The sequence below is a fragment of the Fundulus heteroclitus genome, chromosome 13 (genome assembly GCF_011125445.2).
Source record: "Fundulus heteroclitus isolate FHET01 chromosome 13, MU-UCD_Fhet_4.1, whole genome shotgun sequence".
NCBI classification, from domain to species: Eukaryota; Metazoa; Chordata; class Actinopteri; order Cyprinodontiformes; family Fundulidae; genus Fundulus; species Fundulus heteroclitus.
The window spans coordinates 19,634,418-19,692,515 of NC_046373.1; the positions used below are offsets into that span (position 1 = coordinate 19,634,418).

The 58,098-nt window shown below is 40.0% G+C and overlaps 5 protein-coding genes and 1 long non-coding RNA gene across 11 annotated transcripts in view; 2 read left to right on the forward strand and 4 right to left on the reverse strand.

Annotated features, from left to right (window-relative positions):
• LOC105935117 (histone-lysine N-methyltransferase SETDB1-A) overlaps positions 1 to 3,374 on the forward strand; it is a 9,197-nt gene extending 5,823 nt beyond the window's left edge. For all 5 annotated transcript variants that reach the window (XM_021322981.2, XM_036145311.1, XM_036145312.1 and 2 more), the window contains 5 exons: positions 68 to 217; positions 702 to 903; positions 1,005 to 1,078; positions 2,012 to 2,202; positions 2,303 to 3,374. In XM_021322981.2, coding sequence (XP_021178656.2) covers positions 68 to 217; positions 702 to 903; positions 1,005 to 1,078; positions 2,012 to 2,202; positions 2,303 to 2,404 — 719 coding nt within the window. In that variant the 3' untranslated portion in view covers positions 2,405 to 3,374. The remainder of the gene's footprint in view (positions 1 to 67; positions 218 to 701; positions 904 to 1,004; positions 1,079 to 2,011; positions 2,203 to 2,302) is intronic.
• Positions 3,375 to 6,202: 2,828 nt separating this feature from the next.
• clk2a (CDC-like kinase 2a) lies at positions 6,203 to 19,012 on the forward strand. 2 transcript variants are annotated; one of them, XM_012875373.3, is made up of 13 exons: positions 6,203 to 6,358; positions 8,835 to 9,022; positions 9,777 to 10,053; positions 11,178 to 11,268; positions 12,089 to 12,155; positions 13,388 to 13,504; positions 13,782 to 13,948; positions 14,927 to 15,021; positions 15,362 to 15,491; positions 16,214 to 16,296; positions 17,305 to 17,384; positions 17,491 to 17,581; positions 17,682 to 19,012. In XM_012875373.3, exons 2-13 carry the CDS (start codon positions 8,835 to 8,837, stop codon positions 17,868 to 17,870), a joined length of 1,575 nt encoding a protein of 524 aa, XP_012730827.2. In that variant the 5' UTR covers positions 6,203 to 6,358; the 3' UTR covers positions 17,871 to 19,012. The 2 variants fall into 2 exon arrangements, with proteins under 2 accessions (XP_012730827.2, XP_012730828.2); XM_012875374.3 differs by lacking the exons at positions 6,203 to 6,358; positions 8,835 to 9,022; positions 11,178 to 11,268 and having other exon boundaries at positions 9,930 to 10,053.
• A 4,823-nt stretch (positions 19,013 to 23,835) lies between these two features.
• On the reverse strand, positions 23,836 to 27,434 carry dnajc8 (DnaJ (Hsp40) homolog, subfamily C, member 8). Its single transcript, XM_012875436.3, has 9 exons — positions 27,291 to 27,434; positions 26,829 to 26,930; positions 25,647 to 25,703; positions 25,096 to 25,162; positions 24,823 to 24,917; positions 24,658 to 24,729; positions 24,468 to 24,559; positions 24,276 to 24,351; positions 23,836 to 24,185 (listed from the first exon to the last, which is right to left on the reverse strand). The coding sequence occupies exons 1-9, from the start codon at positions 27,360 to 27,362 to the stop codon at positions 24,066 to 24,068; spliced, it is 753 nt and encodes a 250-aa protein (XP_012730890.2). The 5' UTR covers positions 27,363 to 27,434; the 3' UTR covers positions 23,836 to 24,065.
• Positions 27,435 to 29,907: 2,473 nt separating this feature from the next.
• LOC118565228 lies at positions 29,908 to 30,747 on the reverse strand. The gene is made up of 2 exons (XR_004932275.1): positions 30,429 to 30,747; positions 29,908 to 30,327 (listed from the first exon to the last, which is right to left on the reverse strand). It is a non-coding gene; the product is annotated as an uncharacterized LOC118565228 (long non-coding RNA).
• A 2,411-nt stretch (positions 30,748 to 33,158) lies between these two features.
• Positions 33,159 to 38,066, reverse strand: LOC105935132 (heterogeneous nuclear ribonucleoprotein R). Its single transcript, XM_012875401.3, has 11 exons — positions 37,895 to 38,066; positions 36,844 to 37,004; positions 36,608 to 36,726; positions 36,405 to 36,512; positions 36,193 to 36,306; positions 35,817 to 35,993; positions 35,463 to 35,598; positions 35,163 to 35,368; positions 34,937 to 35,086; positions 34,729 to 34,850; positions 33,159 to 34,654 (listed from the first exon to the last, which is right to left on the reverse strand). Exons 2-11 carry the CDS (start codon positions 36,998 to 37,000, stop codon positions 34,048 to 34,050), a joined length of 1,896 nt encoding a protein of 631 aa, XP_012730855.1. The 5' UTR covers positions 37,001 to 37,004; positions 37,895 to 38,066; the 3' UTR covers positions 33,159 to 34,047.
• Positions 38,067 to 39,094: 1,028 nt separating this feature from the next.
• atp5if1 (ATP synthase inhibitory factor subunit 1) lies at positions 39,095 to 43,732 on the reverse strand. The gene is made up of 3 exons (XM_012875310.3): positions 43,566 to 43,732; positions 39,482 to 39,594; positions 39,095 to 39,392 (listed from the first exon to the last, which is right to left on the reverse strand). The coding sequence occupies exons 1-3, from the start codon at positions 43,635 to 43,637 to the stop codon at positions 39,251 to 39,253; spliced, it is 327 nt and encodes a 108-aa protein (XP_012730764.2). The 5' UTR covers positions 43,638 to 43,732; the 3' UTR covers positions 39,095 to 39,250.
• Positions 43,733 to 58,098: the final 14,366 nt, after the last annotated feature.

The window sequence follows — 58,098 nt, forward strand, 5'->3', positions numbered from 1 at the left end:
GTGTACACCTGAACAGATGTCATTTTAGACCAACTTTTTGCATGTTGTGCTTTTTTTGCATGGACAGTAGTGACCCCTGTGAGCCAACAGAGCTCTAAAACCACCGGCAAGCCTCCAAGCAAGCCAAGAATCGAAATCAAGTTGAACATGAACGTCCTGGCGAGAAGGAAACATATGTGCTGGCAACGAGGGAAAGTGGCAGAAATAATAACGAAAGGTGAGCAGACTTTACGGTTTTCACTTACGTCTGGCCTTCCCATAAATGCCTTTCTTGTTGCCGCTCTTCTATAAAGACTGCATTTTTGAACCCCTGTAGCTTCTCTCGAGTTATCATGGACCTCTTGGCCCATTTCCTACTTAATACTTTGCTTGCAAAGCCCGTTGGATTGTTTGGACAACCATTTGTTGCTAGGTCTACAGTTGGCCATTGTCTCTACATATTCAGATGATGGATTGTACAATATCTATTTTAAGATTTGACCTAAAAAAATCAGAGAATGTTTATTAAGTTAACTTTATTGTTTGATTATTATATCTGCATTGTAGAGCCTCCCAAGTGCACAACAAAATGTATTTAAGGGCTAAAGAAGTGTATTTTTCAACATATGCCTCCTTTAACTCTGAGCCATGACTGTACTGAGTTCTAGACGATACTGATTGAGAAATCTGGCACGATGTTTGGATTGCTCTCCTCATTTCAGAAAACGGCAAGGTGAAATATAAGATCACCTTCGAGGAAAAGGGTAAAAGCCTTGTGTCCGGTCACCACCTCGCCTATGACGGGTTGCCAAAGTTGGACGAGCTATCCATAGGTTGCCGTGTGGTGGTCCAGTGTCCGAGCGAGAAAGCCGAGTTCCAGCCCGGGATAATGGCCGAGCTCCCCGGTCGGAAGAATCGCATGAGGTTTGAATGCATTACTGCGCATAGAACACTTGATACATCACACGAAATGTAGTTAAACCTACATACAAGTATTGTTAAATGAAATCATGTCTTGCTTGTAGATTCCTGGTGTACACTGACGATCACACGCCCATGTACGTCGGCTTACCGGCACTTCGTCTGGTGTACAAACCCTGTAAGCTTGTTTATCAAATTGCACAAGTTGACAACTTTGTTTATGGTAAAATAAATGTAATTGTAGATCACTTTCAAACTTTGGTGTAAATTTACCAGAACAAATAATGTATGAAACTCTTTATACAACTAAACTGTTTCGTAAGAACATTTTCATTCCAAAAAAGTAAAAAACAAAGCAACTGAACTTGTTTTCCGTAGTTGAAGACGTTTCGCTTCTTCTCCAGGAAACTTTCTCAATTCAAAAAGTCTAGAGTAATGATGAGTACCAAGCTTTATACTACTGCCTAACAAAGGCCTTGTAATGGCAAATTCATCCGAAACAGGTCCACCCCTTACTAAGTCCAGTTGCTTTGTTTTTTTACTTTTTTGGAATGACCATGACCTGCATGACTGAGAATCTTCACCAGCGTAAAAACATTTTCAACTTATTCACAGCTTTAGAAAAAAATTCAGAGGCTGCTGCAATTTTTTTTAAATCAGCACCTCCACTTCTACAGTGTAAACTTTACAGGAGATTATACACAAAGTATAACAACACGCATTACCTTTTTCTCTGACATTTAATCAGATTAAGCTTTTAGGCAAGGGAAGTGTATTTATGTAGCACTTTTCATTAACAAGATGATTCAATGTACTGATTTAGGTCAGGGTTACATGAATAATTTCTATTTTCCAATATCCTAAATAGTTAGTAAGAGAATATGGGGGATTTTATTTAACTCTGGTCTCTTTCTGCAAATTTTCCACAAAAAAAAAACAGGATGGAGGATAGAACGTAGAGTGAAAAACTCTCTTGCAGTACCCATTGCAAATTTAACAAAATATCAGATTGTATTGAAAATTGGGAGCTGTTCTTAACGTAGAATTCAGATAAAATTTACTGTACACAGAATCTGTTGTCCTGTGAACATTTTCCCTCCGTTTTTTACAGTGGCAGATCCTTTAGATGACATTCTTGATGAACATCACAAAGAATTTATTAGAGAGTATCTGAGAACCTGGCCTTACCCGCCTCAGACCCAGTACAAAATCGGACAGGTTATGCAGGCCGAATACGAAGGTACCATGCAGAAGTGTGAGGTCTTAACTGTCGACTGCAGCTTGATTGAGGTCGTTTTTGAGGTTAGTATTAATTTGTTTGTGTGTTGTTGTTTTTTTTTTAAGTTCTTTTACTATTTTTCCTTTGAGCGTAAGATGTTTTTTGTTCATTTTTGTCTTTTAGAGTGATCAACATAAGGAGTGGCTCTACCGAGGCTCATTGCGCCTGGAACACATGATCAAAATGAAGTATTCCAAGTGGAAGGAGGGCAACACATGCACATAGAAACCTCATTGGTAAAATGGTTTATTTGCTGCAGGAACATTAAAATCAACCCATAACATTGAGAAGGAGTGTGTCGGGAAAGTCGCACAGCGTTCTCCCTGATGGGGCCCACTAACCCCAGTGGCCCCACCTCCTCGCACGTGTGTTGCAGGGGCTTTTTGCGTCTTTGGAGCTTCACAAAACATCTCCTCTACATGCCTTACTCAAAAAAAAAAACTGAGTTTGATCCTCCTAGCAATTTCTTAATTGCTTAATTCTGAATTTACACATTTTTTTAAAGTTGTCAAAAGACAGAAAATATATATCATGACATAACTGTCTTCAAAGCTTAAAAATAAAACCGGAAGTCTGGGTTAGGCTTGAGTCATTGATTTTATATTTTTTTAATCATTATTATTGTTTTGGATTTTTTTTTTTTTTTTTTTTTGGGCTAGTGAAGGTTTTACTTCATTAAAATGCCAAAGACTCTTTTTAATTGTGTGAATAAAAATAAGTATTTTTATTTGTTCACATATGCATTTTAGAGATTTGTGTGTGTTTAGTCAGTATTTTTATATAAAAACCTTCACTTTTTCTTCTAAGTATGAATGAGTTCTGAATTCACAAATGTATTCAGGAAGACGTCTATCTGTATTTATTTGAGACAAAGGTGCAAGTTGATGTAAAGATGGGAGAAATAACTGGTTTTCTTCAAGGTCTTAAAAACGTTAACTTTATATGCTACATTTTAGACTCGAAACTGTTTTAAATATGCCAAGATTGGGTCCATTTTATTGGGTCATAGTTTTGGCTGTAGATATTGTTTAACATCAAGTCACCTCGAGTGTTTTAAGATTAATGTTTTTATTAATTATTTTCCTTCAACACTTGTTTTAAACCAAATAGACAAATCGGTATCTGTGCAGCTTTCTTTTTGTTATTGTACCACTGACTTCCATTAAAAGATGTGATTTATTTTAATGACTTACAATTTGATTTGTATTTTTTATTTTATTTTTCATTTCCCTGTTGTTGAAATCCTTTAAAAAGTACTTTTTGCTTGTAACTTCTGACACTCCTAAATTTAGATAATAGTCCTGTAATGGCAATTGCTGAAGCTGGTATGTAGGATAATAAAAAACTAAATGTAGTGAATGATTACATATGTTGTGGAATTGAGTTCACAATTGCCTTCATTAAGCAAATAACAAAAATGATGCATAATATTTTTATGGCAACCTTGCTAACAGAAAAAGATTGAATACAAACTAAATGGACATCCTGGGGTTGAAACATTAAGCCACGCCCCTCCTGAAGAGGTTCTCCCAAAATTTGGTTATGGTGGCTTCTTTAGTAAATTGTATAACATTTTAGATATCCAGTAGTAAGTTCTTAATCATGGAAAATGAAATAGTTTACAAGGGTTTGACTAAAAAAGTAGACAAGATGTGAAAGCTAGGGTCATATTCCAGAATCTGAAAAACACCAACTGACTGTAAGTTTACGATCCTTCTTTAAATTTCTTTTCAGAAAGTTCAGTACTGCATAAGCTATCGACTGTCAAGTAAACATGTCAAAAGTTATTTTCAAAATTCACATTAATGTTGAATAATATCTAGAAGGGTCTCAATTTGTTTAAAAGTTAACTTACAGAAATTTGCAAATAACCTTGGATTAAATGGATTAAGTATTTGTTGTTGGGTAGAACCATTCAAGTTAAGGTAGCAAAGTGTTATTCTCAAAAATGCTTTCCTGAGAATGGTTCACCTCATCGAAGTATTGTGAGTCCTGTATTATTTTCTATACTGATTAATGATATGTTTTATGAAATTGAAAGTGGAATGGGGTTTTCTCTTTTTGCGGATGATGGGGCTTTTTGGAATGGAATTTTTAGTAAAGAAATTAAAGGAAGCTATTACAAAGGTAGAGGAATGGTCATATAAACGGGGTGTACATTTTTCTGTTGATAAAACGAAGGTGATGTTTATAGCTATAGATTCTGTATATATATATATATATATATATCTCTGCACCATCAACACCAAGTCAAATTCCTTGTAAGTGCAAACCTACTTGGCAATTAAACTTGATTCTGATTCTGATTACAAGGAAAAGAAGTGAATGTAAGTTAAAACTCAAACTATAATTAGGACTTGGAGAGAGTAAAATGCTTACATTTTTTTGGAATATGGTTAGATAGGAGAATTAACATGATTCACATTCAGAGAATCTCAGATGTAAAAAAAAATTCTAAATATAATGAGGTGTTAAGATTGGAGTGGGTGGGTGTAGATAGAGTTGCTCACAGAGTTATTTATAATGGATTAATTAGGTCAGTTCTAGATTATGGGTGCATGGTATTTGGATCAGCAGCTGACACGGTTCTTAAAAACCTAGTTCATATTCAATTTCAGGCATTGAGACTTTGTACAGGAGCGTTTTAGGACAACTTCTGCTGGCAGCATTACAAGCAGAAATGGGTGAAATGCCAGTGAAACTAAGAAAATTACAATTGTTATCAACCTACTTGGCAAGTCTACAGGGCCATAATCAATGTCATCCGACACATAGAACTCTAAAACCCTGCTGGGAGAAGGAGAGGAAAACAGTTAAAAGCTTTGGATGGTTAGGGGAACAGAGAGCTGCAAAACTAGGAGTCGAGCAACTGGTTATTAGTCCAACTGTTCCTTTTCCAGTGATACATCCATGGATCCTCCCTGAAGCTAAAATAGATTTTTCAGTCCTTAAAAGGAAGAAAGATAAGGAGTGTATTTTAGCGGCTCAAAGTGTACAGAAATATATTAATAGTTATCATCGTTATGTTCAAATTTACACTGATGCAGCTAAAGATTAAAACGAGAAGATGGGAGAATCATTTATTATTCCAGAATTTTGTGTGAAGGAGAAATGCTGGCAATGCTTTTGGCTGTGCAGTGGATAGAGGAAAGCAGACCATTTGAAACAATTATTTGTTCAGATTATAGTTCATCATTACAAAGTCTGCATAACAATAATTTAGAGAGTAGATCTGATATTCTTTTGGAGATACAGCAAACATTTTATAGAGTACAAAGAATGAAGCTGGTGGTGGTAGTGTTTTTATGGATTCTATTAGTATACATGGAAATGAGATGGCAGACAAAACAGCAAAGGAAGCTACAAAGCATAGCAAAATTGACATAGAAATAAATTTTGGTAGATTAGAAATTAAAAGTATCATCAAAAAGAAATTGAAGGGAGTTTGGCAGAAACAAGAGGAAGAAGAACAAAATGGACGATAGTTTTATGAGACAGAGGGAAGATGGGGAGGTGAGAGATGGGGAGGTGAGAGGTGGGGGAGGGGGGGGGGGCAGAAGACATAATATCAAGATTCAGATTTGGTCACACTGGATTGGACAGCTAACTCTTTAGAAAAGGGAAACATCATACAGGAAATTGACTGTAGAGCTTATTATGTTAGATTGCAGAAAATATGTTAAAGAAATATACATTCTAATCTGAAACCTTGAAAAGAATAAAACAAGATACAAATTAACAAGAGTTTTAGGGAACAATAAATGCTATCCATTAATATTATAGTTTCTTTGGAGTACGAGAGGATGCAATTTGTTTATGTATTCATTTAGTTTATTGTCAATTAAATTTTTTTTAACGAATCCTGACCCTACCAGTTGGTGGCGGTAATGCACCATTAAGTTGTTTGGCCAACCGCCAAAAAACAACACATGAAGAAGAAGAAAAAGAAGAACAATATTGCCTCTGACCACAGGGGGGCGTTACAGCCTTTACCGGTTTGAACCAGAACTTGCTTCGCTAGACTGACAGAGAGAGAGAAAAAAAAAAAAAAACGTTTGCTACGGGATAGCAGAGAAGCGCTTAACATCGGGCTAGCAGGCAGCAACCAGACCGTGGAGATACACAAACGCCATCACGGATTTTTTATGGGACAAACGCACAGGGCTCGCTGCGAAAACGGTCAATAACTATTTGTTTTTCTGTCATTTATCTTCTGTGCCGCTTCGCATTAGTTGAACCGTCGTTAGCACAGTCGCTAGCATTAGTTGCCGTGGAGCTAAGATGGCGGTGAAATTATTTACGTTAGCTAGATGCTAGCATAGCACCTAGGTGCTGTCGATTTGTTTCGATGGCCGGCTTATGTTTTATGTCATGGTGTCTGGTGAAGTTATTAGCATTACTTTAAAACGGTTGTGTGGCGTTCATTCGGGTCCGGTAGACCCATGGTTTGTTAGTTAACGTTAATTTTTTTTTCATGAGCTGGGAATTCCGAGTACGAATCGTTAAAGCTGTGCACATAAAGCGGTGCTAAACTCCCCAATCAGCAGGTCGGGCGCCTATTTCTTCTTTACACTTTTATAAAGAAATATAATGTATAAGCCAGGGTGCTGTCAATAACACTTGTTTTTTTTTAAATCATCACAGGGTTATATATACATGCATTTTTTTGCCTGTGTCCACATATTTGCAAGTCTAGCTCCAACATGCCTCCCCAGCAGCAGCAGCTATTTTTGCTCCAAGGCTTTCCGCTCCAACTCGGTGGAGGTTGCAGCTACACCGATGCGTGGGGTTCAGATGATTATATCGTTGATAAGCGTGATGTTTACCTTTTTTTTAACATGTGGACAGTAAGCTTGGTCCGATTCTCTAAAGTAGGGCCCGCTCGGCAAAGTGTTTAATGACCGTTTTCTATTCGGTTATATTAATTTTACAGTCAGGGCCGCATCCAGAAAGTTCACAGACAGAGGGGGCCTCAGATATCTGTCATCGAGAGAAGTGTACAACATTAGGAAAACATGACATTGTTGCCTTTATTATTGAATGTTGTGACAACAATACTGAAGCAATGAACACATTTGCTGTGCACTTACTGTTTGGGAACAGGGCAAGACAAATTTATTTGTATAGCACATTTTAGTACAGAGACGATGCAAAGTGCTTTACATGGTTAAAATATAGGAAAATAAAACGGAATAAAAGCGAGTTGGAATAAAATGTAGAAACAAATTAAAACATGGGAAAATGGAAACTAAAAGCAAATGTTAAAAACTGTTGGACTCCAAAGTTGAACTAATGATGTTTCAGTAAAACAGTCAAAGGCAATCTTAAACAAATGTGTTTTTATTCTTGATTTAAAAGAACTCAGGCTTTCTGCACTTTTACAGTTTTCTGGAGTTTGTTCCAGATAAGTGGAGCATAGGAACTAAATGCTGCTTCTCCTTGTTTGGTTCTGGTTCTAGGTATGCAGAGTAGCCTGGAGCCAGAAGACCTGAGTGGTCTGGAAGGTTGATACACTGATAACAAGTCTGCGATGTATTTTGGTGCTAAGCTATTCAGGGATTTATAGACTAACAGAAGTATTTTAAAGTCTATTCTGTGAGATATAGGGAGCCAGTGGAAGGACTTTAGAACTGGGGTTATGTGCTCTACTTTCTTGGTCTTAGTGAGGACGCAGGCAGCAGCGTTCTGGATCAGCTGCAGCTGTCTGATTCACTTTTTAGGCAGACCTGTGAAAACACCTTTGCAGTAATCAATTCTACTAAAGCCCAAGCAAAACCCAACAGTTGGATCCAGTCAGCCCTTTGTGATACTTCTTACATCGATGCTGCGATAACCATTTGTGATTTAATATAGACATATGCAGGTGACGAGGCAAGGAGTGCTTTTTTAAATGAGCAGTGTGATGCATTGACTTGTGTTTTGCATATTCATAAAAAATATCATGCATGTGGCATTTGGCAACATAGTGCCTCTGCAACTCGTCTTCCTCTTTATGTCCTTAGGTCAATTCTTACCAGACATGTAGCCATTTTGTACATGTAAGAAAAAGAAAAAAAACATCTCGTACTCGTATACTTAAGTCACTGGATAACAGTTTTATTTTTCTACCTAGCGCAGTCGTTTCTTCAATCTAGGAGGAAAAATAACTATTAACTTGCACAAATCGCAGTATTTTCTGAAGCCTTTAAATTATGACCCTGTTTTCACAGACTTCCCAGTTTGGACCACTGGACTATTGTGAAATGTGACATATAATCAAACCAAAATATCTCTGTTAAAGTGTATGAGTATTGGAGTCACGTGGTCACACTTCTTTGCTACATATTGCAGAGATTTACTTTAAATCAGCAGTTATCCCTAAGTGGGCACGCATCATCTACCAGACGAGCTCAAAATGACCCTCTCTGTACAAACCTCTGGTCGCAGGTCTGTTCTATGAAAATACCAAAACTGTAAAAGTTTGAAATAACAAAGAGGAGAAATGTCCAGCATCCCTCGCTGATACTGAATGGTCAGACCAGACGCTGAGCAACTTTTAGGTTCAATAGTACATTAAATATTATATCTCACTGCAATTGTGGCTTCATATAGTTGTCAGTTTGTTTTTTTTTAACTCAGATGTATTTTTTTTTTCCTTTCTATCGACTAACTTTAGATGCCTCACAATAGACGATACTCCTCTTCAGACAGAGATAGCCGAACCAGCTATCAAGACAGATACAGAGACAGAGGACGAAGACATCGGAACCGAAGATCGCCGACTAACTCCTCCAGCAGTGGCAGAGACCGTGACCGAAGGGGACGGGTATACAGGCAAGAAGGGAGCTACCTTCGCTCAAGGAGGTATGCAGTGAAACGAGGGGCATGGGTTTGGCCTGTTCTGCTGTGAACGGAAGTGATTTATAAAGAGATTAGATGTAAAAAGCCGCTGGAACTTTAAACTATTGTCTTACTCAGGAAAGGGAAGCTACATATCTTCCAGCAATGTTGCTGTTATCCTTTTTAGAGTCAAACCAATCTGGCCCAGGACATTTTGGATTTGGCATTTTTTGGGAATTTTTTGGAAATCTTACTTTTACGGCCTCGTTTACTTCACAGGGAATATACACACTGAGGCAGGTGTTTATTACTGATAATAGCCCAAATGCTCATGTTAGATGCTCAGTTTAAAATCTCAGCTTGTAATATTTTTTATCTTTGTTCTGAAATAATCCTAAAATGGTATTCAAATGCAGAGCTGTGTAACACAGACTGCACTCTGAGGACAGGGCCACCTCCTCACGTTGAAACCTAAATCATTTATTTTATGGCTGAAATGGTTCTTTAAAGTAAAAAAAGAAAAGAAAAAAAAAGAATAAGTTGATAATTTGGCAAATGACTGTAAATAGCAACCGTTTCTCTCAAAAATGAATTTGTTCTTGCAGAAATAGAAGAAAGGTATTTGTTGCTAATGGTTCCTTGAGAGATATCAGTCATTCAGAAATCTGAAAGTGGGAGCGGTACCTAATCAGCGGCAGCAAATAAGATTGTTGCATCTTTATTAAATGTATTTAATAGCATTTTTTTTTCATGTTTTCTTGCTTGTCTCTTTGTTTAGTCGCAGCTATGACAATCGCTCAGCAGAACACAGACCCTTCGACAGACGATACGAGGGATACCGAAGACTGGACCAGAGCCGCGAGCGAGACCGGGACAGGGAGCCGCACGGAGCAGCCGAAAGCTATTATCCTCGAGACTTCTCCCCGCAAATGTGCGACTACCGACACGGCCGCGAGCGAGAGCGCGAGCGCGATGAGTCGTACCGGCGGAAAGGCAGCAGGCGTAAGCACAAACGAAGGCGGCGTAGAACCAGGTCCTATAGCCCCTCCTCCTCGGTGAGTACGACTAGGTCCGAGGTCGCGCTTTAACTCCTCACCCTTTTCTTTTCACCTCTACTTTCTTCCAGCTCTGTCTCTTTCTGTCTTTCTATAACCCGGTTTTCTTTTCAGCACATGGACTTGGTAAGTATTACATTCCTTATGATTTGTTTTGATCTGTCAGCATTTTTTGCCTTTTTTTTTTATTTCCTTTTTTTTTGCTAACACAGGGAACTCTGTTCATTTCTTCTCTTTTTATTTCTTTTTTGTTTGTTTTTGGGAGAGCATTTTCATTTTTCTGACATTTCTGACGAATAGATCCGTTTCTCCGTCACATTCATTCTCACTGTGAAATTTCCCAGATTTGATTCTCTGACTACTCCATATAGCATTTTATTCTAAAAAATATTTTCATATTTATTTTCACATATAAAATTTAAAAACAATATTTCAATATTTACTCTTTTTTTATATTCTAGTTTCTTTTAGATGTAGTTTTTTTTTGTGTGTAAATATTACAGTCTCATCATAAATCCTGTAAAAAATGAAAATGTTCTGCCAAAGATCACGAGAAATTTAGATTTTAATTGTTCCACATATTTTCCTAGTCATTTAAAATGACCGGCTTTCTGAACGACGTTTTCTTTTTGTGTGTTAAATGACACCTGATGATAGGAATGCTGATAGTTTTGAGTTGGGGGTTAGAACCGGGTGTAGCAAACTGCTGGGCTTTTGTTTTTAAAATGTCTCCTGCATTTCCATCTTACATCTGAAATCAGGCCGAAATGTTCTGTCTTTAATCTGGTGTTTTTGAGTTGATGAATGGATTTAATGCAGGTTGCTTCCTTGTTTGTAAGCAACACTGGTTTTAAGGTTAGAGGGGGGGGAAAGAGGAGCAGAGGACAACATGTGATCTTTGACTTGTTCCCTTGCACTATATCCCTATCGTTTTTATATTATTCCTACACGTGGTGTCATACGTGAACCGCCCCATGACCACGAAACCCACCTACAACCTCAACTACCACCACCCTCCTCCTCCCTCCTTCGTCCACCTGTGCCGCCTGATGCCATGGCCGCCTCTGAAACCCCCCTTCGGTCGGGCCTATGACCTGCTGATGGCGGTCTGGGTGTGAAAACAGCGGAGCACCAGTCGGACGCGAGCACTGAGTGTGAGGGACGACGAGGAAGGGCACCTGATCTGTCGGAATGGGGACGTCCTGCAAGAGAGATGTACTCACTGCCACTACTCTATCGTAACCCTTCTGCATATGAGTATTATCATAGAGCATTTACATGACATGGAAGTGCCTGATGATGATGCCTTGCTAGAATGCTCTTCGCTCTAGCTGAAGTAGCTGGGCGCATTGCAAATATGTCGATGAGTTCTTAGGGGGGATTATAGAAGATTTTTTTTTTTTTTTTTAAACTGTGGAGCATATTTTTGTGTTTCACAGGTTATCTGATTTCCCTAACTAGAGGAACTAATTTGTAGCTGTTTGTTTCTGTTGTTTTTGTTTTGCTTTAGCTTAAAACTCAGTTGCAGTGTCTACATCTGTAACTTAAAGCCAGCTTTTTCCTCCCTGCAAATGGTTTCAGATATTTCATTTATTTATTTTGTTGCTGGGGTTTTTTTTTTAGCGGAGGATTCACATGTGCATCACCTATATAGCCTTTTCCATAAAAGCAAGTAGAAGTGTTAAAAAAAGAACACGCGTTAAAGTTTTATAAGTAATTTTGGTTTAGAAGTACATTCAGCTTAGTATCTTACTTTACATGTTAGCCATTTATTTATTTACTGAACGTAATCTTATAAAGATTTCAAGTAGCTTTTAGTAGCAACCAATAGGTCATCGCAGCGCCTTGTTTATTTATTTTTTTATCAGATTAATCAGGCAGCTTTCATGAGAAGGGGATGGGCGCTAGCACAGATTCGCCTGTCGGCACTTTAACGTGATGTTTCTCTCCCGCTGTCCACATGTCTAATACTGTCGCTCTCTCTTTTTCCACTTCCCCGTGTCTTTTCCTTTTCTACCTTTTTGTTGCGTTGCAGACGAGGTCGTCGGCACTTTGGGCGAAGGCACCTTTGGGAGGGTGATGCGGTGCATCGACCATCGCAGGTGGGTTTTTAACAAAGGTGGGAAAAGCCCGGCTCTTACCATGTTGGGGATCATTTGTGGCTGCTTAGTTTTTAAAAGCGGAGATTACTCCTGGTTTGTCGGAGTGTATTTCAACACACCAGGGCAAGTGAAGACAAATAAAACACCGTTAGTCTTGATAAACCTCTGTTATTGTTTAATTTAATCAAAATTTTTGTTTTTTATGGCAATTTAGGGAAGCGCGCAATGTAAAATTTTCCCACATCACGTTTTTTACATAAACATTGGTTAAGTCCTGAACTAAAAGGTATTGATTTTCTTTTTTTCACATTTTTGTTGCATTACATCCTCCGTTTTTTGTGGCATTTGACCTGGCCAGCACAAAGTAGGGCATGATTGTGAAGGGCAATAAAAAGGAGGCATAGTTTTAAAGTAATTTTTACATTTGACCTGAAAAATGGGGCTTGTCATTTTTTATTCAGCCCCTTTTAGTCCGATTACCCAAAAATCAAAGTTCAAACAGATTATTCAATGACAGTGATATGACCTCTCCAATATTTCAATATACGTTACAGTCTGATTGCAGCATTTGCCACTGACTGAAGTTCTGGGTTTTATTTTTTTAAAGCTAACATTTCTAAAACGTTACATTGGAGGGGTTTTATAAACATGGCACAATAACTCATAAGTTTGTTTTGGCATCTGATGTGTTGTTCTTAGCAGTCTTTCTGAGGCTTTTATTTTGTTTGTATCAATATTGTAGATATATTGTATCAACAGAAATTAAGAAATATATTGTGATAAAAGTTTTGGCCAGATGGTCCAATCCTAGCCAGGGCTAAACGGGGCTTTAGAACAAGGTAGATTCACGTGTTAGAATGGCCTAGTCAAAGTCCAGACCAAAATCTGCGGAAGGACTAATTTTCACAGATGCTCTGCATTCAGTTTGAACATTTTCTTTTAGATTTTTACTTAAAAACAAGAATTCATAATCACGTTTATTTTCTTCTACTTCACAGCTATACACTACTTGGTTAATTTAATGTAAAAAAAAAAAAAAGTACCATCAAAATGCACTGAAGGTTGTGGTTGGAGTTTTGTGAAAAACATTTAGTGGTTCTAAATATTTGAATTTAAATGGCACAATAATAATAATAATAATAATGATAATACTGATAATAATAATAATAATAATAATAATAATTAAAAAATATATATATTATTACTAATAACTATTCTTGTCTCGTCTACAGAGGAGGAGTCCATATTGCTTTGAAAATTATCAAGAATGTTGAGAAATACAAGGAAGCAGCTCGACTGGAGATCAACGTTCTTGAGAAGATAAATGATAAGGATCCTGATAACAGATAGTAAGTTTTTAATATGCCGCTTTTTCAAGTAAATATTTATAATGAATTTTAAACGGATGTCTCATAACTTCATCTGAGGACAGCAACGACGGCATCTAAAATATTTTCCAACACTACAATGGCACCATCATGATTAGCTAGACGTGATAAAGTTAGCCGTCTTTAATGGAGAATATTTTGCCCGTGTGTAATTCTCAATGTCGGCTGCTTTATTTTTGCTGTAGCGTGTGCGTCGGGTTGACTGGTGCCTGTTTCTTATGTTCTCCTTGTGTCCCAGCTTGTGCGTCCAGATGTACGACTGGTTCGACTACCACGGCCACATGTGCATCTCCTTTGAGCTGCTAGCTCTGAGCACTTTTGACTTTCTGAAGGAGAACAACTATCTGCCGTATTCCATCGGTCAGGTGCGGCACATGGCCTACCAGCTCTGTCTCGCTGTGAAATGTAAGTCGCTGTTCCTCACGCTTCCTACAAATCTGGAAATAAATATTAGCTTTTTTCACCGACTAACTTGTTCTTTTTAGGGTTTTTATTCTAGCTATTGTGTTTTTTACCAAAATTTTTGTCCTTTTTTCCCTTCTTGTCCTCAATTCTATGCTTTATTATGTCAAAACGTTTTTCTTTCAATAACAACTTTCCCCTAGAGGTGTTTTTTATTTATTTATTTTTTTTTTTTATAAATTAGGTCTTATTTCTGCTGCCAGAGAAAATCATAATAGACCGGCTGAGGGATTACAAGCCTTCCACAGCGTCGTGTTTCATGATTAATGAACACACAGATAATAAAAACCCAGCTAGGTGCATCGTTTTTTTTTTTTTTTTTTTTGGGCTCAAAGGTTAAAGGTCTGGTCATATGTTAGAAATTTGAAACTGGAAATGGTTTTGGCGTGTGTTGGAACTTTGTTTTAAAAGATTATCAGTAGAATCTTCAGCAAATGTTCTTAATTTCTCCATCAGTTTGGATTAACCTCAATAATATGTTAATACCGTAAAAATACTTTCATTAATGTGTCTCTCTGTATTCCACATATATAGACTAAATAAAAATAAATTGGTAACTTTTGGGGGTTAAATACCCAAAAAAATGCACGCAGATGTTTTAAACGGGCTATAATACTGATTTAAAGGGAAATGGTTTATATACTGGGCTCAGGTTGGAGTTTGGTTTATTTTGCATTAAATAATAGTAGGATTTTTTTTTTATTCATGTAAGTTCTCATGTTCATAGACTCTAGTCGGTGTTATTTATTTATTAATATTTTTAAACGATTCATGTTTTTACAGCGTCTGGTGCATAAAAGTAATTGATGTAGAACAATGTATGAATAAATGCAGTGGTGAGAGCAGGGTTTGTACCACTAGCTCATATTGTAGAGACTAAATAAGCCTTTCCCTTGTTTTCTTTTTCTTCTCTTTCTGTAGTTCTTCATGACAATAAGCTCACGCACACAGATCTGAAGCCAGAAAACATCCTGTTTGTCAACTCAGACTTCACAATGACCTATAACGTAGAGAAGGTAAGAGAGAAACGCTCTTTTCCATCCAGATGTTTTAGGCCTGTCGGGCTTCGTTCTGGTTCTGCCAGATGTTTTCTCCCCACTGCACAGACTTATTCCTACAGGTTGTTTATTTTATGATATAAAGAACATTTTACCGAAATGATGCAGAAGTCTTGCAGTCGGGTTTTTGTAGATGTAGGCAACAACTCGTGGGTCTCGTGAGTAAATAGAAGTAAGCAGCACAGCTTTAGCTTTTGTGGGCATCTATTTAGGAGGTAGGTTGGCAGATCTGAAACGGTTTTTAAAGATTTCTTTTATTTTTTTATTTTTATGACGGTTTGTTTTTACGGCTTCGCAGAAACGAGAGGAGCGAACTGTGAAAAGCACAGCGGTGCGGGTGGTGGACTTTGGCAGCGCCACGTTTGACCACGAGCACCACAGCACCATCGTTTCCACGAGGCATTACCGTGCTCCCGAGGTCATTTTAGGTGAGTCCGTTAAAGATGTATTTATATCAATGAAACAGGAAAACACTTTTTGAAACGCATAGATGTTGTACAGCAAAGATTTATAGAAAAGTTTAAATAGAAAGAGCGGCTTACACTGCAAAAACAGAACTAAAAATAAGTAAAATGTTCTTAAAATGAGTGTTTTTGTCCTTGATTTGAGCAGGTAAATAAGATGATTTGCCAATGGAATAAGATTTTTGCACTTAAAATAGGAACAACTCATCTCCATCATCTTATTTCAAATGCAGGATGTCTAATTATCTTATTTTAGGGGTTAAAATTCTCATTCCATTGGCAGATAATCTTATTTACCTGCTCAAATCAAGGACAAAAACACTAACTTTAAGAACATTTTACTTATTTTTAGATCCATTTTTGCAGTGTATCCATTTTGAATGAGAGCACCTTTTAAACATTTCCAAAACTATAATTCCTCTGTTAGGGGAAAACCACTTTTTCTGCATAGAAAATAACGAGGCAACACGGCTCATCCTGTTTTTAGTGACAATTTAGTGATTATATTTAGATATTTTGTGGGTTTATGTGAGTAATGTTCACCAATGACCAGTTAAAGTTTAGACTCCTGCCTGCAGATTAAATGTTGAATTATCTCATTTACCTGAATTACTCATCAGATAACACCTCTTTGAATGAAGTGTGATCTTTTTATTGATTTAATTTTATTATTTTTTTACCTTTAGAGCTGGGCTGGAGTCACCCCTGCGATGTCTGGAGTATTGGCTGCATCCTGTTTGAGTACTACCTGGGCTTCACCCTCTTTCAGGTAACTAAGGCTGCTCATTCAGGCTGGACTCAGTCTTTTGTGCGACTATGACACGGTTTCATTTGAATATGCGTGACTTATTTCACTGGGACAAGACCTTTCCCTGTATGATCTGCCTTTGCAGCTGTTCTGGACACGCTGGTCATAATGTTTAGGAGTGTGTTTATGGGAATATATATGTTTATTCTACTGTGGCCAGGCAGGGATTATGAACAAAAAGGCCCCGTCTGTATTTCCCGTTTTAATCACCCTGAAGGTGTTTACTTACGGACCTTGATTTGGGCTGCAGGAGGTGGGAAAGGCCATCACTAAAGCGGCCTCCACGAAGTCAGGGGCAGAAAATAGTCAGAATTGCTTTTGTGGGTTCATTTATTTTTATTTTTTTTTCCTGGAATGAATTTGCAAAGCCCTGAAAAACCATCCAACACAATGATCATCCCTCCACCAAACTTTCATCCATGGCCCTCCTCTCTTGGCAACAGCCAAACCAAGTCTTGTCGACTTATTTGCCAGCGTGAGAAGCGCCTGTCACCACTCCACAGAACACATCTCCCTTCCTCTACGGTCCACTGGGGGGCGTGCTTTACGTGGCTACCTCCGACTCAGCAGCTGTTCTTGTAATGTTTAGATACGGCTGCTCCACCATGAAAGCCCATCCCCTGAATCTCTGTGCAGTTTCTGAGCTAACCCGAGGGCTACATTAACTTTGGAGGTCCGTAGCCATCGACTCCTCTGGCGCCAATGTGTACCCGGGTTGCTCCTAACTGCTTCAACTTTGTCAAAATAGCATTAACAATTGATTTTTGGGTTATTTAGTAGCACGGATATTTCCCATCTGGCCATTTTTACACCACTGGCATGAATAAAATAGCCACTTTTGTTGCATTAAGTAACTTCCAGTCACTTTTTTTTTCTTATAAGATCCGTTTTAGCTTTCTGCACGATGGTATTTGCAGGAACAGATTTTTTTTTTTCTTAATAATTCACAAGTTGTCTTCTGTGTTCCAGACTCATGACAACAGAGAGCATTTGGCCATGATGGAAAGGATCCTGGGTCCAGTACCGTCCAGGATGATCCGTAAGACCAGGTGAGAAAGACGCGAAGTCGATCTGAAACGGTAAACGTTCTCGTCTCAACAGAACGTTTGCACGCATGCTTTTTTTTTTAACGGCGACACATATCCACCCCCTCAGGAAACAGAAGTATTTCTATCGCGGACGGCTAGATTGGGACGAGAGCTCGTCGGCGGGAAAATACGTCAGAGAGAACTGCAAACCGCTGAGAGTAAGTGGGAGCATCGGCGGGGAAGGGACGGGGGATCGTAGCGATCTGCTTTCATTCTTCCCTCTAATGCCTCTGTCTCTTTTTTTTTTTTTTAAATCAGCGGTATCTACTGTCAGAAGCAGAGGAGCACCACCAGTTGTTTGACCTCATCGAGAGCATGCTGGAGTACGAGCCGTCCAAGAGGCTGGCGCTGTCAGACTCCCTCAAACACCCTTTCTTCGAGAACAGCGGCGGCAGCGAGGCGACGGGCAGCAAGAACTGGGAGGGCAACCGGGACATCAGCCGGTGACCTTTGCACTCCAGAGACTGACTGATAGGGGAGACGGAGGCCTTTTCTCCGTGAGGAGAAGCCGAACTGTTGAATAAACTTGGACTGGAGGTGTTGTGGGAGTTAAAACAGCATGGACACCCTAACTTCCCTCCCGCTCCTCCAGCTCCACCCTCTCCTGGTCATCTCTGCCGGCACGAGTGGCATGTATTTTTTTTTTTTTTTATGTTTTTTTTTTTTGCAGCAGCAGATAAACAATATAACCCGTAACATCCCGGAGAAGAGTTTAATCTTTTCCAGCGATCACAGTCCGCTTACGGAGCGAAAACGATATAACATTGAAGGTTTTTTTCCCCCCCAAAGTAGCTCTCTATGCAGCTCCTGTCTTCCTGTCGACTCGGGGAACACCTTCCTGAGAAAAAGCATACCTCTGGATGGAAACAATCCCCATCTACACTCAAGTCTTTAAAATACAAACACAATCCGCTTTGGAGGCAGAAATCTCCCCCCCCAGTGCTGAAGTCCAGGAAAAGAGTAAAAAAAAGAAAAGAAAAGGAGATAGAGTTGTACTTCCGGTTAAAGTTCTCACCCAGAAACTTTTATTCTCCAAGAAGAGTAAGTAACAGAAAGAGAAGATCCGCTCTCTGTGGAGACGCGCCTCATGTTTATGTTAACATTGTTAATGAGCCATTGCTTTGCATACTTTAATATTTTATGCCTAAAAAAAAAGTCACCTGAAAAGTGACCCGGCTGGTGGCTCGGTCTAACTTCCCTGTGAGGAAACCGTGTTTCTGACCGCGGGCTGACTTCCACGACGGCCGTTTGTTTCGCCACGCGTTTGTTTTCTAAGCGGGGAGTTTACTGCGTTACTAGTTAAGTCGAGCATCATTCATGGGTTCATCCTCCATTTAGAAACAGAAACTGCCTTTTTCCACGTTTAACCGAGGAAGTCCTCTTAAGGTTAAGCACACAGCTCTCGTCGATGGTATTTATTTTTCCAGTTGCTATAGGTCGTAAGCCCCTCCCATTATTATCCTCCTGAATGTGACTTGTTTTTTTTTTTTGTTTGTTTCTTTGTTTTGTTTTTTTGTATGAACTGAAAGCCTATAATGCTGTATATATGTATTATTGTGTAGAATTAAAGTCTTCTTTGCCAAAGGTTACTAATGCTCTCGGCAGTCTGAGCGTCTGGTAGCGGGGGGGGGGTTGGGTTGGTCTTTAAATACCGTGTCTGAGTCCGTCTGTTGCCTGGTGAACGGCTGGCTGATTTCAGATGATAAGTTAACATTAATTCCTCAACGTGAAACGGAATAAATCATTTTTTACGTTTAACTTTGATTCATACAGTGATCAATTATTATTATTATTTTTATTTTAAGTTTAAGCCAGGGGATAATTTTGGCAGTCCTAATGAGCTTGTGTCAGTGGTGTCTTGTTAATTCGTTCAGAAAATAATTTCTATTCTATTCCTTGTCTAAAATAAACTCAGCAGCCATGTCATGATCTGGGGATTAACAACCGCGGCTGATCTGCGCCGACAGACGTCGAGGACGCTCCGCTCCGCGCCGCGCCGCGCCCAGCTGTCGGTAATCTTCCTGTTGCTCTATTAACCGCACTCACACTCATCATTTGTTCCTCAGTGCATATTTAATTAAAGGTGGAGGAGTCCAGCTCTAGGGGCACGTTTTGGGACCCTACTATATAAACTTGAATTTAAATCCTTCACAGCTGTGCACCGACACAGAATAGTGTAAAATCGTAAAAGTAACGTTGTGATTGAATTGCAAATAAGTCGTACACATGCAGGACCCGTTTGTCTCCAGTCCCCCTGGGAGACAATTTGTAGATGTCTTTTTTTGTTACGTCGCCCCTAGCTTTGCACCTGAGACGGACATTTTTCCCCCAATCTTTGCAAACTGCCTTATATTCCCGGAAGTATTTTCTACCGTGCAATTCCTTCGAGAAGCACATTTGTGATGTAGGACGAGATGACCTGGCTCTAATTCATCCCAAAGGCGTTCCATCGGGTTGATGTCAGGACTTTGCGGGTCAGTCCAGGTCATCCGCACCAAACGGCCACAGAACCACGCTGGGATTCACCGAGCTCCTGAGAGCAGCGGCTTCTTTCACTAATGTTTGTAGTAACAGTCTGCATGCCTAGGTGGGTTATTTTTTTAAATATATACACCTATATACACCTGTAGGGCACTTCAGCGGACATTTTTTTTTAAGTCTTTCCACAGATTCTCAATTGGATTTACCTCCAATCTTCGTGTTCTATCAGGAATATCCTTTGATCCAAACCTTTCTATTACAACGCTGGCTTTAGGTTCAGTGCCACCGTTGTGCTGAAAGATGAACGTCAGCCCTGGTCTCATGTCCTTTGTAGCCTCTAACGGGTTTTTCCTCCCAGTCTTTCCATCGGCTTCGCTCCATCCGTCTTCCTATCAACTGACAAACTTCTGCCGTTACTGAAGAGCGTCCCAACAGCACAATACGCCATATTTCATTGCTGGTTGGGGTGTTCGCTTTCTGCCGTAAAATAGTGTTTGCCGTTGGCCAAAGTAAAAATCTACCATGGTCTCGTCTAACTATTCAATTCAATTTTATTTATATAGTGCCAATTCACGACACGTCATATCAAGGCACTTTGCAAAGTCAAATTCAATCAAATCATACAGACAGATTGATCAAAAAGTTTCCTATCTAAGGAAACCCAGTATTTATTATATATTGCATCAAGTCTTGACAAGCAGCATTCACTCCTCCTAAAAGAGCGTAGAGCCACAGGGGAGAGTCGTCTGCATCGTTGATGGGTTTGCAGCAATCCCTCATTCCGAGCAAGCATGAAGCGAGCACCTTCTTCTACTTGTTGCTGTGTCCCCTTGTGCAAGTTTTTATTTTTTAAGCTTAGAGAAGGATTAATATACGGAGCCCCGCCTAAAGGGACATTGAAAGGGAAAAAATTACTTTCTGGTGCGCACCAGAAAGCGGGTGTCCAAACTTTTCAGTACGTGGGCTGAAATTGTCAAGTCAAAGGAACTCAAGGGCCAAAAAATTAATAAAAACATTTTTAAACCAAAAGATTATCTTAATTTGCTTGCTCTACAAAATATGATCATTTTAAATACATAAATTAGTTAGATTTTTTTTTTTTAGTGCAGTTTGCAAATTATTTAGAATAATTTAATTTGACTCTTTAACAATAATGAACTCTTTTTGGTCTAGCAATATCAGAACATTATTTGGGTCAGTTTTTCTTTCTAAACACTTGCTGTAATTAGCCAATTTTACTAATTTAATTCAAAGCAGATTTTAATGCACCAAATTCTGCGTTTGTCATTAAATGTCATTGGATAGACGTTAATATGAAATTAAAGAGAATGTCAAAAGTGTGTTTATTAAAAGATGAAAACTTTAACACTATCCATTGTAGGATTTTAACCTTCCTATAATAATTTTGCCCTAATTAAAAACTAAAATCTTCCATCTGCATCAGCCTGTGCTGGTGGACCAAATCTTTCGGGGGGCTCCCTATGAACATACCAACATGCTACTCTTTTTATTTATTTATTTTTTTGTAGGTTATTTGTAGAAAATGTTAAACCATCTTATCATGTTTTGCTTCCATATTACAATTACGCTCTTTTTGTTGTTCCATCACATAAATCTCCAGGGAACTATAGTGTGGTTTCCTGTGAAAAGAAATGTGAAAAGACTCCAGCTTCTGATTAGACACGCATAATGTGAAAAATGTGAGGTTTCTTTGTGGTTGGCAGGATAAAACCCATTAATAGAAATAAGGCTACTGCTATTTGTTTTAAGAGCGTTGGACTCGTCTCTCCAGCAGAACATGAAGGCTTTTGGCCAGGATGATTTCTTCCCCCAGACTTGAGTTCAACCGAGTTCCCTCGGTCAATGAGCCTGTGAATGAAGAGTCATCGTTGCTACGCTGGTCCCTAAACGCCTCGTCAATGGAACGACGCGTCCTCCGAGGAAAAGAAAATCCTTTTGCCGTCATCAACGCGTCACCGTCCGTCCTTGAGTCGCTTAAAGCTCTGTCTGACACAGTTTTTTTTGTCAATTTTAATTTAAAGTTTTCTCAACAGAAATAAACGACTGCTAAATCCAATTTTAAAAATGCAATGTCTTTTTTTAAAATAACATTGTGACGCTTAAAATTGATTTACCATGTTTTTTTTTTTTGCTTAGTTTTTTCCCCAATGGCGTAACCGCAAAAACACTCAGGTCTTTTTCCGGCGCAGATTTGTTTGTGAGCCTTGTTAACGAGATAAACGTCTTATGCGTCTTCAGATAATCCTATTTCAAGACCAGCAAAGTCATGGGCTGAACCGTCTCTTAAGTCCAGATAGAGAGGAGCGGTTCAGACAAACGGAACAAGCAGGCCGCCATTCATCAGCCGGACATGGTGGTGCGTTCACTGCTCTAACGAGTCAGGACAGATCACAGGTCAGTGCTGTTTCCTTTTTTTTTTAATATTCAAGTAATCAATCCGCTGCACGTCGTATTTAAATAATAATAAAAAATACCGTATTAGATTGCATTTTGGTGTTTTTTTTTTTTTTAATCGATAAATGACTTTAAAACTGCAACTCCCCCACCAGGCTGACTTCGCCTCGGAGACTGGCAGAGAGCATCTGAAACAGAAATCCAACACGCCGCTGCACGTCTCCGGAAATGGAATCCCTGAAACAGTTCACCAGCTTTGTGTCGGGCACCAAAAACCCCAAGAAGAGAGCGAGCAAAGGGAGCCAGTCCGTCCGCAGGTTTAGCTTCACACGCAGAAAGAGCGTCAGCAGCAGGCGGAGAAGCCTTCCCTGCAACAGCCAGAAAGTCCCAGACTCCTGGCTCAGGGTGTATCAGGAGGAGCTGAAGAAGGAGAGGTACAGGAAAAAAAAGAGCCGTTCCCTCTGAAAAAGGCTCTTAAATGTTTTTATTTTATTTCATTTTTTTTTTTTTTTTTTTAGAATCATCTCACAACAGTATAAATAAGCTATGTTAGATATGCCGCCCCTTATTCTCCTGCTAAGACTCTTGGCCCTGCAGCCTGGGCTTAGCCAGGATAAGGCTGCGTGTGTTTAAGCTTCTTGCCCATGTGCTGCGGCTAATTTTGCTCTGTGCCGTTTACCAAAGGAAACGTCAGCAGGACATGCTGGCCAAGAAGAACGCTGAAAGAACCGTGCGGAGAACTCACTTCAGGAGCCACCACTGCCTTCCAAGGGTAAATAAGAGTTTTAATGAGATTTTATTTATTATATTTGTTGTAATCCTGATCATGACCGTTTTTCTACCCACAGCACCCTGCTGCCGCTAGAAAACCCGCACCCGCTAAGGATGACTCCTTCTTTGGAGCCTTCCAGGGCCTGAGTCTGGACGGGCTAACAGGAGGCGCTGCTGGATCTCCTGCCGTCTCCGCCGGTGGAGGTGGAGATCAGTGCAAGGTTATGTGAGGTGCAGCCGTGGAGGATCTTCACGACGGAGATCTGGAAGGAAGTGACTGATTTCTGTGATGCTTCCTTTGTGTATTGTTCAGCTGCTGTCATGACATGTTTGTACACTTGAAAGGGCCTGTCGACTGTTTTTCATGCATTTGCCAATCCAGCACATGTTTTTATTAAGTTTATAAATTTAGCAATTTGTTTTTTTTTTTATTCTACATGGACAGAATTTTAGGCTTGTAGCTTGAAATCCAAAGCATCTCAGAAATGTATTTGTCGTCCAATATAAATGGTGAACACTATACCATCAAATGTTTGGCATCTTTATTTTGCTCTTACACTTTCCATGATCTCACTGGTTATTTGCTCTTAACATTACATGCAGCATCTAAAAATGGTGTTTAAATTTTTTTTAATATGGTATATGACCCTAAATTAGACAATGCCATGTCACTTTACAATTCCCAAACTATGTGCACCTAGATACCAAAACAATTGTTTATCCAACTTTGGAAAGTACAATTAAGCAGACTGAAGATCAAGCTTTATTAGGGTTTGAAAAACAAAAAAAGACATTTTGACTTACATTAGTGGAAGATGCATCGACTCTAGCTCTAGATCAAAAGTATGTACAATAGAAAATGGAAGTACAAAACTATCAGGGTAAGGGACTTGTCACATGACACATCAGATTGTGACTGTGCTGACTGCAGAGGTGGGGATTCACAGAAAATGACTTGATTTTGACAGTTTTACATCATTCCCTCTGTTCCATCTTAACTTTAGGGGGTTTAAGGAAGGACCTGTTCTTTTTCTCTTTAGTTTTTCCTTTAGTTTGGAAGGTCCTCCAGCTGTCCACTCGCCCATCTCTTGAATCCTGTGTAATTGTTCAGTGAAATCATTAAAAAAAAATAAACAGAAAAGGCAACTCAATATTCCCAATGTGAACAAACACAGCAAAGCTCACCTCAAAGTTCTTCTGCCATTCTCGTTCCCGCTTTGCCTTCTCCGCAGCCTCAATTTCTTCTTCTCTTGCCCTTTTCCTGGTTAGATAAACAGAATCAAGGGTGCAAAAACTCATTACTAGAACATTTAAATGATCTTTAAATATAGTCGTACACAGCTCCAACTTCCAGGGCGTTAATACGTGGTTTTCTACCTTTCATGCATTTCTTTTGCTTCCCTTTCCTTCCTTTTGATTTCAAGCTCTGCAAACAGCTTCATGGTTTGTTTGTACACCGCCTGTCTGAACTGGAAGACAAAAACAAAGATGGCATAACCAAAAAGGTTTACGATAAACTCTTTGGACATTGGTCAACCAGGTGAACTCCTCTCACAGGCCGACTCACCATTTCAGGGTCATCCTCCTCCACATCCTGCGATTTGCCATCTTTTTTCAGTTGCTTCTTTTTCTGCTTCACCTTTTCATGACAGATAATACCTTACAAAATGGATACAAAAAAGGGAGATTCATTACATTTTTCTGCAGGTAAGCTGACACGGACGCCACTCACCATATGCTCCACATATTCTTTTCCCGCTTGGATCACGTCGACTGCTCTCTTCTTCTGCTCTGGATCCAGTAGGAGTTTGTATGATTTGTCCACAACTGGAAAAACATCAAAGGTTGTGTGGAATAACAGATTCCAACAAATAGCTGCTCTTACAGGCCAAAATGGCTCCGTTTGTGCATGTACATGAGGAGACAGTTAAGTTTGCTTTAATCACGTTATAATTAAGCCTGTCTTAAAAATGCACAAGAGATGTGTGGACATGTGTGTTTGTACCTTCAAAGGCTTTCTGTGATCTTTCAGGATCATCTTGATTTTTGTCTGGATGGACCAAAATGGACAACTATGCAATAAAAAAACAACAAAAAAAAACCATTAGGCTTTAAAAACACCAAACTAAAATAAAAAGAGTCAATTTTTCCCTTACCAAATCCATACAGCAATTACATGTACTTCACCAATGCATTTAATTTTCTTTATAAAAAGGTAGGCAAGTATTTCTAATGAATTTCAAAGATGAATAACGCTAGATTTTTTAATTATTTTCTTAATAGTTATAATTACATACCATTTTTATTGAATGCGTTTATGATCACTGTTTGGGCCAGTTGACTTATGAGTGACCTCCTGCTGGTAGATATCGTTTATTGGAGTCACTGAACCACACATCCTTACAGTAGATCATATAAAGTGACTTGTACGAAACGCATGGCCATTACAAAACCGCCTCGTGGCAGACGGCTCCTTCTTCGAAAAAGTCACGTATGAAAAAGACCAAAACTGCAGAAGCGCAAAGTGGTGAAATGACAACAACCAAACTTACTTACCGCCCTAAATCTTTTCTTCAGCTCCTCGTCTGTTGCTTCTGGATCAAGCTGCAGTACCTGGAATAAGCCAATGCATGATCACATTTACTGTGGCACAAGAAAAATGGATGGGGCAAAACATGGTTGGGGGTATTACAGGCAAAATAAGACCTGTGCAAATGATAGAGTCAAAACCAGCTGTGCAAACTGTACAGTATATATGTCAGAAGGTAGTTTTTATAAACAAAACAAAGTAATTTAAGCCGTTTGTTAAACCAGAAACAACCGTTCACTGGACCTCTCACACATCCAGAAAGTGAAACAATGAAACTTAAATTAAAAAAAATAAAATAAATAAAAAAATCTTGACTGGAAACAAATGGTGCAAACAAAACAGCCAACCAAATGCTTAGCAAAAATCAATGGAAACTAGGGTTGAACTGTTTTGTAAAATAATCTAATTGCGATTTTTTTATCTTAATATTGCGACTGCGATTTAATGCGATTTTTTTTTTTAGTTTAATTTATCATGTCTTTTTAAACATAAAGAAACAAATCGGTTTCATCGCTGTGCAGATCAGGTGATAAAAGAGCTGCTGCGTCTCAACTCGAAGCAGAAATTATTGCGTTCTGCCTACAATATATTTCAACCAAAATTGCGATTTGATTTTAACTTTTCTCTCCATTAACCACAAGCAACAAAAATGGCCTCTAGATAAAGATGTTTGTAAACAAGGACTATTTAAAACAAGAACTTTTAATGTTTTTATTAATCAGAATATTACTAAAGAGAACAGGTTTTAATTGAGTTGGACATCAATCCTTGTTGAACATAAAGTGCAACCAACAAACAAGTCTATTTATTAAACTGATTGACCAGAACTTAATGCTGTGACGAGATTCCTAAATGTTTCTGGTAAAACAGTATGATTATACAAACTCTAAAACAAGTAATACAATTAGATTATCTCACTGCTGCAACAGTCTTCCCTTACATGTGGAGCAAACCCACTTTAAACATATTACTGACACTTAAAGGACGCGTGTGATTCACTAATTGTTACATAGCTAAACATTGCAGACCTCTGCGATTTGGAAATTGCATTTTTTTTTAAATTGCGATTAGATTGCAAATGCGATTAATTGTTCAGCCAGAGTGGAAACATGAAAGATCAGCCAACAAAGCCTCTCAGCTCTTGTTACCTCAAACGGGTTGAGGTTGAAGTACGACGATCCAGGTCTTAGCAACCTGTCGATCTGCTGCTTGGACGTTAACACAGAGTCCCTCTTCTCAATCTGCTTCACCTGTCGGAAGCACACATGCAGAACACAAGCCATCATGACTTATTAGAAAACGTGCCGACTTTGGGGGCCGCTTTCCTTTTCCGTGGAGGAGTTAAGTCATATAAGGCTAAATTAAAGCGATTCATTGCACGTTCCGGTTCAATGTCGGCCCTGAGGATACAAACGTGCTAAATATATGGTAGCTTAGAGGTAAAACAGCCCATCGGTAGGTGTTAGCATTAGCCGTTAGCCGATGCTCCCATCTACTAGGCCTTGTATGACGTGAACCACGGAGCTGTCGACATACAGATTCAGGTAGAAACCAACTCACGCCGAAGACATGTGAAAAACAATCATTAAATATAAAGTATTATTTCCCACCTCGGAGTAAAAGTTTTGAAATAATTCATCCGACACACTCTGAGAGGAAGACTCTCCTCCAGCGGCCGCCATTTTCACTCCGGTTTACATGTGACGTTTCGTGTCACGTGACTCGAGAAGGCTTCCAGACGTAAGGCGGCGGACGTGCGATGACGTCAGATTAAACGGAGGCGGCGCAGCGTTTTTAGTCGTTTTTTGTTTTGTTTTTGCGATGTAGGAAGGAAAACGAGTTCTAGCAAATATCCCACGAAACAAAAAAAAATTGCAATTCGAACAAAAAAAACCCAACAAAAAACAAATGGAATAAAATAAATAAATAAAATGGTTGTAATGGTCCAAATTCAAAAGTCGAAGTGTCAGTTTCATAAAAAAAAAAAATCAAAAGCACGAAATATTTTGCATAAAGTGGATTCCAAAAATTTATATATGTAAATATATGGATAGACAGGAAGATAAATAACTTCCACCTCTTCTTGTGTCAATAAAGAGTTCGTTTTACTGATGGCATGACGTTGACTTTATTTTATGATGTACAGTCTTGACTGTTATAGTACCACACGAAGCCACCATCGATTTCCCTGGCTGACCCATGCGTAGAAGTAGTAATGAGGACCACACAAACAATCTCTAGCATCCCTTGACTTCCTCCAACTCAAATCAGGCCCTTTGGCTATAACCCTTCTTGCTCACACTTCACGTGGCATGCATCCCACACAGCTATGCAAATATCACAGGTGTGCCAACAGAACCAACATGCCCTAATAAAGTTCCCTCCTTAGACTTTCAAAATAAGTGTCCCACATAAATTAATTATGGCAGCAAGTTTTCATATTTAGCATTAAACGTTCTTAGTGAACACAACTTTCAGTGATTACTTTGACACAAAACGTCCCTGTCACATGTTGGTGAAGCTTCTCAGTCACCTGGTCATGATCAATCAAAAAAAAAAAAAAAAAAAAAAGGTTAAAAAAATAAAACATCTGGACTTCTATTCTGAAGCTGTTTCGCTTCCCATCCAGGAAGCTTTCTCAATTCAAAACGTCTGGAGTAGTGTGGAGTTCCAAGCTTTGTACAGTGGAGAGTCGTCTCCACAGGAGAGAGGAAAGCTTCCTGGATGGGAAGTGAAACGTCTTCAGCTTTAGAAAGTACAGTTGTTTTATTATTAAACTTTTTTTTTTTTGGATTCCCTGTCACACCTCAGCCATGGACCCATCTGCACGTTTTTTCTCAGCAGAAGGTGGTGCCTCTCCCTTTTCCTTCACCTTCCACTTTTCTGTCCCCAGAAGACAAGTGGCGAGGCCCAGATGAATCTGCAGTCGCTGAGCTGAGGACAGGGAGCTGGTGGACTGCTTTGTGGGGAAATAAATCATCTAAAAAAGGAGATGATTGTAGATTTCAGGAGAAACCAGAATAGGTTCAACACTATTACCATCCTGAGAGAAGTGGAGGTGGTGGAGGAGTATAAATACCTTGATGTTCACCTGAACTGGAGACTCAAGTCAGGGGCAGTTCTAGCCAGGGGCCAACAGGGGCCAGTGCCCCTGTAGAACTGGTCCCGGCCCCGCTACTAAAGACATATTAAATACATTTCTTATGATATATGTTGACAAAGATATCGGAACTGGTTAATTAGACCAGTTGTGTTTTTTACTTTTACAGTTTTACTCTAATAATAAAGCTGTTTAGCATGTTTAGCTTCAGGGGTCTGCAACATGCAGTTCCAGAGCCACAGTTGGCTCACTTAATATATTGAAATATGAAATACTGATTTCTTTAGTTTTTTTCCCCCAATCTTTTTTTTTCCTGTGCTCCCATGAAAAAACACTGGTCCCACCGCTAGATTTGGTATAGAAGTGCCACTGTGTGCAGCTGTCCACAAGAAGACACAGTAGACTGTACTTCCTGAGGAAGCTCAGGTCCTTCAGGGTTAGCAGCAAGATGCATTTTCTGTTGTGGAGTGTGACCTCTTCTGCCATCATATGTTGGGGTAACAGCATCAGAGCAACTGACTTAAAGAAGCTCAACAAGCTGATAAAGATGCTGGCTCTGTTCTGCAAACCCTTCTAGAACCTCTAGAGACGAGTTTGCAAAGGAATCTTCATAAAATTAACATTATGGATGACTCTGAGCATCCTCAGTCAGAGGCTCCTCCAGATCTGCTGTAAAACAGGAGATCCTTCAGCCATCAGCTTCAACAACTCCATGAAGAAACTCCTGAGTTACACCAGCATTTAATTTTACTTTGGGATTAATAAAGTATTTTTGAATCGGACACTTCCCTGTTCATACTGCTGAGTCAATTTGGCCCTTTTTCTGTATAACCGAGGCGTTCTGAACTCAACAGAAACCTTTTGGAAAACTACACAAAAAACAAATATAAAAAAGCTCACTATTAAGTATGAGTCAAATGAATTTGTTTATAAAGCACCAATTCACAACAAAAGCCCATTTCACAGTGCTTTAAACCAGATCAGTTCATATACCAGGTTTTATATGAGCCAATACATTCAACTTTAAAATATTTCATGTATTCTAACATTAAAACACCTTAATTTGACCTGAAGACAAATGTAATTTTATTGTCAAGACGATTGAAGGAAGTCCAACAGCTCAGATGTTTTTTTAAAAAAAGCTTTTAATTTACAAGTTATAACAGAAAACAGTCAAACATTATTGAGCCGTAGTAATACAGAACACACAGCAGGTGTTTATCATTAGAATGATCCACAATTCATATCTTTACTTCACCTTTCTCAAGGCAATATACGATGAATCGCATTCACCCACAATATTCAATGTTTTACTTATGAGGTTCAATTGATCACTTTGTCCCAGTTAAATGAAACAGGGGACAACAATGTCTCCACTATATGCCTTCACAAGTTAAAATCTAGCCTGAAAATATATATATAAAAAAGGTTTGGATAATGCACACAGTACAGTTAATTAACAGGGATAATTTTCCTTTCAAGAATAATTCTTGGCGCTGGTTAAGGAGTATGGGGTTTCTTCATGTGGAGAGGTCTTCTTTTCACTCCTAAGTACAAAGAAAAGAGTATTTGTTATTGTGACTCAGTCTCTATTTAGCTTTAAATGTTATTCACACATGCTCTTAATAACTGGGCTAAGATTCGTCACCTCTTTTCCTTATCCTTAGGAAAGCTGGGTGCTGTTGAGGCGGGTGCAAACCTGTTATGGCTCTGACTTGCACCAGGTCTGACCTGGAACTAAAACATGGCCCACACAGACAGAAAGTTCATGATGAATATGTTTAAGTCTGTCAACAGCAATAAGACCATCAAACCCAGCCCATGAGCAAGAAGATGCTTCTTCTTTTATTGTAAGTAAAATAAAATAAATCAGATTTGCACAACTCAGCATAACATCTAAAAAAAAAAAAAAAATAGTCAAGAAGCTAAACATGTTGAATTTTTCTGAGCATTAATTAAAAAGGAAGCCTTACCAATCACTTCTTTCCAATTCTGTGAATTCATTCACATGGGTGGGGGCAGCTCCTTTACTGCCTGGTGACAAGAGGCAACATAAACACACAGGTCTGATATGAAAATGTGCTTTAAAGGCACCGCAGCATTAACAACCAGCCTTCTTTTGTTGCATCCCCCTCCCCTTCCCAGTAACTAAACGCAGCCTCCATACGGCCATCTAGTGGCGGTCAAGGCTAAAGACACCTATTTTTTTTTTAGGTGACGCCTTTGTTCTGCAGTCAGCCAATCTCGGACATGCTGAAGCCAGACTCTGCTCTGATGTGCACAGATATTTGATAAATAGGCTCTGCGCTTCATAAAGACCGAATAATCAGCTCCTATAACCCCTTAAATGCAGCGTCGGACAAAGCAAAGGGTTTCAACCCATTTTGCTTTCGAGCTGCTGCCCCTAGTGGCCATGGAGGGTAGATGTCCAGCTCCTCCTACTTGCAGACAAGCTGCAGTGATTTTTTGGTGCAGTGAGCCAAGATATGTAACAGATGTTTGGAATGGTTTCACTTGTGTTCTGCCAACCAGAGCCAAGACTTTCTGCACTCAGGCTTTTCATTACAGTTTGACCCAAGAATCATTTAATTAAAAAAAATAAAAATAAAATTGCTCTCAAACCTTTATTTTTTTACTGTAATGGGGCAAATATGTAGATTTAAATAAATGTATACTGGAGAAATGTTCTCTAAATAGCCCAAACATTGAAGTATTTCCCCTTAACTTTAGTGACCCGTCTTCTTGTAGCCTGGAAAAGGCGCCGCATTGAGCAAAAGTCTTATGTCAACCCTAATGTGTTTTTATTGTTTTCTAAGCAGCCAGACTTTCTTGTAACCTTTGAAAGTGGTCTTGGGAGATGGTTCTTCACTTTTTGGTGGTCTTACAAGGCCTTTGTTTTGAATTTTCCAGCTCGTTTCTTCGTATCAGACTTGATTCTGCCTGACACGAATCATTCAGACATAAAAAAATGGCATGGACGCTTTCATCAGCCGCTCTGGGTTCCCCTGAGCAAGACACCCATAGGAAAGAAAAGCTAATTTGCGTAAAGATTCTTTAAAAACAAATTGGAGAAATAAATCTAAACAACACTGATAAAGAAAAGTGTCGTAGGTTCCTTCAGAAATAGTAGTTTTCAATATTACTGTTATAAATTCCTGTTATAAATCAAACTGAGGCTCCAAAACTGAAAACATGATTCCGTTTTTTTGGCTACAACCACTTTGCAAAAGGACCAAATCTTAAAAAAGGAACTTCAAGGTTACGTCCGTCCAAACCAAATGCCGTCTAGTTTCGCTGGCTGCACTGACAGCAAAAGGTTTTGAACTGACATAAAGCCCGTCTCTACAGATCACGTAAACAGAGAAAAACGAAGAGCTTATTTCCTGCCTAAGCTTCAAGAGTGATTTTAGTTAGCTACAGGAGAGGAGGCAGTACTCTGTGCAAGGCTGGCTCACCCTCAAGTACCGTTCAGGTGAGTTCCTCACGCTAGCGGTGCCGCTCGCTTTGCGTCTCCACCTAGGCAGGTTGGAATAAGAGGACAGACACATGAAACAAAATACACAACAATGACACCAACAGGTAAAGGCTAGAGAAACGCTATTCGTCCTGGCAAACACATTCTCTCTCAGGCGAAGCCTTTCTGCGGGTGTGGCGGTACGTTTTTGGGAGCGTTAAAGCGCACGGGGGGCGTTTCTGAAGCCGGGATCTATGCGTGCGTCACACGTCCGAGTCAAAGTGCTCGCCATTGCTCAAACTTGTTCTCGTCCTTTAAATGTCTTTTTTTTTTTTTTTTTTTTAAGTTGCACAGAATTAAGTAGATGTGGGTCCATCTGCAACCAAGTTCCCCCTTTGAAACAGAAATGCGTTGAACTGGGGAATTTAAAGAAAATACAAACCTGCTGGAAAAGTCTTTTTTTTTTCTCTTTTTTTTCCACCAAGTCATTTAGGCTTTGCGGCTGCAAAATGGGATTAAGTTACGTTAAAAAACAAAACAACTGCTGCTAAGCAGCACATTTTCTTCAGAGCGATAAATGCTGCTTCTTCCTGTTGGGGAGGGCAGAAGAAAACATTTGGAGAGGGTAGACGACAAAGAGCTTCTGAGAACGGTTTGAGGAATGGGAACAATTTCGGGGAATGCTTTGTGTGAATCGTTAGGTTTACAGACCAACAACTGTGTGAAGGAAATGCAGCAGTGTTACTGAACAAACATTTGAGGAATAAATGATAAAAACCCTGTTTAATCCAGGCAAGGTTTCCTGTTGATTTGCAGGGTTTGTTTTTTTTTTTCTCCTAAAAGGGGAAACATTTTTTGACTTGAAGAAAAAAAAAACTTCTGAATCAAAGAATCGAGGTTATAGATCAAATCACAACACTTGAGTTTGAGGTTCTGACAATGGACTGATGCTCATCTGAGTTTTATTGAAACGGAACAAAACGTAAAAGTTATAAATACAAATAACATCAGAGAACAAACTGCTATGGCTCTTATGGTAAGCCAAACCAATTTCTACTGGGCAAGTTGAAAGAAAACACGGAAGTTTATGTTATCAGTTTAAAAAAAAAAGAAGAAAAAACACAATTTATCTATCGCTAGAAATGCTAGGCGTACACGTCGGACATTACAAAACTTTTATCCTTTTTTTTCCTCCTCCTTTGGCGGATTCTTTTCTCCACCATTGCAAAAAAAAAAGAAAAAAAAAGAAAAAAAAATGAATACGAAGCTCTAACCATATGCATTTATTTACAAGCATGATCCTAAACTACTATAATAAACCACAAATTAAAAAGGAGTACAAGAAGGGGAAGGGAAATGGGAGCATGGACAAGAAACTTCCTGCAAGGTCATGTTGTATTTATTGTCCACTCAAATTTTTGAGAATGAACGTCCGCTTTTTTTTGTGTGTGTGTCAAGAGTTCATTGTTGGCTTTAAAAGAACCAGGAACAAAAATTTCCAATAAAATTGTATTGATTTTTTTTTCTTTTTAAAGATGTGTCCCAATGTAACCGCAGGAGTAACAAATGACCACAACGGTTACGTTCATTTCTTCAGCCAAAAAGGATTTCCAGCCAATCGTCTTGAGCCAATTCTGCAGTCTGTCCATTTTTCTCAGATATATGTATATACAGATATTTTTTTTTTCATGAGGGATGAAGAATAAGAAGAATAAAAAGTCAATCAAAAATTGTGGCCAATCTCTCCTTTTTTTTTTTCTCTTTTGTTGTTTTCCTCTTTTTTTTTGCTGTTGCCAAATACCTTTAGGTGCATCTACTTCCACTGTTGCCCATAAGAATCTTGTGAAAACTCCATGGTGTCATTACTGTAACCATAGTTACCGGAATAGTCGGCCCCTTGCTGCAGGGGCTGCTGGGCGATGGGCTGGGACCCCCAGTTCTGTTGGTTGTTGGTCTGGCGGCGCTTGGAGTCAGGCTGGTTAAATACGTCGGCCTTCCTCTTTCCGCCGACGTTGCCCCCGCGATTGCCCCGGGCACCGCGAGGACCACGCCCCCTTTGAGGCTGGAAGGGCGCGCCCCGTCCTCCCCGGGCGCCGCGCGGACCACCGATGGGCGGCCCCCTTTGGGCAAAACCGCCCCGGCCTCTTGTCGGAGGGGCGCCGCGGACTCTTGGCGGCGGAGGCCCGCCCCTGCTTGGGCGGGTCCCACGGCTCCTCATGCTGTACATGTCGTCATAGCCGTAGTAAGGGTCCTCATAGCCACCACGGTAGTCGTGGTAGTCATAGCCATAGTAGTCATCATAGTAGTCCTCATAGCCATAGTAATCGGGAGGATAAGCGTAGCCCCCTCGGCCACCGCGGCCCCTTCCTCGGCCAGGTGGCGGCATGCGGGGAGGTGGGTAGTAGTAGTAGTCATCATACCTGCAGAGGTTAAAACATGTTAGTCGGCACAATAATCAGTAACACAGATGAGCGATCGTGGCTGTTTGACTCACCCTCCTCCCCTGGGGGTCTGACGGGCTGCCTGACGCTCTTTCCTCTTCTTATCTGGGGGCTTAGCCAGGACAATCTCGATTTCCTCCCCTCCGAGCTCCTTCCCATTCATCTCCTCCATAGCCTGAACATCAAGAAGAGTCGACAACTATAAACCACGCAGACTCGCCGTGTGCACGACATCCTTTAAAACATCAAAGAAATCCCCACCTTTACAGCAGCATCCCTGTCTTCAAAATGGACAAACGCATAATCTTTTAGCTTTTTGACTCGTTCAAGTTTCCCAAACTGAGAGAACGTCTTCTCAAGCAGCTCCTCGGTCACGTTTGTGGCCAGCTTCCTCACAAAGAGCACTTTCACCTGCGATCACAGTGAAGACAGTCAGTTCCCGAACCAGATAGGACTAGGAATGGCTTTTAAGACGCGGACTGCTCACCTTAGCCATAACTTCCGGGTCGGGCTCAGCGACGGGGTCGGCCCACTCCACTGTGACGGGGTTCCCCCAAACTTTGACCTTCCCGCTCATCAAACGGCGACGCGCCTGAGCTGCAGACTTGTGATCCTCATACTCGAGGAAACAGAAACCGCGGTTCTTCTTCTTGTCATCTGGCTGGTGATACAGGATCACATCTTGCAGCCCCTCTGTAACATAATTGAGTAACACCCCGTTACAAACGACCCACTACAGATTTAATGAGTTTAAAACGACAAGCATTGCTTTACAATTTCAACAAACCTGTAACTTTGCCAAAGTCTTCTAATATACTGTCTCTTGTCTTGTTCTTTGGAATCGATCCAACAAACAGGCGATTGTTTGCAACAGATATACACACACCCAAATACTTCCCAGGGCGGATTTCGTGGTTATCACACTGAAAACAAAACAAAGAAAATACATTTGTAAAATCATGGCAGGAAATCTCTCCCAGGGGAGATTTTGAATTAAAGTGTTTAAAAAATGTTTAACGGCCTGCTCAAACAAATAAATCGCGGCATAAAGCAGGTTGCAGCTCTGTTAGGACAAATACCATTTGTTCAGTCGTTGCAGGATGGCAATAATACTCGCTTTGACTGCACAACAACAACTTACCAACTTCACAGCCTTTTGCGCATCATCCTTGTTGCAGTAAGTGATGAAGGCGTAACCCCTGTTCTGACCAGACAGAGGGTCCATCATTAACCTCAGGTCCCAGATGGGCCCAGCAGACTCAAACAGTGGCACAAGCTCATCTTCGTATAAATCCCGGGGGATTTTTCCAACAAACACCTGAATAAGAAAAAAACAAGACATTCATTTGAAGCCTTTGTTGTAATGCTCAAATCTACAGCAAATACACTTTACTGCTGGGCATTTCCAGTTTTGTGTTCAGATTGCTCATTCTATCTTTCCAAACTTCTTTGAAGAATAACTCTGCAATAGGTGTCCTTAAAACAGCCTTATTTTCCCCCCTCAACGCAAAACTTACCTCGGTTCCAATCCCTGGTTGTGTGCCTTTAAACACAGTCTCAGGGGGAGGACCTCCGTACTTCCTCTGCCCTGTTGTCACATCCAGCGTGTAACCTGTCCGCTCCAACAGAGCCTAAAACACACACACACAAAAACACATAATGAAACTTTTACTCTTAACATTTACTTTTGCGTTTATACACCAAATATCCCATCAAAGCTACTAATTACCTTTATTTTTACTTCATCCGGACCCTTAGTTGACTCTTGGACCTTGCTTCCTTGTTTTTCCCGCTGTCTGTATGTCTTCATAACTCCACAAAGGAAAGCACTTTTATTCTACCAAGAAAACGACCCTCAAATTAATACAGACAGAAATCACCAACAGCAAAAGAGATGTTGCTCTAGAGAAAAATCTGAAACCAAACGGGTACCTGAACATGGGATAAGTCGCTTTCTTTAAACTGCTGCAGCACAGTGAGCGCTCCCTCTTCGTTGAACTCTCGCAGAGCATCGATAGCCCTTTCATCCAGGTCAGCATACGCCACCAACCCTGCAGTGAAGTCGCCGTGTTAGTTACAGCAATCAACACATAATCAAACGAAACACGCTTGAAGATGTGCGTTTTTCCTTTCGTTTTGGGTGTACGTGCACAGCCGAAATGATTCACCTGTCTGGAAGATGTTATCGAGGCTTTCAGCCACTTTCTGAGGCAGCCCAGCATCAAGGAGAGTTTGGTAGTTTTCTGTGTGTGTGGTTGTCACATCCATGGGTTCCTCTTCCTCCTTTGTTGGAGCAGAGCTGCCATTCACCTCAGTGGTGGCCATTCTTCTGCAGAGGAAAAAAAAAAGAAAGAAAAGAAGATGAGATAAACTGGAGATTTAATCTTCCTTAAATTCAAGTGATAAGACTGATGGATTCCTACAGACAAAAAGCAAGACAGCAGTTGCCATTTTTTTTTATTCTGGTCCAACAAAATCTCACTTTATTCTCTTGAAAGCATGTAACATATATTTTTATATGTTACAAAAACATATGTTTTTTAAAAAAAACTTCACAAGATAGCACACAGTTATAGGCCATTACAAGTAATGTAATATTCAGTTTTAGCATTAAGTTTATTGAAAACTGAAGGACATCATTTAAACAATCTGAGGATATTAAATTTTAGCTTCTTTGAAAACATTGCTGAAGTCCCTAGAAACTAGAAATGCGTCAGTTTCAGTTTATGGGATTTCTCCTAATTAACTCTGCACGAATAACCTGGTTTTTCTAAACCACGATACGGGCTTGCAATTTGCGGGATGCCACTGTATAAGATTCCTGCAAATAGTGCTTAAGAACGACAAACAACGTGGTGAGGTTTCTGTTTCGAGTTAAAATAGCCCGGGCTCTCAGAAAGCAACGGCGACTACAGTCCCGCCCCCTTCACATGCAGCCAGCTACAAAGCTAAATGAACACGCTTGTTTTCTAATAATTACCCGGCGCAAGGTTTTACTAGCTAAACCCGATTGTAACTACGAACCACCGAGTGGTTAATCAAACACGTTTCAGAGCATTAGTGGCGTTAAAGGATGATTTTCTCTTTCCTCTGCGAGCATGACCAGTAGCTAGCTTTCTTGCTAGCTGTGAAAGCTAACAGGCCGCATAGTGCCGAAAAACGCCGTGCACACGCCAAACACACAAAGGGCGCAAAAAACAGGTAGCTAACAAAACTTACCGGTCAAATTCAGGTAGGCAACCGCAACGTGTTTCAATGCGTGTTTTTTTTTAAGTTTCGTACGAACTAAATAAGCCAAAAGACGAATGTTTGTGTCGAACCCACGAGACAATTTTGCAGACACCAGCGGTCTCGTCGTCGGCTCGCCCGAACAACGCAACCGCTCACCAACTGTCGCGAGACGTTGAACGAGAACTCATGAAGGGCAACGGGTGTATTCGGTGGGTTCGGTTCATGCGCCCTTGTGTGGCGAAGTAGGGAATATACATATATAAAATTAATGTAGATTCCATCAGTATAAGAAACCCGATATGACATAATTTGACCAATATTAAAAACAGACAATTTTAAAGACTTTCCTATTTAATCACCGTATTTTGAGGAGCACTAACGGAAGCACAGTTTGCCAAAAATGAAAATCAAAATCTTCATTGTGATTTTACAAATAATCTAAAACTTGTATCATGTATGCCCACCTCATTTACTCTTTTTTTCCCTTATTGAAATCATGTGCAAGCAATGTTAAAAAAAGTCACCTACTTAAGAGAAAGCCTAAAGTATAACCTCAGTATAGCCGTTATATGAAGGCCTTGGAGGTTTGTGAGAAACCAGAGAAAATAGCTTCATAAAGACAAATTACCACACAAGGCAATTCGGAAATTGCCTTTGTGCAGAAATTAAAACTGAGTTAGGCTATAAAACATTTAACCCAAATTGGAAAAGAAGACCAAATAAACTATGGCATAACTGCAAAGCTACCAAGATATGAAGATCCACTAAATTAACAGGTTGAGCAGAGACCATGTCCCTCCTATGCAAGTGTGGTTTCTCCACCCCCACCTACTAAAGGTTTATTTCTTAAAAATAAACATGTTAATAAGTCTTTGTAAATGGCTCCAAGTAGTGATTGTGTACATAGTTATTTGTCCTGTGTCTCCGAGGTGCTGGTCACCTGTCCAGGGTGTTCCAACTGTTGGATATGGGCACCGACCCCCCCCTGCAGCCCTCCAAGGACAAGTTAGCATAGACAATGGAAAAATATGAGCTTGATTTTCACAAAAAGAGCATCCATTGTTCAAAAAAAGAAACATGGAACAAATCAGATGAAGTTATTTGTTCTGCACACATTAGACAAATTCCCAATTCTACCACCACCACCACAAAAAAAAAAACAAAAAAAAACAGCTGACAATTAGTCAATTCAGGAAAAAAAGAATCACTTTATTGTTTCAGCCCTTACAAAGAGGTCAGTAGAACATCCCACGACCACAGGATCTGCCTTGACCAGCAGAGGAAACAAGTGATATTCAACGAGCGGTCGCACTCAGGAAACGAATGACGGCAGGCTTCTCCGCCTCAGTCGTCATGCGACAGCTTTCTGATTTTGCCCTTGTGGCGGTCAATCTCTCTTTGTAGGCGTTCGATTTCCTTCTTGTGGTGCTCAATCTCCTCGGCGTGGTGCTTCCTCAGAGCCTCCAACTGCTCCCGCTCCCTCTGCCTGAAAGAGAACCCAGTAATCCAGAGGGTTAAAAAAGGCTCGCCCGGTCCGGATCAGACCAGTTGCTACAATAAGGCCCTGTGTTTCACCTGAAGTATCGCTCCTCTTCTGCAGCTTCCCGCTTTCCGAACGCGCCTCCTGCCGACCTCACATATCCTCCGCCACCTCCGCCTTTCCCCGCTCCTTTGCCCAGCTCCCCAAGCTGAAAAACACACACAAAAAAAAAATGCTCCAGATAAGTGATTCATTCTACACTTGTGGTTAATAATGCCTTTCAAAGCACATCGACAACCTTTAATGTTTCAAAAAATGTATACAGTGGAGCATTTAAACAGGCTATTTGTCCAACAGACAATGTTTTAAACTCAAGTTTTCGCCTTTATTTAGACCAGGGGTGTCAAACATACGGCCCGCGGGCCGGTTCCGGCCCGCCGAACAATTTAGTCTGGCCCGCTGGCAAAATGTATTATCATTATTCTCAAAAAAAAAAAAAAAAAAAAAAAATTATCCAGTGTCCTGTCTGGCAATGTGGCAATAAGAATTAACTTGTCTTAATGCCAAAAAGAGCTCATCAGATTTGACTTTCACAAGTGGAGCAGTACTGCTTTTGCCATAGTGCTGCACTTGATTTATGAATGTGAATAGTTTTATTATGATTCATGCGGGGAATATCTCAAATGATATGGACACTACAATGGGAAAGTAGGAGAGGAAAGGAAGAGAATGATAAAACAATTATTGAAAAAAACATGTACTTCGTTTAATTGGAAATCTGCAGTTCCTATATTGTCCACGAGGGGCGCTGTGTATTAATCAGCAGATGGTAGCACTGAGCTTCAGATGTGGAAAATTGATTTTAAATAATTTCTTAATTTTTATCTGTTTGATGTATTTTGTCATGCAGGACAGTGTTTTTAAGTTCCAAAAAATTTGAATAAATGTTTCTCAACATTTTACAATCACTTTGATCAGTTCTTATGCATACTGCACAAGTAAATGTTTAACTGAGTAAAAGTATTGTTGAAATTGCACACACTTTTCTTAAAAACGCTGAGGTTATTCATAATATATTGTGTAAAAGTGAAATTCATTTAAATATAAAAATCAACAACAAGTCCACTTTTATTAGTTCTATTTAATCTTGCAATGAGTTTACTCGTGTGGCCCTCTTGACATCAGATTAAGCTGTATGCGGCCCCTAAACCAAAATGAGTTTGACACCCCTGATTTAGACCATCGTCAGATTATGACTCACGTCTATCATTTCCTGGTTTTTCCGTTAGTGGACTAGCAGATATTTAAACCATCTTCAGGTATTCGGCGACTCTTGTCCAATTTTATGTTACGACATTGATAAGGAACTATATTTTCTTCCATGTCCTTCAAAAGAAGAAAAGCTGACCTCCTTTCGCCACCCTTGCCAATCAAAAACTGTGAAAAAGGAAATGATTTACGGTGAAGAATAGTTCCCACCTGCAGACGCTTCTTGTGAGATCTGAACACAAAGGCATAACCCACTGACCCAGCTTCTGCTTAACTACATCCTGTCCCGATTTGGCTTGTGTTAATGAAAAGTATTTACACGGTGCATCAGCATCCTGCATGACGACGCAGGACGATATGAGGCATAAATAAATCAAATTTGTGGGTTAATATCTGAACACGATCACCAAAACAATGTCCTCCTCAGCAAAGTAGCATGCCTCAAAGTAGGAATGAAATTCAGAGTTGATAAACATTATCTGTCATTTATGGCGATAAAAGAGAAATAGTATATAACAATTCTTTGTCATGCTTTTAGCCAACTGTATGCCCGTGGCTACATGTCACTACAGTCGAAGCCCAATCTCATAAAATAATAACACTTATTCTGGACAGAAATTACATGAAGTGGGATTTTTATCAGGTAAATTACACCTCTTTTCAAATGTATCGATTTTTGCCGACGCTCTCATGAAAACCACTAAAGGAGAAACACTAAAACTAACAACCCCGAAGATAATTTCATTAACTGGAATTTAAAAATCACGCTAAACTAAACTACAATCCTTTTTTTTTTTTATCTCAAAAGTCCCAGCTGTAGCAATGTTGAAATGCTTGAGAAGACGGCACGGGTTCTCTAATTTGAACGTAAAAAAGGCGGTAAATCTGGGTGTGGCATCATTCTCAGGTCAGAGTTTCCACTTCTGGAGGGAAATGTTACACAATGTTGCCACGTAATCCAAGAGCAACACAATTTATGGATTTTTTTTTAACTTCCTGTTAAAATGGAGTTGATATTCTCCACTATCGCCCTATGCTTGGTCCCAACGAGGGATTTCTGTAAACTGAACAACTCAGAATAAGCAGCAGGGCTTTCAACTGAATTTCATCTTACTGTATAAAAAGTATAATAATAATAATAGGCTGTCTGTACCTGAATCTTAATGGAGCACATATGATTATACGCGGACAAACGGGATTGATCAATTTGGATCCAATATAGTTGGACCGGTTTGTCTTGTCCAATGCAAAAAATAATAGAATGAGTAAGTAGGCTGAACATTTTTTTTAACCATGTAAACAAGTATTAAATCAGTTTCTAAATGTTCTCCCTATAAATCCTTTCACTGTCAAAGCTACACACTAGTTAATTATGACATATTTAGTGAAATATGACATATTTAACTAGTCAGATCACCAGTTATAATGGTCATCTTATGCCCTTTGGCACACTATTTGCATTAATAACAGTGGACAAAGCTTCAGGGGCCTTTTCAGACTGAGTGCAGCATATGTTGCCCTCCCTGAAGCCCGAAGTCACAAAGGTCAATGTGAAACAGGTGGCCTTTTCACAACCTTCAGCTTGTCACTGCTGTCCCAGACAGGAGAGCTGCTAGTTTGTCTGTAGTGTGCATACATTCGGCACATTCCCATTTGCTCCAGTACAGTCCAATCGAATGCAGGTTGCAGAGCTGCATTCAATTTCTACAACAGAGCGACAATAACATTTTTTTAAAAAAAAATGTCTTGCCGTTTGTCTGAAAACTACATGCATTTATTATTTTATTTTTTTTAATTTTCCACAAATATCACCAACCAAATATCCATATGCGTCTGGTCATGTAACATTCGCACCTCTAAAACTTTATTTAGATGAACTGAGGGCAAAAATGGCTCCTTGGATTGTAAAGCTGACAGACCTGTGGTCCACCCATTTTCAATGTCAGGGTGGATGCCTCACATATTGGCTGCACACGTGTTCAGAGTGTGCGACTTGCTTGATCAAAGTCCAGATTGGTTCTTGGGTCCATGTTCCACAGATCTGCAACTACAACAGACCCAACATAGTGTATCTTATGCCCCCTGCCTCACACCGGGGCCAGATACCAGCCACCGCATTTGCTTGATGAGATTATAAGCGTGTCGATTTAAAGTGCGTCTGTATTACGCCAGTTACGGTAATGCCTCGCCATGAAAACCCCCCTCTCTGCATTTTTAAAGCCGAGGTCCTGGTTGCACAAGACCAAATCTAGTTTTGTTTTTTTTGGTGCATGTTTTCGTTGCATGTTCTTTCTTTTAAAATTGTATATTCTTTATATTTAAAAAAAGGTAAACAGGGTATTTTTCTGCATAAGGTACGAGCATGCAATCCTGCCTGCCATTGAATCAGACTGTGTGTTTGTGTGGGGGGGAGGGGCCGGTGAAATGTGTGTCAGAGCTGGGAGGGTTAAACCGAAGCTATGCAACCTAGATTGTTGGTTTTACTATGATAAACAAACAGATTTTGGTCGATTACCAAACCAATTGGCCAAGTTCAAACACAATCTGAGAAACCCTGAACGTATTTGCGACTAAAAGGTTTAGCAACTAATCGATTTGCTGGCCAATCAGGACGAAATTAGGCCACACTTGCAACGATAACCTTAAGGGGAAAAATATATATATATGCAAGCTAAAAAGCATTAAAACCCTGCAAATTTATAAAGATAATTCAACTTTTTTTCTCCATCCTTTAACCAAAAGTAAATCCCTTACTGTAGGCTTTCAAGACTCATAACACAACAAGAAGAGGGCAGAACAAATGTCAAACTAACAACCCAGTTGTCTTTGTGTGTGTGTGTGTGTGTGTCAGTGACAAACTGGGCGAGCTAATGCTAACTTCATGGAAAAGCCACCATTCCACCCATTTACCTGGTCTGAAGACATCCTGATCTGGGTGGCGATGCACCTCTGCAGGGTTCCCCTGAGAAACAGTCGCGCCATTACCTGTCAGATACAAGCAGAGCTGCTTCAAAAAACGCAGAAACCCGTGTCCTCTCTAAGCCCAACAACTTCGGATGAGAAACAGGAGGAAATTTGAACTAAAGGACTCTGACTGGGCGTGGAGAAGCAAAGCTGGGAGGAGAACGTGCGTGCTCGCTGCTGCCATCGCGCGGCAAGGGGGAGAACTACACCAGGGGAATTAACTTATTTTTGTATGATTGCAAATATTTGTGTACAAGTGGGCAGCAACAAACAAGTAAATATACTTAATTGCGAAGAAATACAATTAATAGTTTAAAGAATAGATGAAAAAAGAAAAGACAGTTGCTGATATCACATCTTGTTCATTAAAACAATTAAATGTGACTGAATTTAATAAATTCACATTTATATATAAAAAATAATTTGGCCCATAAATCATCATTTTATAAAGCATTGCAGAGACACGTGATCAAGAAAATACAGGGTGCTGACAAACATAAGCATGCCCCTTGAACTTTCCACTACCACTCAGGTCTTCTGGCTTCAGCCTACTCCACATACCTGTAACCACAACCAAACACGAAGAAGCAGCATTTAGTTCCAAGGCTGCACTTATCTGGAACAAACTTCCAGAAAACTGTAAAAGTGCGGAAAGCCTGAGTTCCTTTAAATCAAGATGAAAAACACATTTGTTCAGGATCTCTTTTGACTGTTCTAGTTAATCCGTTACTGAAACATCATTAGTTCAACTTTGTAGTCCAACTGTTTTTAATGTTTGCTTTTAGTTTCTATTTTACCATGTTTTATTTTGTTTCTACATTTTATTCCTACTTGCTTTTATTCTGTTTTATTTTCCCATATTTTAATCATGTAATGCACTTTGCATTGTCTCTGTACTGAAATGTGCTATACAAATAAATTTGCTTTGCGTTGCTTTGCCTTGAAACCACAAGTTTCATTGTATTTTATTGGGATATACATATAAAAAGTAGTGCATGTAAAGTGGTACTAAAATGATACATGGTTTTCTTGAAATTTTCTTGAAAGCAAAAACCTTTTGCTGCAATTACAGCTGCAAATGTAGTTTGGGATATGCAAATAGCAGCTTTGTACATCTAGACACTAACATTTTTGACCATTTTTCTTTGCAAAATAGGCCAAGCATACCTCTTAAATCTTACCACAGTTTTAGTTCTAGACTTCGACTATTCTATTCTAAGACATGAATATGCCTTTATAGCTTTTGCTGTAATTTTAGTGTTGTTCTACAGGAAGGCGAACCTCTGCACAGATCATCTTTTGTCTTTTGCTACCTTTACCAGGTTTACTTTTAGTGTTGTCCTCTATTTAATGCCATCCATCCTCCCATCAAGTGAGACCAGCTTCCCTGTCCCTTTTTAGAAAAATCCCCAAAGCCTGATATTCCACTAACAAACTAACATTTGCACATTTGCATCACTGCATCTCTATCCAGCATTACAAATGCTGCTGAACTTTTAGTTTCTAAATGCATTTTTTGCACAAATGCCTTTTTGCACCATCATTTCTGCATATACAAATCCTTTGAATATTCTCCTGTACACTGTGATCACACACTGTTTCTTTCTCCTGCATTGTTTACATTTCAATTGTTTAATTTTTAATCACTGCTGCACTTTATATTGTAATTTACAAGCTGTATGCAACGAAATTTCGTTCTGTATGCACTCTGTACATACAAAATGACAAATAAAGTTGTCTAAGTCTAACAACTCCAAAGGTTGTTTTAGCAAGTGCAGGTATTCCACCACATTTGGGGTTTTTCAAGGAAGCCAAAAAATAAATTTTGGTCTTGTTTGTTCATAGTGCTTTCTTTCCACGTTTGCAGTGTCCTCTAAATAGCTTGTGACCAACTGCAAACATCATTCTTACAACAACAACGGCCTCTTCTCGCCATTCTTCCACAAAGACCAAATCTGTGAATCGCATCACTAATTTGTGAGTACTTTTCCCACAAGTTCATTTCTGACCTTTCTGCTGTGTTTCTCTGCATTTGTTTTGCTGTTTGCTCACAGATGTTCTCTAACAAACCTCCGAGGCTTTTAAGTGTATCTAATTTTGGGGTTTCAGATACAAATGCATTCCTCATTTTATAAATTGTTTCTTTGTAAAACCTTTAGTAAATCATTCAACCTTTTCCCTCCGCTTCAAAATCATGCATGTGTTTGTCTATCTAAAATCCAAACAGAATACAATAAAATGTGTGCTTTTAAAGTGAAAAAATGTAATAAAATAAAATAAAGAAAATAAAAGCGGTAGAAATACTCTTACAAGTACTTTGTAAGAGTACTAATAATTTGTAATTTAGTTTAAGATAGCTAAACTCCCCCTTACACAGCAAAGTAGGAAAGCTTTCCTCATCAGAGACAGAGAAGCAGTTCATAGTTGCAAGGAAAACCTGTTAGAGTCCGCAGAAGAAGATTTGATACTGTAACTTGAGCAAATGTGAAAAAAAAACAAGATAATTTAAATACTTAGGCAAGGCCATCGTTTTCTGAGGAATGCAAGCTGTGCATATTTTCATGGTTTTACATATCTCATATATGTTTCACATACACAGAAATCAAGCTGTAATGACATTTAGTTTTATCCCCCAAGATAAAGCTGAAAATTCTTCAATCGTTCAAGCAATCATCTTGGTTCCGGATCATTTAGGAGGTGATTAAATCCTTTCTATTTACACAGTGGAATTACTTCAGGGCTAACACAGATAAGTGGGAAAGGAGGCTTCTGTCTCTTTTGACAGATTTGTACCGCTGTCTGATGTCATTATACTGACGTTTGAAGCAATACAAAATATACACAGAGGACGCTGGTCTCTCAAGTGCTGGATGAGACACTCTCAGCAACACAAAGGCAGGCTTCGCACTGCGAGGATACGAGGTGGGTGTTCAGTACAGATGAGTCACGCAGGAGTTCCATTGATGAAGAGCACCCCAAAGCCCCACAAAGCTCAGCCCAGCACCGAGCTGCATGAGCTCACCATCCCTGACGAGCCTGTTCCATCGTCTGAATCCGGCGGGGAGGTGAAGGTCGACGAGCCAGTGTTGGCGTGGGGTATTTCGCTGATGACGCGCTGCACTGTGTCAATCTATTAAGCCCAGTGATGACCCTGATGATGTGGAAGCACTTTGCTGCCCCATCGCTTTGTGCGACATCCTTGGTCTGTAAATAAGGAGAGGAGAAACACAAAAGGCCTGTTAGGGTCCGAGAGAATAAGAGCAAGAAATTGAACAAATACTTGAGCTGTTCTGTTTCAATTTCTAAGTTTTATTCCTGACTATTTAGTGATATCTTTTTCTCAGAAGTAGCAAGACACTGCCCAAATGATGCAGTAGCAGCTCTGCAACAATTGGTGGCAGTGTGCGCTTGCACAAATGGAGAGCATCCACCGTGAAATGCACAGAAAAATAGCCAAAATATGATTGCATGCCCATATGTACAGTTATGCTTTATTTTCAAAGCAAATCCTGCAGCCAAGATATCTTTTGCATAGTGTGTGAAAGCACTGCACTCTATAACACGCATGCACGCTCATGTTTGCTGTTGTGACCCGTGCAGTTATGGTGAAAACACCAGGTTCTCAACAATCAAATGAAACAATGTAGTCCTTCTTTGCCATGGAGCACAGAAAGTGTTCTCCTTTTGTTTTAAAGTAGACTGATTTTTCAGGTTTGCGGAACATAAAGTGCCGATGCAGTAACCGACACATGAAGCCCCTGTGGATACATGCAAAGTCAGGTGCATTTGATAAATGCATGAACAGGACATAGGTATTTTTTATTTCCACACGGTTTAGCTTGAATACAATACAAATTAGAGACAGTATATGTCATATTTTTTGCATAACTTTCTCTAATGTATGATCACATGTTGTATGTGACTGAATCTGCTTGGAATTTGTGAGAACCTCTGCTACAGATCTGCTAAACCATCGTACTTCTTCTGCCGCAATTTTTAATATGCATCTTTTTTTTTCTGACTATGGCCATATTTGGACTTCCGGTCCACTGAGAGCACAGCAGCCAGTTGCCTAACTTCGGTCTGAGCTGCGCACCTCAGTGGCTGAAGTGTTGCAAGAGGAAATTGTCTGCTGCCTGAGCAAAGACAGAGTAAGGTCACACAGATGAGATAGGGCAGTTCCATACAATGGTCCTGTTTTTATAATTTCTGCCTGCACGGATGATCATTTGAATAATTTAAAAAGCTTAGTTTAAGCATTTTGCATTTCATTTACATGAATCCATCCACAGAGTTTTTAATTTTTATTGCTACGGGCTAGATAAATTCACATGTTTGTCATGGATAAAGCTTGAAGACGGCTTTCCTCCGCTGAAGCATAAATAATTTGGCAAAACACCTCGCAAGTCAGAAATGCAGTCATACCTGGAGGGCAAAAGCAGGTTTATCCATTTTTCTATGACTGAGCTCCAATGTTTAGGTTTTTAACACATGCTGAAAAGGTGATTATGTTGTGTGACTGTGGAGCTCTTTTAATGCACTCTATTGCAGGTAATTGCTCCATCACAATTATAAAAACTCTTCACACATTGCAGTTTCCAAATTTTTTTTAAATCTTTTAATTCAAAGCATCAGGTTTCTTTAAGATCCCCCTCAAGAAAATGCTACACAGATTTTAAATGTATCATTTTCTTGCATGTCTCCCAAAGCTGTAAGCGCTAATAGCAGTGTGTTTTTTTCTTTCTGATAAGAGACCTACATTTCAGTGATTTAATCAAGTTAACATAATTGCGCCAAACTGAATAATTCAGTGGGCTTTTAAATGTGTAGAGAAAACCCTGCTCAGTTCTCATCTCGGCTTGCTTTAGGCACATTCGACTTGTCCTTTTCTCAGGGTCTGCTGGAGCTGAAATACATTGGTGTTAATAGCCCTCATGAGCTGCCTGTTTGCTGCCTCTGTTGCTATGGCGACTACCCGGCCTGATAAGGGGGGGGGGGGGGGTTCAGGTCCTTTGTGTTCTCTGCATACAAGGTCCTTTAGATGGAGATGCAGCTCAAATATTACATACTGAACCTGCAGGCTGCGTGAGAGCATCAAAGGAGAGAGTTTTGGCTAAAAACAACTGGCAATGTACAGGTTATTTACTTTGAAACAGCAAGATTATGTCAAACATAAATGCCTGCATCCAAACAGATCGGTCTGCAGGTTGCCATAATTATTTTGAAAAATAAAGACCAAACAAACAAACAAACAAACAAAAAAAACCCCTGTTAAAATATTGTACTCATTCCTTTGGTATCCTGACTGCTTATACAGATGTTCTTTTGCAGATGAACCACATTTGATGAAAAGAGAATATTGATACTGGGAAATACAGTGTTTTGCATATTTATTATTGTAGATGGGTTCATTAACATGCAAAGTCCTCCTTGTGGTGACAGATGTTTGCAAGTTAAGAGTAACGTTACGTTACACAAACAGAAGCAAAGAACAGAAAAAAATGTCATAAGTGGACATTTGTGCAAAAAGGTTGTCAGGTTCGGCACTATCAGATGAAAGAAAACTTTATTTGTCATTGCAATTGTACCTTCCAATGACATTTGTCTTTTTACCCATCCCTTAATGAGGAGTGGACAGCAATCAGGGGCTAAGGGTCTTGCTCAGGGACCCACAGTGGCAGTCTGTGGGGATCAAACCAGGTACTTGCAACCTTCTCAGAGTGCAAGCACACTGCACTAACCACTAGGCCACCACCCCTCCGAGTAAAATAGTATCCATATGAAAATAACAGCTGAAACTGAATCTCCACTTGTTTGTTCCTGCAAAAGGTACAAAATAAACAAAAAAATCAGTACAGGCAAATAGACCGGAAAGCAACAGAAAGTCACATGAACAAAAAGAGTGAGTAACAGTACTTTTCTGTGCAATTAGATGACATATGTATCAAGGCAGCAGTCCAAGTGTTGTTATATATACAAAAAATAACTGTTACAGGAAGCAAGCACTGTAGCAGTTTAAATCTTCAATGAACCTTTGCTAAAAAAGTCAAGGGGCCTTTTGTGGTCCTTTTACATACTTTATTTTAGCCATTTGACATCCATTCAAGCTGATACTTAGGGTAGTGAGTCATTATTACAAATAATACCCACCATGTTCATAGATGGGGAGGCTGCCAAAAGGCAGAAATAGTTGTATTGTGCAGGTGAAAGTTTTTAGTTTTCAGTGCCCAGGATGGACATGTGCAACATTAATTTCAATTCAATTAAATTTATTTATATAGCGCCAAATCATGAAACATGTCATCTCAAGGCACTTTACAAAATCAAGTTCAATCATATTATACAGATTGGGTCAGATTATACAGATTGGTCAAAAATGTCCTATATAAGGAAACCAGTTGATTGCATCAAAGTCCCGACAAGCAGCATTCACTCCTGGAGAACCGTAGAGCCACAGGGAGAGTCGTCTGCATTGTCCATGGCTTTGCTGCAATCCCTCATACTGAGCAAGCATGAAGCGACAGTGGGAAGAAAAACTCCCCATTAACGGGAAGGAAAACCTCCGGCAGAACCGGGCTCAGTATTGTTATGCCATAAGCTGGTTGAATATGCTTATTATTATTGTTATTAATTATAATTTGGTATTATAATTTAAATAATAAATCATTCAACTCAAATTTCCGCTATAACAAATATAGTTCAAATGGTGGTGATGTTAGCTATAAGCTTGTAAGTATTTATACCACTAATGCATTAGTTAATTTGCTGTTATGAACTCATTTATGCTGGAATAAATGATCAGGTCGGACTGTTAACCGACGAGGTTTATCCAGCAGGCTGTGAGAACCCCAATGTAACTGCAATTAGAGTTTAAATCCTTATTCCTTATCACCATCCAATGATATTGTCTCTGTATTAATATCAGATGTTAACTCCAAAGGAGGTTAGCTCTGAATTCTGAATACCCAGGCAACTGTGAATTGGACTGAACACAAAACAATGTCTATTCCGCAGTCGTTGGTTTTATTGAACCAAAAGCAATTCCCTGTTACAGTAATTCTCTGATTCAACAACTTTGGAATTCTTACTCATTACTAAACTAACATGCAAAATATATATGTGGAAATAAAGAACAAAACAAAAATAAACAATGGATTAAAATGAGCGGTTAGCAGATCTTAACTTAACTCACAGTTCAGATACACGTCACCCTCCCAAGATGGCTGCTACGATGACGTATGAGGGGAGGTCCTAATAACGTAACCACGCTTACGCTGATGGGATAATGCCTCGCTTCGAGAGGGCGCAGCTAACTGGGAGTTTAAAGCAAAGCCCGCGACTTGAGCTCGGACAAAAAGATTAAATTGATAAGAAGAAGCGAAAAGAGAGAGGGGGAAAGCAGGGAAAAAGATGAAAGGAAATGAAGCAGTAACCCACGGCGGGGTTCTTGATGGATCACAAATCAAAACAGCAAAATCAATTGTAAAATGCATGCACATACAAAGAAAATGTTCAGCAAAATAATTCCAACTTCGTCGTGGAATAAAAGCATTAACCAACACCTACAAAGTTCTACGCCTGCCCAGGCACTTCTAAACACCCTGTTGGTGAGACAGAAATAAAAGGGGAGACCCCGTTACTTTGAGGTGCCTCGGGGCTGGCCCGGAGCGCTCCGAGTAATGCGGCTTTCTGGACGCGTCTTGACGAGCGCAGTTGTCCGCAGGCTGCAGCGGGACGGGGAAAAAACTCCTTCGTTTCTTCCTCCGGGTTCACAGTCGCTTTGTTGGCCAGACAAAGCGGGGTCCTCTTCGATCAGTGGGAGATACGGCGTCTCTCAGTCTTTTGATCAGAGGGAATTTAAAAGTACTTATTTTAGTCGACCTCCTGTTATGTAAAGCAGGGAATAACCGTTGCGTCGAAAACTCTCGGTCCAGCGAGGAACCCGAACACGTGGCGTGGGATTACCCCAACGGAGACAGCTGTGTGTGTGTCTTCTCGGGTTGGCTAAAAGCCAGGGAAGAAGGAAGATTGTCGTGTGTGATCGGCTTTTATAGCCATCACCATAGCAACCTTATCTTGATCGGCGGCCATTTTGCCGTGTTGCGTGATGGGAGTTGGTGGCCATTTTGACCACATGAGTTGGTGGCCATTTTGACCACATTGCATCATGGGTAACGCAGTCCGTTACGTCCCGAATTGATGCCCGCTTTTTGTCACGTATGAACTGGCACAACAGTATGAACGGTCATCTGCCTCGACCGACTGGGGTTACAGAAGACAGAGCAGAGACACAACAAGAGAAACAAAAAAGCACAGAAGCACACATTGATCCAGTAATCTGTTCTACATTAGATGGTAGTAGCGGGTGAGCCGTCTTCTCTGGATGATGTCACAGTTAACAGAACGCCAAACCAGGTGTACCTACTATGAAGATAAAAGAGAGAGAACAAAAAGTTAAAAGCTGAAATTACGACAGTCATTTCAATGCAATACAATGCAAAACTGGAGAACAGTAGAAATCAGTAGAGTGAGAAAAAAATACCCTGATGTCCTCCAGCAGCCTAGGCCTATCACAGCACAACTATAGAGATAGCTCAGGGTAACATGAGCCACTCTAACTATAAGCTTTGTTCAAAAAGGAAAGTTTTAAGATTAGTCTTAAAAATAGATAGTCGTCTTTGTTTCCAAACCCCTAGATAAATGGTATTCCTACATGCCAGTCCAGAAAAAAAGACAATAGTGATTATAAAGGAACAAAGAAAAGATGGAATGACCTCTGTTATAACTGTTAGAGAACTTTTTAAAAACCTGTACCGCATTTTATTTTCCACATTAGACTGGATTGTATTTATTATGGAAGCAATAATAAATGTGTTAAAACGTGTGCCCAACTTGGGTTTTTATTACAACTAAGATTATTTGGATTGTCCAATAAAAGCTCTTAATCAAAGAGCTAGACGTGAAGACGTTTGCCTTGCAAACTACCCGTTAAAAGTTAATGGGGTGACAACAAAAACAAGGGAGCACTAACCTGGGGTGACTTTTTCTGGGGTAAAACAACTAAGAGCAAAAACAAAGTTGATGACAGTAATGGCTTAGTGACTGGCTCTGTTCAAGTAAAACAGCTAAACTCACAAGGCACCGAGCCAGCTGTACTTGTCACGTTACAGAATAGAAAGAAACAGCTTTAATAATGGCTTTGTCTAGAAAGGAGACACAGCCAAATACAAAAGCACTGAGCCAGAAGTACTTTCTATGGGGAAGAGGGCACACAAAGTCAAGGACACCAATAGATCTGTCAATAGCAAACTCAAGAAAAGAGAGGCAGTCAAACAAAGCAGCAAAGAATCAGGAATACTTTCTATGGAGAAGAAAACAAGGAGAGTACACATATTTAATGGCAGCAATTACCTGGCCACTGGCTTCATCCAGAAAAGAGAGGCTCAGGGGTTAAGACTACTTTCTAAGAGCATCATATTAGAAGTCCAAGTCGTTAAAGGGGACCCATTATGTAACATTTACTTTTTGCACATTTTTGCACTTCCATTTGGGTCTCTGCTTCTAGAAACCGTCCCAGCGAAAAAAACCCCAAAAACAAAAACCTTTAAAAACCTCCCGATTGTTACGTCACAATCGGCAGGCACAGCCCCTCACCAAGCAACCCGAGCTGAGCTCCGGGCTCTTGATCTGCTGGTTTTACTTCTGCATGTGCCGTTCAACGGCTGTTTGGCATGAACATGGAGGGTTCCCTGCAGCTGCTCACCTGACCCAAATAATAAGCTGCCGCTGGAAGTCTTAAAGTCTGCTAACATGTAAAGTACAGCCTGAAAAAAACAAAACAAAACAAAAAACAAAACACGAGACCCTCTTTATACACAAGATAAACACAAAATTGTTGTTCGGAGGAAATTTCCATACAGCAAATTATTGCAGACATTTCACAATAAAAACAAAATGCAAATTAAATCAAGAAAATTATTTAATAAAGAATTAACAAATTAGGGATTTTTGGTGGAATTTATTAATTTATTTTCTGTTGTCATGATTTAGGGGTCTTTCTGCATGGAGTTTGCATGTTCTCCCTGTGCATGTGTGGGTTCTCTCCGGGTACTCCGGTTTCCTCCCACAGTCCAAAAAACATGACTGTTAGGTTAATTGGTCTCTCTAAATTCTCTTTAGGCGTGAGTGTGTGTGAGAATGGTTGTCCTGTCTGTCTCTGTGTTGCCCTGTGATAGACTGGCGACCTGTCCAGGGTGTACCCCGCCTCTCGCCCATTGACAGCTGGAGATAGGTACCAGCACCCCTCACGACCCCACAAGGGACAAGCGTGACGGAAAATGGATGGATGGATGATTTAGGGGTTTGTTTGTTTTGTCTTGGACTTTTTTTGGACTTTTCTTAACCTGCCTTTACCTCTCAGCCACCAGCCACTCCATTAGTTCAGTCACCAGTCAATTAGCCCACATCAGCCCCACCTGCTGCCAGTAATTAGTCAACTCAGCTCACCTGTGCACCTGTCTACTTCCAAAAAAGTAAAAAAACAACAACAAAAAAACAACGGGACTTTTTGTTTGTTTCTTTTGTTGTTTTTTATTTTGTTTTTTAACTTTTTTTGAAATAACCATGACCTGGATGATGGAGAATCGTCACCAGCACCTGTCTAGTTATACCTGCTTCAGCCATCTCATCCATGCCTGTACGTCTCATCTCATCTAGTGTAATGTGCTTCGACTCCACCACTCCCTGTGTGCTCAGCCAGCTGGACTCTTCAGTCCGCTTCTCTAAAGAAAGTGTCCTGCATGCCTCAGTTCTGCCTGTTTCCCCGTGAGTTCAAGCTGCTTGCTCAGCCCGTTCCGGTGGTTCCCCGGGTCCACGTCGTCTTTTCTGGTCTTTCTCTACCTGCATCTTCTGGTGCCCTGCTCATCCCTGCCTGCCTGCACCGTCAGCCTATAAATCCTCTGTTCTAGTCTGGCTCCACCTGCATCTGGTCAAGTCTGGTCCTGCTTGCCTGCCTCACCTGCCATTACTCATTCCCTCTCTATCAACCAGTTCATTGTTATTGTTTTGATGCGGGTTTTTCGCGCATGCGCGCCGGACTGGTAGGCAAAAGGCGAACACAATGGCGGACGCAAACAGAGAAACTGATGAGTTCTCTGCGTATTTTTCTTCTTTAGATAACGTATCACAAGATCGTTTTAAGAGTAAGTTGATGGTTGATGGTATCAGATTGCCAGATCCACACAGCAAAAGCCTGAAGGGACGGAACGAGTCTGTGAAATGCTGGCCAAGTGTTCCGTACCGCGACATACAGCTGCCTTATAAACACGGCAGGCCAGTACACACGAGAGAGCATGAAAGCCCCTGAAACCACTGGACGGCTACAATTATTTTATATCGGGACATAGGCACCAGCAACGCCCCCGACCCCATGAGGGATTAAGTGGGTCAGAAAATGGATGGATGGATGGATGGATGTTCAGACATGTTTGTGTAACAGCAGAAAGCGGAGTCGGACACAGACCGCGTCTCAGCAGAGAGGAAGACCCGCCCTGTAGGTTAAAAAAAAAAACATCACTCACTACGGATTATTTTGGTGTTTTTGTCTTGTTAAAATGGGTGGGGGTGTCGGCGACATTGCAGCGTAAACACAGACGTACTAGCGCGCGTGAACAGGGGCGTAATGCAGCCGCTGTTTGGTGAACATTATTGCACACAGATTGCACGAAGAAAACTAAAATGATGCGGCGTGCTGCTGCTGCAGCGCATCGACTCCGCTTCTCCGGCCCCGTGTAGCGATCGCCACCTCCCCTCCGCCGCTATTTAAGTAGAACAATGACTAGAGCAGAATTAAGTTGTATTTACCGGAGATGAAGTGTAAACTGCAAATTCTGTCGTACTATGATGACTCCTACTGTCCATTCGGATTGTCTGCCTGCGCTCTTTTCATTGAAATTATCCATTTCTTTCTTCTTTCTTCGTCCTTCGGTAAACGACAGAAACGTACATCCAACGATTTGGAATGCCTCTGTGTGCAACCGGGAGCACAACAAGTCGTAGGCATTGTTTAGATTCCAAAAATAAACAAACTAAAAGTACGCTCTAAATCACCCCGTTTTGTCATGTAGTAGACGAGAAGAGTACTGTTTTTTGCCTACCAGCGGGACCCGGATGTAGCGCTGACGTCAGCACTACTGGTCTATAAACCTTTTTTTTTTTTTTTTTTTTTTTTTTTTAAAGGCTGAATATCGGGTTCACTAGCAGCAGTCATTATATCTGTGCTACGCAAACATACGTCTGCGTCTTTGACATCAAAACGGGGTTCTGTGTTTCTCAAAGCACAGTCAGAAGAGACCGGTGAGAGTGGAGAGACAAGCGGAGGGGAGAATGGTGGTTCGACAGAGAGTTACAGAATAAAAACATGAAAGAAGAACCCGCTACTCAGTTTATCAATCTGATCCCCTTGGTTAAAAACTCAATTGCGGTCTTTTTATTCACTTTTGTAATATTTCAGCAAACTGTACCTTTCTTTTGCTTTTGTGCATCCTTTTCAGTAGTGCTAGACGGTTATGGACTTCAAAGGTTCCCCACTGTTTGAATTTCACATTTTAAAGTGCTGCACTGGTGAGAAATCACCAATATATCAGTGCAGTTTTTGCATCCTTGTGGTTCCAGAAAGATGAATTATCCGCACTACAAACACAGCAGATCTCTCCTCGCTCTATTTGTTTTTGTTTCACTTTTCATGTTCATGGTCTGACCCGTCAGACCCTTTACCTGCTTAGCATCATCCTCTGATGGGGAGTATTATTGTCCCTGCCTGCATGCTCAGCCAATGGCCCAACAAATCTGGGCTTCTGTACTATGATGGCAAACTGACATTCCATCCATCCATCCATCCATCCATCCATCCATCCATCCATCCATCCATCCATCCATCCATCCATCCATCCATCCATCCATCCACCCATCCATCCATCCATCCATCCATCCATCCATCCATCCATCCATCCATCCATCCATCCATCCATCCATCCATCCATCCATCCGGTAAACTGACATTACATCCATAAAATAAATAAAAGGATGGATGGATGCATCATCATCCGCTTCGGATGATGATGATGCATCAGCCTTTGATTAAAAAAAAATGAATAACATAGCCTACATCCTTCAATAAAAGTAAAAAACCTGGTGGGCGCAGCCAAACCACGGCATTCAAATTACATGTTATTTTTCTTTCTTGAATGAGTTTGCTTTATTTTGAACTTTCATGGCCCTAACTATAGACCGTCCAGGTGATTTCTATGGTACTAAATGCCACTCTCCATTGCATGGCTCATAATACTGAAGATAGTCATTAGCTTCCATCAGTGCAGTCAGCCCATGGGGTGAGCGTGCCATGGGAACGAAGCAACACACCGCAGGATTCCGCTCTCAAGAGCGCGCCGGCATTTCGCGTGACGCACAAGCACAGCTGTAATCCACCACAGCTGACTTCTTGCCATTCAGAGAAAGACCCACAGAAAAGCGAGGTCCATTTCTCTGTGCACAGCAATGCTTTTCCCCCCTTCTAATCAGAAGGGAAAGTACAAGGAAATCAGACGATGTGTGGGCACAAGAGAATGTCTCTGTGTGAGTAGGCCTATCTATGCATTGCTTTTTAAAGTCAGCGAGAGACCACTTCTTATCCCCTGCCATCCTCTGTTATGAAGACGGTGCCTGAGTATTCTCGATTATGTGATTGCCTCAAACACAAAGGGTTTTTGCATCAGAAATGGATGGACAGCAGTCAAAACAGCAGTCAAACATCAAAAAGTCTTGCATTTTGACAGTTGAGCTTCATCTAAAACATGCTGAGCTGGAGCTGATAGTTATATATGAAGCTCGTGCTGCTTTGTTCTCCAGCAACGACTTCTGTCGGGCACAGTTTTGGAAAAAGAAAAGATGACATGTCCCTTGCAGTTTAGGTATTATCTGAAATTTTCAGTAAGGTGCTAAGATCTCCGTTCCACATCAATCCTCTTTTTAGGCAGTTGAAGAAAAATGCACAACAGAAAATGTTTTTTCATAGTGAGATTATGTACTGGAAAAGATGAAATCTTTACACAGAGAAAGAGTTTGCTTTAAAATCACAGAGCAGTAAATGGATTCCAGTATTTAAACAATTTTTTGTGAGGACTTTTACCTTTATGATGCCAATCATTGTCAATACACTTACTACATATTGTTCTTTGCCTGTTTCGGATAAATAAAATTTAAAGCAAATCAATATATATATTTTTTAATCATAGCCCTTTCTAAATTCTGGATAATTCACACAACTGAAACCAGTTTGTTTTACAACTCTGCATAAAAAGACAACTTTTTTCCCCCTTTATTGTCTTATATTAAATCATACCAAACATTTGCTGTTTTACATAAGTTGGGAAAACCAATTTCAATTTGAAAATTGCCAAAATAATAGACTGTCTTCAAATAC

What these genes read in the sequence shown, in the direction of transcription:
- atp5if1 (XM_012875310.3), bottom strand. Translation starts at nt 43,637, where the DNA reads ATGGCGCGACTGTTTCTCAGGGGAACCCTGCAGAGGTGCATCGCCACC. An exon ending in TCAGGATGTCTTCAGACCAG is followed by an intron (nt 39,595 to 43,565) that starts GTAAATGGGTGG and finishes TGTGTTTTTCAG; the next exon opens with CTTGGGGAGCTGGGCAAAGG. An exon ending in GAAGAGGAGCGATACTTCAG is followed by an intron (nt 39,393 to 39,481) that starts GTGAAACACAGG and finishes GTTCTCTTTCAG; the next exon opens with GCAGAGGGAGCGGGAGCAGT.
- clk2a (XM_012875373.3), top strand. Translation starts at nt 8,835, where the DNA reads ATGCCTCACAATAGACGATACTCCTCTTCAGACAGAGATAGCCGAACC. An exon ending in CGGTGCATCGACCATCGCAG is followed by an intron (nt 12,156 to 13,387) that starts GTGGGTTTTTAA and finishes TCTCGTCTACAG; the next exon opens with AGGAGGAGTCCATATTGCTT. An exon ending in TGGGCTTCACCCTCTTTCAG is followed by an intron (nt 16,297 to 17,304) that starts GTAACTAAGGCT and finishes TCTGTGTTCCAG; the next exon opens with ACTCATGACAACAGAGAGCA.
- LOC105935132 (XM_012875401.3), bottom strand. Translation starts at nt 37,000, where the DNA reads ATGGCCACCACTGAGGTGAATGGCAGCTCTGCTCCAACAAAGGAGGAA. An exon ending in GCGACTTATCCCATGTTCAG is followed by an intron (nt 36,513 to 36,607) that starts GTACCCGTTTGG and finishes TTTTCTTGGTAG; the next exon opens with AATAAAAGTGCTTTCCTTTG. An exon ending in AACCAGGGATTGGAACCGAG is followed by an intron (nt 35,994 to 36,192) that starts GTAAGTTTTGCG and finishes TTTCTTATTCAG; the next exon opens with GTGTTTGTTGGAAAAATCCC.
- dnajc8 (XM_012875436.3), bottom strand. Translation starts at nt 27,362, where the DNA reads ATGGCGGCCGCTGGAGGAGAGTCTTCCTCTCAGAGTGTGTCGGATGAA. An exon ending in TTCAAAACTTTTACTCCGAG is followed by an intron (nt 26,931 to 27,290) that starts GTGGGAAATAAT and finishes TGCTTCCGACAG; the next exon opens with GTGAAGCAGATTGAGAAGAG. An exon ending in GCAAAAGAAATGCATGAAAG is followed by an intron (nt 24,352 to 24,467) that starts GTAGAAAACCAC and finishes TTATCTAACCAG; the next exon opens with GAAAAGGGCAAGAGAAGAAG.